Source organism: Pelecanus crispus, chromosome 16 (assembly GCF_030463565.1).
Source record: "Pelecanus crispus isolate bPelCri1 chromosome 16, bPelCri1.pri, whole genome shotgun sequence".
NCBI lineage: Eukaryota > Metazoa > Chordata > Aves > Pelecaniformes > Pelecanidae > Pelecanus > Pelecanus crispus.
Window position 1 is genome coordinate 8,843,229 of NC_134658.1, and position 68,458 is coordinate 8,911,686.

At 55.8% G+C, this 68,458-nt stretch overlaps 4 protein-coding genes across 5 annotated transcripts; all 4 read right to left on the reverse strand.

Annotated features, from left to right (window-relative positions):
- Positions 1-608: 608 nt before the first annotated feature.
- On the reverse strand, positions 609-980 carry LSM10 (LSM10, U7 small nuclear RNA associated). The gene has a single exon (XM_075722081.1). It carries the CDS (start codon positions 978-980, stop codon positions 609-611), a length of 372 nt encoding a protein of 123 aa, XP_075578196.1.
- A 521-nt stretch (positions 981-1,501) lies between these two features.
- Positions 1,502-13,619, reverse strand: OSCP1 (organic solute carrier partner 1). 2 transcript variants are annotated; one of them, XM_075722002.1, is made up of 11 exons: positions 13,508-13,619; positions 11,781-11,810; positions 7,998-8,152; positions 6,583-6,750; positions 5,872-5,952; positions 5,197-5,300; positions 4,705-4,833; positions 4,099-4,168; positions 3,261-3,400; positions 2,516-2,579; positions 1,502-1,618 (listed from the first exon to the last, which is right to left on the reverse strand). In XM_075722002.1, exons 1-11 carry the CDS (start codon positions 13,617-13,619, stop codon positions 1,502-1,504), a joined length of 1,170 nt encoding a protein of 389 aa, XP_075578117.1. The 2 variants fall into 2 exon arrangements, with proteins under 2 accessions (XP_075578117.1, XP_075578118.1); XM_075722003.1 differs by lacking the exon at positions 11,781-11,810.
- A 1,821-nt stretch (positions 13,620-15,440) lies between these two features.
- On the reverse strand, positions 15,441-22,768 carry MRPS15 (mitochondrial ribosomal protein S15). The gene is made up of 8 exons (XM_075722027.1): positions 22,678-22,768; positions 21,428-21,490; positions 20,528-20,603; positions 19,627-19,675; positions 18,746-18,830; positions 17,783-17,841; positions 16,358-16,549; positions 15,441-15,619 (listed from the first exon to the last, which is right to left on the reverse strand). The coding sequence occupies exons 1-8, from the start codon at positions 22,766-22,768 to the stop codon at positions 15,500-15,502; spliced, it is 735 nt and encodes a 244-aa protein (XP_075578142.1). The 3' UTR covers positions 15,441-15,499.
- A 400-nt stretch (positions 22,769-23,168) lies between these two features.
- Positions 23,169-29,340, reverse strand: CSF3R (colony stimulating factor 3 receptor). Its single transcript, XM_075721958.1, has 15 exons — positions 29,271-29,340; positions 28,648-28,947; positions 28,156-28,279; positions 27,847-28,016; positions 26,890-27,044; positions 26,529-26,682; positions 26,334-26,416; positions 26,040-26,253; positions 25,592-25,780; positions 25,242-25,343; positions 24,769-24,915; positions 24,410-24,550; positions 24,192-24,282; positions 23,899-23,980; positions 23,169-23,678 (listed from the first exon to the last, which is right to left on the reverse strand). The coding sequence occupies exons 1-15, from the start codon at positions 29,338-29,340 to the stop codon at positions 23,169-23,171; spliced, it is 2,532 nt and encodes an 843-aa protein (XP_075578073.1).
- Between the last annotated feature and the right edge of the window lie 39,118 nt (positions 29,341-68,458).

Genomic DNA, 68,458 nt, shown 5'->3' on the forward strand with positions numbered 1-68,458 from the left:
AGGAGCGGTTAAGCGGTGGAGCCGGCAGCAGCAGCAGCATGCCCCGCGCTCCGGGGGAAGCGCCTTTGTGCTTTTCCAGGCAGACGGTGCTGCCCCATCCCCTCCGCACCCCACTCTGCTCTGGATGGACGTTCGTCTCGCCCTCTTCCCGTTAAATGCTTCCAGAACTGCAGCTGTCTAGCAGGAAGCTGAGAGAACAGACCATGACCAGCCCCTCCCCAGCTGAGGACCAGCGTCTCCGGCTCCCACGGCAGCGACGCCGGCCGCAGCAGGGCCCTGGACTCTGGGAGCAGGGGAAGGCAAAGCTGCGGGCAGGGGCATGGCTGCAGCCAAGCAATGCCAGGCTGCGGCTTTGGCCAACAGGGCCTTGCTTGGCCATCAGAGGAGGGATGCAAGCAGCTGCCAATGGAACAGGAAACGAGCTGAGAGATCACAGACCCTTTTAAGTGGGGTTATTCACTAAAAAACACAACCCTGCTCCCCGGTGGCACTGGCCAGGGGAGCAGCAGGGCCCTGAGTCCCTGGGCGGGATGTCCAGGGCGAGGTGCAGAGGCGGCTAGCAGTCTGGTTGAAGGGGCAAGTCCATCCTGGCCCGGCTCCAGGCGGGCTCACTTGTGCCTGGCACGAGGGAACTCCTTCCTGCCCTTGTCACGGCCCCCGAAGTAGCGGACCCTGTGGATGGCCTCCAGCTGCCGCTCGATGGTGGCCCGGATGTCCACCTCGTCAGGGATGTGGACATAGCGGACGTTCCTGCCGGTCACAAAGAGCTCGTCCAGGCGGGACACCGCGCCCTGCCTGTCCGTGAAGGTCACCTCGGCCAGCCGCACGTTCATGAAGGCGTCGACGTTGGTGACGCGCCCCGTGGCCGTGCTCTCGTCGCGGAGGTCCACGGTGGTGACGTGGCCGCGCAGGCCCTGCAGCAGGATGACCAGGCTGTTCTCGGCGATGGTGCGCTCCTTGACGGAGTGGCTGACCTCCATCGCGCGGCTGCGGCGGGCAAGAGGGAGATGCCGTGCTGCGCCCCGGCTGGGCGCCCGCCGCCGGGCAAACCCACCCTCCTTGCCTTGCACGCTCGTACGCGTACACAGCGCCCCTTGCACGCCCGCCTGCACGCCGCCCCTCTCCCAAGCCACCCACGTTCTCCACGCACCCCCCTTGCACGCTGCAGTCCTCGCTGCCGGCTCCCCTTGCACGCCCGCTTGCACACCGCCCCCCTCCCACCGGTCTCTCCTGCTCTCCCCGCGCCCCCCCCCCACGCACGCACAAACCGTCCTCCCGCCCTTGCGCGCTCACCCGCGCGCCCCCGCGCTCGCTGCCTCCTCCCCTTGCACACTCACACGCTGCCGCCGCGCCGCCCCTTGCACACGCGCCCGCGCGCCGCCCCGCCCCTTGCACACGCGCCCGCAGGAAGGGGCGGCCGCGCCTGCGCACTGCGCCCCGCCCCCGGCCCCGCCCCCCGCAGCCGCCGGCAGCCGGGCTGGGCGCAGGCCTTTAATGTCGCTCAGAGCCCGTCCATCAGCGCCAACAGGTCCTCGCCCTTCCCGCCGCTCGCCGGCCGCGGCTCCGCCACCTCCAGCTCCCCCAGGATGCGGGAGAGCTCCGCCCGCCGCCCCGGCTCCTGCGGGGAGAGACACGGCGCTCAGCCCGCCCGCCTGCGGACGGGGGCCTGCGCCGGGGGCACTGGGCTGTACTGGGGGGCACTGGGACGTACTGGGCTGTACTAGGGGGCACTGGGATGTACAGGGACATACGGGCGGTGCTGGGACGTACTGGGCTGTACTGGGGGGCACTGAGCTGTACTGGGACGTACTGGGGGTGCTGGGGGGCACTGGGACGTACTGGGCTGTACTAGGGGGCACGGGGATGTACTGGGGGTGCTAGGGGGCACTGGGACATACTGGGCTGTACTAGGGGCCACTGGGATGTACTGGGGGTGCTGGGGGGCACTGGGATGTACAGGGACATACTGGCAGTGCTGGGACGTACTGGGCTGTACTGGGGGGCAGTGAGCTGTACTGGGACATACTGGGGGTGCTGGGGGGCACTGGGATGTACTGGGCTGTACTAGGGGGCACTGGGACATACTGGGCTGTACTGGGGGGCACTGGGACGTACTGGGAGCTGATGCCCCTGTAAAGCAGGGGCTGCAGGCATCGGCCTGTCGCCACAAGCAGGCGGGTGATCCAGGAACCGTTCTCCATCCTATGCAGCTAAAAATTTCCTCTCATGTTTCCAAATCTCAGAATCACAGATTCATTTACGTTGGAAAAGACCTTTAAGATCATCAAGTCCAATCATTAACCTGGCACTGCCAAGTCTCAGGTTTCAAGTTCTCTTATTAAACAGTCACCAAATCCACAGGCTCGGCAGCAAATACTGCCATTACTTATATATGAGCTTAACTGAAAGGGGGTGGGGGGGGAAATATGTATTTAAGTTACTACTGTGGGTGAAACTCTGTTCTTAGCAAGGCAGGAATGATGAGAATCAAAGATCTGAAGCGCGCTGTACGTACCTGCGTGGCTTCTATGTTGATAACCTTGTAAGACAACTCCTCTGGTCTAGTCAATGCAGCATGTCTTGATTAAAAACATGAAAAGAGTGCTTAATTGCATGAAAACATACAAGTAAATTATAAAAATCAGATTTCATGAGGCTCTTGTAAGCATGAAGTTTGGACAACATCCCTGTTCCTACTAGGCAAATTAACGTATTGACCCCAGTTTGGAGACTTTTCCCTTAGATTTTTTTTTATGTAAAATGTAGAACAGCAGGAATATCCCTCTAGTTGAGATTAAAAGGTAAAAACATTCTGCAGAAATCACATAATCAAAAAGTCTCATTACCCTTATGCTCCCTGCCGGAAGGGGGCTATGGTGTTCAAGCCCATCAGGCTATTCTTATCTCCGAAATATGTACATGTATTTGGGGGAGAGGAGAGCTGAAAGGGCTGAAGGGATGTCTCTGTTCTGCGGGACAGAGCTAAGCACGGATCAGCGTCACCTGGAGGGAACGCACGGCCGAGCATCATGGGAGACACCAGTAAGGGAAATGGCTCTCCTTGCTGACAGCCTTAATAAAAAGGTCAAGCCAGGGAAACTGCTCCTCTTTTGTTCCTGCAGGGACCATCTGGACCAGAATACAAAAATGCTAAAACCCTGCTATTCTGTCCCTAAAGCTGTTAAGGGCCAGCTTCCGTCTCCAGGCTGTCCACCTGGCACTAGGTCCCAAACCCCACACCAAGAAGGACTTGAGCATACTCCTCCTCTTCGTCAGTGGTGAACAAATTCAGCCGGAATCCGGTCTCACTGTCACCAGGTTTCTTGATCTCCAGACCTCCCAGCAGCCTGGCCAAAAAGTTCAGTTCTTCTTTAGCAAGAGGGTTAGGGGCTATATTCTCCTGCAGAAAACAGCAGTGGGTTCATTGGTCAGGTTACCAGGGAGACGAGGACTGTAATAATTTTTGTGTTTTCTGGTATTACATAAATGTTCTTCAAAGTGATATAAATACATTTCTGCGTTGTTAATGGTACAGATTGTGCAGATAACTAGTAATTATCAGCTATATATTTGAAATGGTTGCTTGAATTTATAGACCCGGGACAAGATAATTTTCCAGCTAAACTGAACAGCTGAGAAATCTGTAAAACCAGCTTGCTGTTTCCTGAAGAGATTAAAATGGAAGTAAGTACACCATTGCATAAGCCCATGTGTAAGATTCTTTAGGAAAACGTGCCCTTCCCCTAGCTGAAAAGGGGCCATGGAGGATTGGGTGGGGCTCTGGGAAGAACTAAACAGGTTCCCCTGAATTTAGCCTGTAAGCATAGACTAAGATGATGGTTATTGTTTCCCTGAGAAAGGGGACGAACAAAGGGGAAGATAGTGCAACTGTCTAGTAAATGATGCGGAGATGACGGATGTGGGTGTTTCATTCAGTGTCCCCATCTATTAAAAGCCAAGGGAAGCAGAACGTACAATCTGCTGGACGTGGTGAAACTGCTCAAAGGAAACGCTCCCACCACGTGTGACCGGCTGCGGGACTCACTGACACAGGCTAGTTAACCAGTGAACCAGTGACAGGAACAGAACGACACTGACCTTTGCATGGGATGCCAAGTTTTTGGATGCTCCTGACATGTGTGTCTCTACTGGCCGACTAACACTGTACCTAGAGAGGACACATGAGGAAGAGCAACCCGTTACTTGTATGTGATACAGGAACTGGAGGGAGCAGCATAGGATCTAAATATCATTTACAGTCTTCAGAAAAATGTCCTAAAATAACTGAAGTGAGAAGTTACAGTTCATTTCAATGGAGCATTGAGGCATTCAATATACGAGCGACAAAGCTGTGAGAAAGAAGTAAGAAAATGCTTTCTCTTATTCTGCAAATGGAAAAATTACATAAGACAAACACGGAGAAAAGAAAGTAAATTACATTTCACAGAACATGCAGTACCAGATGGGAACACTCTTTACTCAGCTCTACTGTACACATAAACCAGACTTTTGCTCTTTTCAACAGCTCTTTATACACAGCTATCCACACGCGTGCTGTTTCAGGCCATCACTTTGTAAAGAAGTCAAGCTGATAATAGTGGAAGAGGCAAAAATAAATACACAAGGCTGAAGATGTGCTTCTAAAAAAAACACATAACGTTCAACATTTACTTCATGTTTCTATGTAGGACGAAAATGACTTACATATTTGTTCCAAGTTTGAGGACTCTGTCTCCATAAAGATCAAAAGATCCTTCCCTTTGTGGCGTAACATAATTTCCACCAGTGGTGAACTCGGTTCTTTTAACTTCATCTCCATGGCGATTAAACATCCTTAAAAACAAGTCATTATTGAAACATATTTAGCAGTTTTATTACTGATTTTCAGTACTTCCTCTGCTTACTGTACAAGAGAAATGGGAATAAAACCTATTCTGTACATTGGTAAATGGATAAATGACTAATAGCTAATTTACTAGAATAGAGAATGCAGAAACAGCTTAGTATTTCATTGCTGGGTGACTTAGTCCCAAATCCTGCCCTTTAAACAGTACTTACTGGAGGTTCAGCTATCCATGCAACACAAACGACAGTCTAAGCTCGTTTCCTATTAGACCTCTGGGACTGACTGTTCCTCCGTGAGCAGCCATACATGCAAGGCACTGCAAACAGTATAAGCAGTGGTTCAGAATTCACCTGATGAGTCCTGGAACTTCTGTACCCCAAGGAACAGGGCCTGATATTGGCAGCACAAAGCGACCATTAGAGTTTTGCACTTTATCCTTCAGAAAGATAGAGACCTGCAAAAGAATATTCCACTGTCTAGAAAATCAGTTACGTATCTTCTGATCCGAATTCTTTGAAGTCTGACCTTGCAGCCTTCCTGCCTAGACTGGGGTTGGTTTCCTAAAGATTTTGAGGTATATATAGAGACTATGATACAGGCCAAAGCCAGTAATGTCAAACTGTGGTTCAGAGGATGGGCACACTGATGTAACAATGGGGGGAAAAAAGTGTACTGTTTATGCACTTGAGTATGATCGATTTATTTAGAGAGTATCAAGCCCCATGACTTCAAGCTCAGGTTCTCAGTTTCATATCAAGTTTCTACTAAAAGGAAAACCATATTTATCAACAGGCAAATCCATACCAGTAGATATTCTTTTTTCCATAACATTTTCGAATTGAGTATTATTGTAGTAAATTTACTCAATTTGTAAAATTTTGAAGATCGAAATAGCAAGCACATCAAGATGACTGAAAAGCATAAGTAACAAACCCAAAATTACAGTGTAATTATGACAAGATACCTTCATATAGTAGCCACAACCTCCCTTCTGTTCTTACTGTCTAGTTATATTGGGCTCTTACCCTTATGTGCATGTCCTGAAAAAAAATGAGGAGGGTTTGCCTGATGAGCTGAAATTCACCAGCAGAGAGGCAGCTGTACGTCTGGAAAAGAAAAACCATCATGTAAGGCTTTGCAAGTGTGTCGTGTCCAACCCAGGTAAAGGTGGAAACAAGTATATCAGAATACTGCTAGCCAAAAATGGTACGTGTGTGGCAGGGGAAGCAGAAATGATAAAGCGGGGCTGCTGGTCATTATCAGTAATTATTATCTGTGACTAAGAGTCTGGTTTAATTTCTGCTGAAGTCAGTGGAGACTTTGATCAGGCTGAATAAGCAATGTATATATTTAAACTGGGCCAGTAGAAAAATAACACTTGACTCGTAGACATCTCCCTCTCCAGAAGCCCTTTGGAAACATTTCATGACTTCCCAGAGCTTTAACATTTTATGAAACCAGTTCCCTTTCACTGGGACACTCATATTCTTTGTCCAAAGAATTACAGCAGTTACATGAGCCGAAGCTGCTAACCAGGAGGCCCGTTTGTTTCCCTCGGGTTAAAAAGAAGGAAAGGTTATTTGGGTGGTTCTCCAAGGTTAAGAACATATCAACCCCCACACTTGATATGGCACTTACTGATACAGTATTTAGTCTCTAAGATTAGCTTGAAAGAGGAAAAAAAAAATAAAATCTCAAACAACAGTGCATCCCACCACTTTTCCAAGTATTCTTACTTCAATGAGCTGTCGGAAAGTTTCGTCCACCTGGTTCAGAATGCCAGGAGAATCACGTACGAAATCCTTGATCGCGTCCAGGTGATTGAATGTGACCAGCAGAATGTCTTTGGGCCGAGGGCACAGCAGCACTTGGTATTTGAAAGCCATAGTCATAAGGTCATACAGCTGCAAAGTAACATGGGGAAATTTTGGTTCTGTCACAACACAGGGAGTGACACTGCTTAGGTAACTTCACGTTGATGTAGAAAGGGATTGAGACACTGAGGCTAGCACCCTCCTATGATAAGAACCGCCATTTTAGCTTTGTTTCCTAAGAAAATAAGACCTCTGCGATCATACTGCCAGCCCTCCTGCTGGTATCTCCAACTGCCTTTAAAACTACTGCCAATTTCAACACCACTGACACCCGGGTAGAGGTCTGTCCCGGTTTTGGCTGGGATAGAGTTAACTTTCTTCCTAGTAGCAGGCACAGTGCTGTGGTTTGGATTTAGTAGGAGAAGAATGTTGATAACACGCTGATGGTTTAGTTGTTGCTGAGTACTGCTTACACTAGTCAAGGACTTTTCAGCTTCCCATGCTCTGCCAGGGGCACAAGAAACTGGGAGGGGGCACAGCCAGAAGAGTTGATCCCAACTGCCCCAAGGGCCATTCCATACCATACGGCGTCATGGGCAGTATGGAAACTGGGGGGGTTGGCCGGGGAGCAGCGATCGCTGCTCGGGAACTGGCTGGGCATCGGTCGGCGGGTGGCGAGCAATTGCATTATGCATCACTTGCTTTGTATATTATTATATTGTTACTATTATCATTACTATTTTACTTTATTTCAATTATTAAACTGTTCTTATCTCAACCCAGGAGTGTTTCTCACTCTTACTCCTCCAATTCTCTCCCCCATCCTACCGGGGCAGGGGGAGTGAGCGAGCAGCTGCGTGGTGCTTAGTTGCTGGCTGGGGCTAAACCATGACAAGGTCTCACAGGTAATCCAGTTCCTACAATTTTTTTCAAAATTGTCTGCTGGATATACTGTTTGCAGGCAAAAATCTAACACCTGCAACTGCAAAACAGTGAGTGTCAATATAGAAATATATGTATTTATATATGCTCACATACATATATATTTTTAATATATATTAAAAAAAAATCAAATAAAGAATGCTTACTGAACCTCTCAAAATCAAACATTTACATATTAAAGCCGAAATACTTAGTTCTGAAGTATCTGATACTACCATGGATCTCCCCAAAGCTTCCTTAGCTGAGAACCAGTTTTACAAAGAAAGCAAATGGAAAGAGGGCTGTTACAAAATGCTTCAAAATTACAGTGACGTAAAGCCATGTACTAACTATCGCAACCAGAAACTTGTGAACAGTAGCACGGAAGTACAGCACGGGCAGGGGGTCTTTTTTACCTTGTCCATGCTTGCCTGGTTCAGTCTCATGATTGACGCATGAGCTAGCCGGTCGTACACTGTTCGCAGAGCTTTCTTGGAATAGAGTTCCTGTGGTTTAAACAGCTCTTCCATAAATTTTTTATTGAACATGGTTGTGACGATGTCATTCATAACTGCAAAGACAAAGAGTCTCTGTTTTTTGCTTCAGAAACAGCACATTCACCTGATTCATTCCACACTGAGAACCTGGACACTGACAGCTGCGAGGATTGACATGGACGCGTACCTGTGAGAACTAGGTGCATAGCCACCGAAGAAAAAAGGAGGAGGAACATCACTTCTTAATATCAACGTTTTTCTCTATCCCACATTGGTCTAAGTGAGCAGCACGATTCCTGCTGACTGTCCCCAGGGGCAAAAATGCTACTGAAGCTGCAGACAACAAACCCGGTTTTCCAGTAGGAATAAGACTGGTTTTGTTGCCTTGTTTTTACAGCAAGGGTTAGCATTTTCCCCTTTTTAAATATTTGGTTCTTATAGGCTACTCTGGCATGTATTATCTATAAAAGCTACAGTTCTGCTTCCCAAGACGACTGTTGTGCATCGCTCTAGATTTTTGCAAACTATAGCTAGCTGACTCTCTCTTTAGCCTCTGACGCTATCTATTTTTCCTTCTAAACAGAAGCTCCTGAATGATTCAAGGCTCCTTGAAGTATTTGTGTTGAACAGATTAACACCTGACAGGTATTTAAGGAAGCATTTATAACACTGCGATCTCTGTCAGGCCATCCAGTGCTCTTACACAGCAACATCTGTGGATACTAGAGCAGCTCAAAAGCACAGAACTCTAAACTCCCTTACACAGGCTTCATTTTTTATGTGTAAATTCAGCCGTGGAATTGTTATGCGACTTACTCAAGACTATGTAGAGATCAGGAGTGCTGAGTATAAGGGTTATGCTCTGGTTATCAAGCTTTTAATGCAAAGATGATAGAACACATTTTGCAGTGATTCAAGCAGGTGCAATATCTTAGCTTTTGTGCTGGATCCAATACTTTTATCATACACCTGATACATTCTACAGAGTTATCATAAATAAGCATTTATTTCTCTATCAAAAAAAGTTAAATAAAAATTTAAATTCATAGATTACTGTACAAGCATGAATTTTCCTAAGCAGATGACTGTTACTGAAGTTCATAGTCCCAGCTGATTCTTATGGATTAGAAAAAACTCAGCGGAAGTAATTAAAAAAAGAAAAAGTGAACATATACATAGTGATAGTGAACAGCTATTTGAAGTACTACTATAATTATTCACTAGTGGGTCAGACACCTGGCTTTTCACAACTGTGGTACTGAAGCTACACAAACAGCCAAAAGAAAGTTAACGTCCCGGTCACTTCATCTTTTCTTGGATGATTAATTCCCTGGGGAACACTGCTAGGTACGCTGTAGGCGCTCAGAACCTGGCTGCAGATAGCTGTTTTCCTGAGGGCAGGTGCCTTCTGATGAGATCCCCTCTCCCTGCTTAAACCTGATGCTCACAGGTTTTCTCCTACACTGGTGCCACACACATTTTGGCATCCATTGCGCCGTACCTGATGGAGCTCACTAGTTCCTGTTTTAAGTACCAAAACCATAGAGACAGGTCTCAGCTCAGTTTCTGAGCAGCATGCATTACAAATACACTTTGTAATTACAAATGGGAAAAACATCCCTCCTCTTCCTTGCTTCTTTTCAAACAAACTGTCCATAAACAATCCCTACTTGCAGTCTGAGGCAAAAATCCTCACTTTTTTTTCAGTGGAGAAAAAAAAATACATTGTATTAGTATGTATTTCATTTTGCAAGTCATCAATTATGACAAAAATAAGAACTTTTGCCCTATAGTGCTATCAAGAAAAAGATATTTAAGTTACTTGCATATGTTGTCTGCTCAAAGGCTTCTCCTCCATCTTTGGAGAGTCACTAATAACCAAAACTGTCAGGAGACAGACAACGTCCCAGTACGCTGGGTGTAGCTGGTAGATATTCACAATGGAATTGGAAGACCTGCATTAACCACACACCCAGCCTTACATAAATTATCTTCCAAAATTAAAACCTCTTGTATTGGCTATAAAAAGAACTGAGAAAGACATTAAAAAATCATGGTAAAGGGCAAATCTCACACGGCATGTTTGATAATGACACAGCAAAGAGATCTCAGAGCACAGGTAGTCCCTAGGGAGATGTTTACACCATTCTAACAATGGAAAATAACAAAGAAAGGAGCATTTGCTCAGGGAAAATAGCACACCAAGCAACATAGCATAAAAGCAATTTAGCAGAGAGGGGTTTCATCAGCTGGGAGAGGGAAACCAAGTAGAGACAATGCGATGGACAGAAGAGAAGCTGAGGATTTACGGTGGTTTTCACCTACACGTGCCATGTCACCGGTGACAGACACATTCCAACACCTAGTGCACTGTCATGTAACATGGCTCAGATGCATGACATGAGACTGGAGTCTTTACGCCCGGATTATGCTCATGCTTCTCAGAGGACATTCAAGGCAGCAGAGGGAATGTTAGAATCCAAAACAGTCACACATTCTACTTGCCACAGGTTTATAGTTTGTAACAAGGTCAAAGGCAGGCGAAGTTGCCTTGTTATGGCTTCAGCAGCAGCAGCAGACTCGGCTGGCTGCGGTACGTAACTCTTCAGAGATTGCCCCAAGAGCAGTGTTCATAGGCAAACTTTTTTCTCTCACAAGAGAAGCTGGTTGGTCAACATGGGATCTGCATCTGTGCCGCTACCATCTAAATATGGTAAAGCGGGCTTTTATACATTTATAAAAAGAGGAGTATGGAATCTTTTAGACTTCCGAGATATTAAGTGCTGGAAAAAAGTGTTCTTGGAAACAGCACATAATGGTAGCAAAAAAACCCTGGGGCAAACTCCAGGATATCAACATTCACCTTCAGTAAGTATTCAAAACCTACAAAAGATGCTTATTTTGAAAAACATGAATCATAACCGTGATCCCTCTAAAAAAGGGCTGCTCAAAAAGACACTGAAAGTTCTACTCATGTTCACCTAGCAAAAAAACTGAGATAGTTGAAGAGATTTATTTCCTCATCCCGCTCCTTGCCACACCCCTTTGCTGGAGGCTACCATTTCAAGGCAGAGTCCAGAGGAACCGCACACTCGCGCCTCAGCTGCTCCACTGTGAAACCTGATGTCTCAGCTCAAACCCACCTTCCGGGATAATTTCAGTCAAGATGAGCTTGGCTGAAGTGTGGGCACCTGCTCCTTTGTGACCACTAGCAGAGGTGGGTAAGCAGCTAGGATGCAAATGCCTTAAATCTTTCCTGGAGTTCACCTGTCAAAACCCTAAGCAATGAATTGGAAAAAAAAAAAACCTTAGAAAAATGCAGTATACATAATGTTCCTGCATTTAAGCAGAAAAACAACCTTCACAATGCTCACACAATTACGTGCTTGCATTAATACAATGCTAGAAAAATACAAGTATCATTTTGGCTAGAAAGACTGCTATGATAAAAAGTTCTGATCTATTTACAGTCTTGGTTAAATTAGCAACTTATTTTTGAAGCCATACAACTTTGAGATATTGCCTATTTTTTCTAAGATCTATAGTTAAAGTGCATTTTAATGAGCAGGTGAGTATTATTATTCGTCTTTGACACTATGACTAGAAGGCTGCAGGAACAGCATACAGTGTGTTCACGTACAATGAGCCTTGTGTGCATGTAGTGGTGTTCGTCTACTGCATGCAGCTAGAAGATTACAGTACCTCGTTTCCTGTCCACATCTGTCCATTCATCTACACGAAGCATATAAAACAAAAACATCAGTTCAAGAAGTAAGAACAATAGTTTCAAGGAGAATAAAAGAAATAAACTAAAAAAAAAAAATCTAACTAATGGACTTTGGTATTTCTCATCAGCATTCAGCACTTAACCAGAAGGAACTCTTCAGCTACTTGACATCTTTCACTGTCAATGAGCACACAAAAGATGAAACCTTGCCCTCCCCTTGGAAAAAGTCTTGTTGCTTCAATGGAGATAAAACTTTACCCTTGGTTGAATCTTATCACATTTTGCATTTAGCTTGGACAGTTTGCAGCTGGTTTTGCACTTACAAGTGAACAATATGCGAGCAAACAGTTTTAAGCATTAAAAACCACCTCAGTGTGGACGAAACCACACCTCAGTAAAATTAATGCCCGATTTTTTGGCAGATAAAATGCACGTGTGGATAAACTAGTACAGATCTAATTCTCCTGCTGAGATACTCCACGAAGTACGGCTAGTTTAGTTTAAGCTCTAAACTTAGACCTATATAAACAGTAGCAAACTTTTGTCAGATCATTCTCTGAAGACACACATGAATAATTAAAAATTACACTGCTGTAGTGAACCCTTTGCTGTTGTTTTGCACTTCTTCCTATTGGACAGGCAGGAGAAGAAAAAAAAAATGCAACTACCTCTTCACTACTGAGTTAGTATTGAGTTGATTTTTTATTACAAAATACTAAAGCTTCCTGAAGCGCATTCCCCATCCCATGACAGGAAGCTGCAAGAATTTTTAAATTAGAACTGCTTTGCTTTTAAAAGCGGTAAACAAAGAGGTGCTCAGCTGTAAGCTGGATTTTTTGTGCACGCATATGAATGCACAGGGCTCTACTTTTACAGTAAGTTTGACAATATGCTAGACTGGCAGATTTTTATAAAAGCCAGACAAGGGTTTCAGGAGGCACGCTATTTGAAGTTCTTCTTAATTGTGCGTGCTTCTTCTGCGCAGGCTTTACAAAATTATTCCTGGAAACCACTTCCGACTGCAAAGCAATCTGGTCTTTCCGAAACAGCTCAGGACTGGATTGAGAGACTCAAATCCCGAGTTACGCTGATTCCAAGAGCGTATTTCCGAAGCTCTAACCTCTGAAGCAAGCACAGAAACACTGAAAAGCGTTTCAATGCCTGCCTTCTCTGCAGGCGTGTGCCAGATTAGCTGCAATAATGCCTTCGGGCAGTTCGCACCGCAGAAGCTTCGTGAGAGCTGATTAGCTCGACAGGCTTTGCTTCAAATTTAAGACAAGGGAGGGCAGAGGCAGTCGGTTACCGCCGTTAAACCGCGCTGAGGAAAGCCCTTGCCCGAGCCGCCTGTCGGGGCCGGCGCTCTGATGCTCTGGGACTTCCCGAGCACCCCCCAGCCTCGGGGCGGGCGGGAGCAGAGCCCTGCCCGGGGACGCGCTCCGGCACGGCGGCTGTGGCGGTGCCGCTCCGCCTGCCCCTCGGGGCCGCCCCCGCGCCGCCAGCCGCTTCCCGGGCTCCGCTCGGCGCCGGCCCGGAGCGGGCCCCGGGCTCCCCGCGCCTTCTCCGGCCCCGCACCCCGCCCGGCGGGGGGAGGCCCCGCAGGGCACGGGCAGGCCGCGGGGAGCCCGGCCAGCGGAGCGAGCCCCGCGGCGGGGGGAGGGCTCAGGACCGGCTCCGGGAGGGGCGCCGGCCGCCCGCCGCTCACCTTTGCGGGCCTTCTCCCCGGGGATGCTCTGGGCGCGGAGGCGCTGGTCCAGGATGTAGAGCATCTCCCCGCCCAGGTTGAGGAAGAGCAACGGCAGCGTCCGGGCCGACATGGCGACCGCCGGGCCCCGCCGCCGCCGCCGCCGTTGCCGGGCAGCCAAGGAGCCAATCGGGAGGCGCCGTCTTGGCCGGTCGGGGCACGGAGGGGCGCGCGTGCAAGCCCCGCCCCTGCGCGTGCGCACACCCACCGGCGGGCGGGGCCTCTCGCGCGAGCGCCGCGGGTGGAGTTTGACATCGCGGGGTCAGGGGAGGAGTGGGGAGCGCGTGAGGGAAGGGCCGAAACGGGGCGGCCCGGGGAGCTCCGGCGCCCGCCCCCCTCCCGCGGGTCAGGGTCCGGCAGCTCTTGGCGTAACAAAATCACCGCGGCCGAGGACAGAATCACAGAATCGTTGAGGTTGGAAAAGCCCTTTAAGATCATCCAGTCCAACCATTGACCTACACTACCAAGCCCACACTAAACCAATCAAGGCTAGACCAGACTGAACCATGTCCCCAAGTGCCACCTCTGCCCGGTTTTTGAACCCCTCCAGGGATGGGGACTCCCCCACCTCTCTGGGCAGCCTGGTCCAATGCTTGACCACCCTTTCCGTAAAGAAATTTTTCCTAATTTCCAACCTAAACCTCCCCTGGCGCAGCTTGAGCCCATTTCCTCTCGTCCTATTGCTAACTACTTGGGAGAAGAGCCCAACACCCACCTCGCTACCCCCTCCTTTCAGGGAGTTGCAGAGAGCGATCAGGTCTCCCCTCAGCCTCCTCTTCTCCAGGCTGAACACCCCCAGCTCCCTCAGCCGCTCCCCACCAGCCCTGTGCTCCAGACCCTGCCCCAGCTCCGCTGCCCTTCTCTGGACACGCTCCAGCACCCCAATGTCCTTCTTGTGCCGAGGGGCCCAAAACTGGACACAGTATGGCAGAGGGGTGACTGCCAGAGGAGGGCAGGAGTGTGCAGTGAGGCGGGGGTCGGGCTCTTCTCCCAAGTAACCAGAGACAGGACCAGAGGAAATGGCCTCAAGCTGTGCCGGGGGGAGTTTAGATTGGATATTAGGAAAAATTTCTTCACAGAAAGGGTGGTCAGGCATTGGAACAGGCTGCCCAGAGAGGTGGGGGAGTCCCCATCCCTGGAGGGGTTCAAAAAACGGGCAGAGGTGGCACTTGGGGACATGGTTTAGTGGGCATGGGGGTGTTGGGTTGATGGTTGGGCTGATGATCTTACAGGGCCTTTCCAACCTTAGTGATTCCTGGTTTTTACTTTCATTATGAATAATCCAGCCACCAAGCCAGGAAACACAAAATTGCTACTCTACCCTTAATTGGTTTAGTGGTGGACTTGGTAATGTTAGGTTAATGGTTGGACTGGATGATCTTAAAGGCCTTTTCCAACCTAAACGATTCTACGATTCTATGAAATTACAGTCGCAATGATTAACACAATTTCTACAGCGGCAGAGCTCCAAATCGACTCGCGTTTTCCTGCGAGAAGGAATGGTGCTTTGCGCTACTGTCAGGGCTGCTTCATTTCCAAATGAGCAGCATTGCACCTCATTCTCTCCCCTCGTTCCTCATCCCGCAGCCCAGATCCCTGCCAAATGCTGCTGCGCACCTGGGTCAACGCTGTTTGACGGCGCAATCCTACCAGCCCGCCGGGTAACGACAGGAGACGGGCGCTGCTCGGAGGTGCTCTCATCCAAAGACATCACTGCCCTCCCTGCTGCGAGGCGGTGGTGAAGCTCCCTGGCTCCTCTCGCACAGACCAAACTGCTCACACCACAGCCCAGCGCATCAGCTTTAAATTAAACTTCTAAAACACTTTGACGACTCGCTGCACTTTCCTGGGTGCTCACATGGCGCAGATCACGCACGCACGCAAAGAGGCCACGTGTCTTAGGTAGTCATTTATTGTTAAAGAGCCTGGCCGTGTCACAGCCTCAACGTGCCGCTACACGGGCGTTCCCTCGCACTGCGCCTGTTTCTCCCTTGCAGCTCTCGCTCTGGCTTGCCACTCTCTCCTCTGCTTCAGCCTCTCTGGTGCTTTCAGCTTCCGCACCTCCTGGAAAACCTGTGGGAAGAGCATAAGGAGGTGAGAGAAGGGGAGAGACAAAGCTGCTGCTGAGCAGAGTTGCTCCGCTGCCACTAATTGCTGCTGCATGCAGCCGAGCGCCTGCAGCAGAGGCCCGAGGCACGCTGTGCAGCAAGGTCAACTCCTTCCGTGTGCATCCTCCGGGACTCCGGCCAGCCCTGTGTTCAGGGTGCCATTCGGAGGTATTCCGTTATAGCTACCCAGTCTTTTGGTAATAATGTATTGGACTGAAATTTAGTATTTACAGACTGAAGGCACATCCAGCTTTTTGATTCTGCGCAGTTACCCTAAGGTGTATCGCACGCAGCTGTTACACCAATGTATTTAGAGCAAAAGAGAGCAGACAGTGGGCGTACACGCATTCCTGTGCCAAAGTTGCCATCAAATTTAATGTCTCACATATTAGTTCCCCATACCAGGCTCTGAAAAAAAGCTGGTTTGAACCATACATTTCTGAGCACACTAGTAGCACAATCTGAAGTTCTCAAGCGCAGTACAGCCGCAGCGCATGCGTCGCTGCCCACTGCATAACTGTCTTCCATGGAGCTCTTTGCCGAGCTTCTGTATTTCTCTACAGACATTATCATTGTCTCCTCAAATTCAAAGCATGGATTAAAAGGACTGATCTATCAGTCTTTTGCAACTGTCTTAACTGTACCCTTCTAGATATTTTTTCCTACTCCAGCTACACGGCTCCCTCTCCACGTGGCTCCATACCTTGAGACAGAAAGCCTTCTTCACAAGCCAGCGCTTGGTGACCCTTCTGGAGTAGGGCGGGGGTAGGGTGTACTGGATGTTCAGCTGCTTGCAGGTGTTTTCAAAGGTATCATAGCGGACGCGGCGAAGATATGCAAGTAGCTTCTTCCGGCGATCTATAGCCATCAGCATGCGACGACGGTTATTTTTATCCTGCAAAGGACTTAATGTTCACTAGATCGCAGACAGATTATACTTCCGTTCCAATAAATTACTTAGAATAACTAGATTATGGCGGAAAGGAAACAATCGGGGTAAGGACAGTATCTCAGAACAATTTTTCTTGGCAGATACCGCAAGCACGTTAGGTCACTACAAGGAGATCCGAGACGACTTAATTGACTTCACTGAAATTGCTTTCTTCATTCTGTGTCTGCCCCTTCCTCCCCCAACCCTGAAGACTTTTCAATTTGGATGCAGTTTCAGGCAGTGGCAAAAGCTGCAATGGCTTGGAGGCAAAGGCTGTAGGGAAGATCTACGGGCTAAAAACTCTGCTTCCCCTGAAATGTGTTGTTCCAGAAATAACACAGAAGAGTTTACCTTTGTTTTTCCAGAAATTAAATGTGAAAATAAAATGTGACTTGGCTCTATCTGACCATTTGGGTTGTTCTTTAGAAGAGAATATGTGTAGCTTGAGCCGTGCCGTTCAGGGCAATCCCCCATGGGGGAAATTTCCCTACCCTCTACAAGCAATTCGTGTAGAAAGCAGGCTTCGTCCAAGTGATTTCAAAAAGTGTCTTCTGCTGAAACATTGGGTACAACTTCTGGCTTCTTACAAAAACTGAATTCTATTCTGTTTTGCCGTTCAAGCTTTTATGATTAACAAATAATTATGGACCTTTTTCAAATGCAGTTCATTAACCTGTTTCCCATCTTTTGCACTGCAGAAAAAGTCTTTAATATATCTTGTTCATAAACTTGTAGTTGTGATGTTTCAAATTTGGGCTCTGAACCCAGGTAGCTTCAAGTAGGAAAGCGATTGTTATGACATTAACACGGCCCTGTCCACTAAACATTTTCATAGGCAGAACAAAGAGAGAATACAGCTGCTGAAGTGATAACATTAATTGCATTGAAAACTAAGCGGTGAAGCCACATCTGCAGCAAGGATAAATTTAGCTAAAATCCATTCAAAGGGATCTGCTCAGCCACTTCCACCAATCCAGTAAGAAAAAAAGAACACACTCCACATTTCAGTCGGTGAGAATGTAGCTGTGACTGAGCCAGCAGCTTCCCAGACTGGCACCAGAAAACAGTTATAACTATTTTATAAACCTTCTTAGGAAAGCCATAATCCCCAGAATTAAAATCCTTTTGTTCTAAACTGAGAAAACAACCTGAACAGCTGCTGTCTCAGACATGTGGGCTCAGATTACTGATGGTTACCTTGGGATGCCTCTGAAGATGTTCCTCGTAAGTGCGTATCTTGGCAGTCAACTTAGCAACTATAAAGAACAGACACAAGAAGCTGTGTGAGCAGCTTTCCAGGGTGAGACAGTATCATTTGCATTCCCTTCAAATTGCCAGTCGAGGACTGCTGTTCTGCTGGGTACCCACCGCACCACAGCAAGTATTACTGCACAGCCCTCTGAACAAATGCAAAACAAACCACAAAATATAACCTGCGTAACCTGAGTCAGAACTATTACTGTTATGAAGCTGCTTAATTAGAGGTTAAAATTTTAACAACAGATCATACAAATTTCTCTGTAAAGTGCCTCTTGCATTACTGATGACTTTACATTCATTTCACTTCACTTGCTTTAAGCTTTGGAGGAACAGACACAAATTAAGAGGTTCTTTCTAAGGGCAGCAGCCAGCTCTTTGTGATTTCAGGCTTTGGAGAAAGGTGCTGGTGGCATCCTGAGAAACTGAAGGCCTTTATTAATGATAAAGCGGCGCATCTTGGTCAACGGCAGCGTGGCCTTCATCCCTGTATTGTCCCTACACTGTGCTTCAGCCAGAGCCCTCTGATGCAGAGGGAAATTTGGGTTCCGTGGCTAAATCTAGCAGTTTATTTTGGTAACGAATGCAGTGCAATGCTTCACATCATATAAGCACTTCAAGCAGAATAATGCACATGCTGCCTTTGGAGTGTGGATACGGAGTAGGAATTTGGAAATCATCCTAGCAGACATCTGCCAGTAAGAGCGTGAACTGCCTCTGCAATGTTCCCAAACCCTGGACAGGTTCTCCAGGGCATACTGCAGGCTACTTGCCCCTCAGGTGCTCTCCTGAAGGAGATTCTCCTAACTGATACAGGAAGCTTGAAGTGCTGGGGTGGGAATAGCTGAATAAAAGCAGAGATGTATCATCTGCCAACAATATCCTTCTACTTTTTTAACCTACCTTGCACCTCAAAGGAGCCATTGTCATTGGGAGACCTCCTGACCTTCTCCACCAGCTGCTGTGTCTTTATTTTCACCTTCTCCTTCTGTAGATAACAGAAAAGAGCTTGTCACTTTCTCAGGAACACAAAAGGTCTGAGACACCCCAGCTCTCTTCCCAAATGCCCAGATAAAGGCTTTGTAATTAATAGCTTTACTCAATGTCCATCGCAAAATGTGTAAGAAGTGCTGAAAAAAAGGACCTACTGCTTGCAGGACAATGTCAGAGTACAGCAGCAAAGCAGCACAAAAAGATCTCAGCAGAACACAGAATCGCCATTGTTCAAGCCAAGAGTCCAGGCACACCCCTCCTCCCAAGCTTACAGGAGAGGTGTTGAAGAGGCCCCACTGCTCTCATGGGTGGAAGAGAGCACTGAAACTGATCTCACATGGCAGTTGCCTTTACTTTTCGCATCTTTTTAAGTTTAAGTGGTAAGCAGCAAGGAATAGTAAGATCTTTGTGCTACCTTACAATTTGCTTGCTTTGTTTTTTTGGGCATACAAGAAGTAATTTGAAGAACATCTGCTGTCCAGTGTCCTATTTTCTAGAACAAAGGCCAACCATCAGCAGTAACATAACAGAGCTCATCTCCCCAGTGGTTGCCTAATATTTTCTTCTCTCATTTTAGTATGCAATTATTATCTAACGAAGACTGCACGATAAGTTTTAAGAGCATACAAGACTTATCACTCTCATGTATTTAATAGCCCCAGATTTGCAGTCACCGAGCAATACTTAAAAATAAAATAAGTGAAAGGCCTTTAACAATAGAGACAAGTCTTACACACATGTGCTCACTAAATCTTCTAGGGGTTTTTTTATGCAAGTAGAATGAAACTAACCTGGCTCGCCATTTCCAGTGACAACAGTCTTTTCACTACATCATCAACACTGCAAGGAGACTGCAGATTAGTTTATAAACTAGAAACAAAGTATATTTAACAACAGAAATGAGGTTAGGTTTTCGGAATATATTAACTTTTCTCAACTTTAATTTCTTCTACAGATTTACAGCAACTCTCCTCCCCTCCCAAACCTGTCAGCCATAAACCGTTTCTTGCATTCCTAAGAAAAATCGTGGCTGAGATTACAGAAGCACCGAATAGTTTTGCTGCTGTGGGAAGCACAGTTATTTCAAATGATGGTGAAGTCTTATCAATTCCAAAAACAAGACATGCAAACTGGATGCTGAAGATTAACTCCCAAGTAAGTGCGCAAGGATGAAATAATTAATTTTAAGTCCGGCTCCTTCAAAGGTCTGCAACAGCCTCAGTCACGCCACTGGGGGCTCTCCATGCACCGCACATGAGCCGCTCTGGAGTCGAAGCATAAAAACGCTAAACTCCAGGTCCAAATTTCAGAAGCAGCCATTCATTTTGAGTTGTTTAACTACACACTCTCTAGCACCTGAGTTCCAGACAGGTACAGACTATTTCTAAGAAGATCATTTCTAGTATTTCAAGATAATTTCTTTTTTCTGTGGACTACAAAGTCCACAGAAGATGTGGGCAACCAGCACTTAATCTTACATTAAGTAAACAAAATCCTTACATAACCCTAACCAGTGACTGCTTTTGCAAATTTGACTTTCAAAACGACTTTGCAATTTTTGTGCTGAATTGCCTACCAGTGACCACAGAGCATTAATTAATTACTGAGCAGGTGACAGCTTCCACCTATTGTGGCTGTGTGTAAGACACAAATCTCCGCAGAGAACAGTCATTCCCTTTCCCTGTAACATACCTATTTATTATTGGGACATTGGCATAGTCTTTCTTCAGCATTGTGGGAGGAAGATCATCCAAATGGCTGGGGATGTCTACAAAGAGATTAACATTTGAGGAAGAGCGGTACGAAGTCAGAGTTCTGAACATGCCTGCAAACTAGATCGGAGGAAACAAGTTGCAAAGAAAATAGACTGTATGCTCCAAACAAGAAGGAAGAACATAAGAGATCAGCTGAGACGGCAAGAATTGAATGAATAAAATTGGTTCCAGCCTCTTGCCTTCAGCACTCTGGATTTACAACACGGTGTACAGTCCACCGAGATCAGTGATCTCTTGCTAATGACAGTTGCCATTTCCCACATATTCATGAGCTCCTGAATTTTCTGAGTAACTTTTGGGCTTGCAAGGAATTCTTTCTAGAAACGCAGAACCACAAAACGGTTTACAAAGGGGCCTTACGAACTTTCTATTCCAAACTCCCCTTTAAAGTGGGACCGTCACCATCTCCTTGTCTAGCAAAGCGCTGACAACCTCTGAGGATGGATAGTCCACAGCCCTTCTGTGAAGCATGTTCCCACGCTGCACTGCCTTCCCAGCGAATCCTTTTTCCTTTTTTGTCCAGCTGGAACATCTCCGAGCTGCTCTTTGGGATCGCTACCCCTCATTATGTTGTTTGGCACTACCAAGAAGAGTCTGGCTCCCTCACCCTTGTAACTACCCATCAAGAAGCTGCAGGACTGCAGAATCCTGCAACAGGGATTATGTTTCCTCTCTCTTCCCATGATGAGCTCTGTATCTTTAAAATGAAAACCACTAACTTCTCCAAATACCCTCTTTTTCTGCAGCATTAGGGTACAATTCTGATAATGTCAACAGTAAAACATTTTGCCATGTGGTCCCATTAATCCTGACATACCTTTCCTCTTTCTTCTCACAGGTCTGGCGTAACACCTGGCTGTCTGAATAAAGAGACTGCAAGCTTGATGGAAGAAAACAAAGATTTATCAGACTTGCATACACTTTTTTAGCTACATACACATTAAATACTGCTCGGTCTGTACTAGAAAACTGGTCAGAGTACTTAGACTCCGAGGTGATCAGCGGCCAGCCAGGTCCCAAAGGAGTGTGGAACAGTTCAGTGTGGTTCTCACATGGGTGCCAAAACAAATGGGAGAAGCTATGCTGCTTCAGGGTGATCTGAACGGAAATGATGAGAAGAACAGAGCAGCAGGAAGAGATTACAGACACGGAGCAGAGAGTGCAAGGGCTCCCCAGCTGAACTGTGTTCATTTAGAGGGTTTAAACTGATGAACTAATTCAAGTAATTTCACGTGTGAGTTAGACAGGCTGCCCTGGACTACCCCAGCAGCAGAGCACAGAGGCAGCAAGACCCAGAGACAACCTTCAACCAGCACAGCTTGGTACAGATGAGAGTATTCACCAGCAGCCTGAATTGAGCTGTTCTTTGACCTTCTAAGAAGGAACTCTTCCAACTGCTCTTTCAAGGTCCCTGCTACAGGAATCAATACCTGCTTCAAATTATTCACCCGTGCCTCAAACATGTTTTCAAGTACAGACTTTGCCAGCCCACGCACCTGCCTGCAAACGGAACTGGCCCGGAAGGATGCAAGCTGGGCTCCGGGTCTGCGCGCACCAGAGCTGTGGCGGGGCTCTGCGCGCCTGCCATGCCTGCGTGGGGTCACAGCCTGGGCAGAAAACACCCCCGGGCTCAGGCCGCACCTCGGCCCAGCTCGCAGCAGCTTCGCCTGGGAGACAGCCGGCCCCGGAGCCCCCCGAGCTGCTCCAGCAGCTCCCCGCTGTGCGCAGGGCAGGGGCGGCGGGCAGCCCCCAGCCCCGCCGTGCCTGCCCAGCCCTGGGCCCTGCCCGGCTCCCTGCCCGCCGCCCAGGCTGCCCCGGGACGGGGGCTCAGCCCCGCTCACCCCCGCTGCCTTGAGGGACACCCGGGGTCCCGCCCGCCCCGCCACCTCCCCAGCAGCGCCCCGGGTGCCCCCATACTCACCCAGCCCCCCGACCCCTCTCAGGGCTGCCCCAGGCCGCCCCCGGCCCCGAGGCCGCCCCTTCCCCCGCCCGGCCTCCTCTTCCCCTTCCCCCTGCCTCCCCCCCAGCCGCCTCTCTAGCGCGGCCCGAGCTCCCCGCGCCCCTCACCGGCCCCATCGCCGCTACTCCCCAGGACGGCGGCCCCGCCGCGGGCCGGCCCCGCCAGGCAGCGGCCCAGCGCCGCCCGCAGCGCCAGCATGACCCGTCCTCACCGCCCCGCCGCCGCGGGCGCCGCCATCTTGCCCAGGCGCGACGGCCGAGCGCCGAGCGAGGGAGAGCGGGCCGAGCGCCGAGGGCGTCGATGGGCGGGGCGCCGGTCAGCCGCTCCCCGAGCCCCGAGCCCCGAGCCCCGAGCCCCGAGCCCCGCCGGCCGCCCCGGGCTCGTCCCGCCGCAGAGGCGTCCCGGGCCGTTCTCAGCGCGTCCCCGTTTATTGCGGGAATGGGAGGGGGGAGGAGGGGCGGCAGGGGACGCACACAGCACCGGCGGAGGGAGCCGGGCGCCCGTCGGGCGGCCCCAGGCCTAGGCCCGGCCCGGGCCCACCCGCAGCCCCCGGGGCAGGCCCGGGGCTGGGTCCCTTGGCGCTGCCCGGCCCCCGGCGCTAAAACGCCCGGCAGTCGTGGAGCTCCTCGGCCCCGCAGATGCGGAGGCCCTGCAGCAGGGGGAAGGTGGCGGGCAGCTCCTCGGGGCAGCCCCCGTCCCCCGGGCAGCCGTGGGGGGCGGCCCCGTGGAACCAGAGGTTCTCGTAGGGCTTGGGGCTGGGGCTGGCGTCGAGGAGCAGGGGCTGGGTGGAGCTGGAGCGCAGGTAGAGGCGAGGCGGGGCGTGCTGCTGGCCCTTGTACCCGTCGCCCACCACCCGCGCATACTGGACGGTGGTCCCACTCCCGCTGGGGCCCTGGCACGGCTCTGCTGCCGCCCAGCCGTGGTCCGGCGTGCCAGGGCCCTCCTGCCGCACGTAGGGCTGGGGCAGGGCGGGGAAGGTGCCGGTGGGCTCGGCGGTGGGCTCCTTGCCCCAGGCAGGCGGCTGCTTCCCCGCCGCCCTCTCGAGCACCGTGACGGTAGAAATGGTCGCCAGGCCGGGCTCCCTCGCGCCGGGGACCTGCAGAGGCTCCTGGAGGAAGGGCGTGCGGTCAGGGCCTGTTTGCAGGGTGCAGCCCCTCTGCCCCTCTTCGGGCACCGCACGAGGGACGCTCCCCGCGCCCCCCGTTCCCCATCCTGTGCCCCCTGCGCCCTGCAGAGCACAGAGCGCGGCCGGAGCCACGGGGCTGCTCAGGAGAGCGGTGCCCGGATGGGGAGCGGGGGTCCCCGGGATGCAGCCGTCCAGCTCTCACCTGCTGCAGCTCTGCCGGCACCCACTTGCCCAGGCTGCTGTTGGCGGGGTCGGGGACACTGGGCCAGAACTGCTGCTTCACCCTGGCAGCCACAGGACGAGGGGACTCAGCGAGGGGGCCTGAAACCAGCGGCCTTGCGGCTGGCCTTGCCCCCGCTGAGCTCACAGCGGGACGCTGCATCCACCCGTCCCTCCGCTGCGCCCAGGGCCACCGCAGCCACCGGGGACGGGGATCCCAGCACAGCACAGCCCCGTGCAGGGCCAGGCCAGCCCACGGCAGGTCTTGGTACTCACCGCCCATTCTTCTGGAAGCAGATGAGCAAAAGTATGAGCAGGACAAAGATCAGCCCCAGGGTCAGGAAGAGGAACTGGATTTCAATGTCGTCTGGAAAGCGGGCAGGAGAGGGGGTCACGGGGGACCCGTGGTGGGGCACCTCTGGCCACGCTGTGCCGCGAGGCTGGGGCAGCACCCAGGGTCTGGCAGGTCCCCTCCCGTCCCTGCACCCCCTCACCTAGCACCGTGGTCACCAGGGTCAGGCTGGTGCCATTGGTGCCGCCGGCGACCGTGGATGCCATGATGTGCACTTTGTACAGGGTCGACGGCTTCAGCTCCCGGATGACGAAGGAGCTGAGAGAGGGACTCACGGCCGCGCCTGGGGAAATGTGGGGGCTGTTGGCACGGCAGGGGCTGCTCCACAGCTGCCCCTCACCTGCACGGCCCCGTGGGTCTCTGCGGGTGGGGGGTCCTGTGCAGGACCCGCACACACCCCCCATCCCTCTCTGAAGAGGGCACAGAGTTTGCTGACGTCCCCGCTCAATGCATGGAGGTGGGATGGAGGGCAGGGCCGGTGGTGCCGCAGGCGGGACTCACTGGACACTTCCGCAGTGCTGTTGGCCCAGAAGATGGTGTAGCTGGTGATAAAGCCGTTCTGCATCTCAACCGGCACCGGGTCCCAGCACAGCTCAGCCTCGGACTTGCTGATGCTCTTCAGGTGGAGCTTCGGGGCGTAGGATGGTGCTGAAACAGAGCAGGACAAGGGAGCGGGCGCTGTGCAGAACCACTGCCTTGGGGTGGGGGACCGGCGGGGGGGATGCAGTGAGCCCCACTCCTGAGGTGTGGGCATCAGGCCTTGCCCCACGCTGTGCCCCTGGGGGGGTCGATCCAGCTGACGGCGCCTTGGGAGACAAGCCAAGATCCAGCCCCGTGGGCCAAGCTCTTCCGCACAGCCCCTGAATTAGGGGTACGTGGCAGGAAGGCTGCCTTTCCTTTTTGAAAGGCAGAGGCTTGGTGGCGTGGGACGAGCCCCCCGAGGCCCCAAGGGCAGCTGCTGGGAGCACACGTACCCTTCTGCTTGGCGTAGGCTGCGGTGTGGACGGGGACGCCTATGGTATCCTTGTAGAAGGGATACACCGAGATGTTGTACCGCTGGAAAGGCTCAATGCCATCTGCAACGGAGAGCAGAGGGGGGGCCAGGGGTTTGGGGCTCTGGCTGCCCTGCGCCTGCCCCACAGCGCCAGCCCGCCTGCCCTGTGCTGTACCCCGGGAGCGGGTCTGGAGGAAGGAGGGAGGGTGTGGAGTGGGCTCAGGGCAGGGTTTGTCCCGGGGGCAGTTAGGAGGGGTGCCAGCCCCCTGGTACGCAGCCCCCGCACAGCTGACCAGGAGGGCAGGGACCCCCCGGCAGCCTCCGGCTTACCCTGGATGAGGGCTGCGGTGGCAGCCCCGTCACGCTCCATCTGCCAGCAGGCACTGCAGCGGCCGGGCTCCGAGGACACCCGCTGCCATTCCAGAACGTAGGCGACCGCCGGGGCCGATGGTGCCTCCCAGTGCACCCAGAGGCTGTGCTCGCCCTCGGGCACGGCCTGGAGCCCGGCCAGGGGCTGGCCTGCACGGGGAGACCAGCCGGGATGACGGGAGAGGGGAGCGTCCCTGCCGCATTGCCCCGCTGTGCCCCCCAGCCCCTGCCCAGGTGCCTGCCCCGCTCCTCGCCCTTGGCTGTGTGCCCCATGGGCAGCCCTCCCCGGAGCCCCCTGCTCCCACAGTTGGGGAGGTGCTGAGAGCTCGTGGAGCTGCCAGGGGTGGGGGCAGAGCCCCGGGGGGGCACAGGGACGTTTCAGACCACAGGAGGTTTGTGCTGCCCTCACCTTTCCTCTCCAGGAGGGCGACCTCGGTCGCTGCCGACTCGCCAGCAGCGTTGTAGGCTGAGAGATAGACCCTCCTGGTCCCCGCCGGCGCAGAAAAGTTGCACTGGGTGTGGGTGGTGTTGCAGACGGTGGGGGGGTCCCTGCCCCTCCTCCTGGGGCTCAGGGTGACGCGGTACCCCAGCACTCGGCCATTCGCCTCCCGCTGCCGTGGGGCCTGGGTGCAGGCAGGGTGTGTGGGGATGCTCGGTGCCCAGGGCGATGCCCTGGCAGCCCCCACCGCCCACCCGTGCTCACCTTCCAGCGCAGCTGCACCTCCAGCCGCCCGCCCACCCCGGCCGGCCGAGTGCTCCACCACGCATCCAGCTTCCCCATGGGGGCTGCAAGAGGAGAAGGGCGGGCAGGGAGCTGAGAGGGGTGAGCATGGCCATGCCACCACAGCCGTGCCGCCTGGACGGGCAGAGGGGACCCCCCAGGTGCCTCTGCACCCACCTTTCTCATGGGTGGTGTAATTCCTGTCCAGGCTCCACTCGCTCCAGAAGCCCTGCGCCGAGCTCCGCCGGCACCGCATCTGGAAGTGGTACTGCATGCCGAAGAGGAAGCCACAGCGCTGAGTGGTGCCAGCCTGGCCGACGATGCCGGTGACCTGGTGGCAGCCGGAGCGAGGGCTGTGCCGGCTCCTGCCTCGAGCAGCCAGCGCAGGGTCTGGCCCCGGCGTGGGTGCTGCGCAGGGCGTGTGAGGGGTACCCTGCCGCTACCATTGCGGGAAACCTGGCAGAGCTCGGAGCGGAGGGGAGGGTCCCGGCTCCTGCTCGCTTGCCCTCCCTGGTCCCGCTGCCGCAGCATCACTCACTAGAGCCCAAGCGGGGTCCTCAGGCGCTCGGTAGCGCAGCTCGCACTGCAGATCCATGTGCGCGTTGTTCTGCGCCACCTCCCAGGCCAGGGTGACGCAGTCGGTCTGGAAGGGGATGGACTGGATGCTCTGCAGGGCCGGGGGGTCCAGCTTGGCTGGAGGAAGAGCCGGGGAGAGCGAGCTGGAGAGGTGCTGCGGAGGGCAGTGTGCAGGGGCACCCTAACCCTAACCCTCGCACGGGGCCATTGGTAACGCCACAAGCTGCAGTCAGGGTGCTGGCCTGCCCGGACCCCAAGGCAAGGATGGGGAGAAACCACTCCAAAACATTGAGGAGAACAGCTCGTGGCAGGGGACGGGAGCCAGTGCGTGCCCCTGCCCGGGATGCAGGGCGATGCTCGGGAGCACAGCACTGGCACTGCTCTGCAGCCTATGGCGTTAACGCCTGCACGGGAAAAACAGATCCCGCAGACCCGGGGTCTGGTACATGGCCAGGAAAGCCGCAGATTTGGGTCTGCCAGGGGGTGAGAGCCCAGCACGGCCCCCGGCCACCCCTCCCCATGGGAGGGCTCAGCTGGTTCGTGGGCAGCCTTTCCCTGGGTGCAGAGCAGGGAGGACGAGTTGCACCGTCTGGGAAGGTTCCTTTTATAAATAGTTTATAGGAGCTGGATATATTATTAATAGACCTCCTGAATAAATGGGTAATCAATTGCTGGAGAGAGTTGTAGAGTGCAGCAGGTCAACCGGTGGCTCATAACCCACCGGCACACGCTGCTCAGTCTGTAATGCAGCTTTGGCACCTATTCATCCCAGCAAGCCATTTATCATGGGAACCTGCCTGTAAAATATGACCTAAAAGCCCAACGCGCTTTAATGGCACTAATGCCCCTCTCTTACTGCCGATGAGCTTCCCTGGCCTCTGACCTCTGCAGGAGCCGGGCAGCTCCGGCTGTCACTCACCAACATCCATGGGGTCGATGCAGAGATGCTCCGACTCAGCCGTGCCCAGCGCGTTGGTGGCTGACACCCAGATCTCCATTTGCCGGTAGAGCTGGAGCAGCCGGCGCGGCACCGTGCAGCAGCTGCGGCCGCCTTGCGGGGTGCAGCCGGTCACCACCTGGGCTCTGCTCCTGCGGCACCGAGAGGGGTGGGCTCGGGGGGACCCTCCAGCGGAGGACAAGGCTTGCCAGCTGGCTTGGCAGAGGGCGAGGGCCAGGAGAGGTGGCCGGGTGCCGGACACCGGGGACCGTGTCACCCACTGAGGCTTACCCGGAACACTTCAGCGTGACGCTGGTGGGGAGGTGGCTGTCGGCTCCCTGCTCCCACTGGCACGTCAGCCCGTAGTCGCTGAGGTTCAGGACGCAGCTGAGGTTGAAGGGCTTCGCAGGCGGGTCTGGGAGAGAGCGACCGGGGAAGAGCCTGAGCGACGCGCCCGTCCTGGCTGCAGAGGAGCTGCGGAGGATCCTCCATGCCGGGCTGCGCAGAGCCCTGTTGCCACACCAGCGCTCCCCAAACCTGCCCTGCCCCGCAGCCTGCCCGCCGGGCACCGGTGCGCTGGGACATTGCCAGGCACAGCCCCGAAATGGCCTCCACCAGCCATCAGCCATCGGCCCCGGCTGCTGCTCCCACCCCAGCGGCTTTGCCTGCCTCACCGGGGCAGACCCGCGTCTCGGGGGAGACGTGCGAACCCCGGTGCCAGGCTGCACCTCTGTCACGTGCACATGCGCACAGGTGGGTGACCCGTGGCGGCAGCAGACTTACAGCCCGCCCTGATCTCGGCCACGCCGATGCGCTGCTTGGTCCCGTTCCACTCCACCCAGCACCACAGCTTGGCCTGCGTGCGGTTGAACTGGGGCAGGGTGAGGTTGGACACCTCCACGCCCCCCGGGCCCTGGTGTTGGCTCCCAGCCATGGGCTCGTTGTCCAGCATCCAGGTGATCCGGACCTTCCCCTGCTCCAAGCCGCGGCAGAGGTTGCTCCAGATGGTGCAGGATGCTGTGACGGCCGAGCCCAGGGGCACGACGGGTGAGCCCACGGCCACCAAGGCACAGCCCAGGGTCCCTGCAGGCAGGAAAAAATGTGTCACATCCAGGGCACGGCCGTGACGAAGCCATCTCAGCTCCTCGGCGCCCAGGCAGGATGGAGGGACGAGTGCCTCTTCCCTTAGACGGGGCCCCCAGCCGCTGGAGAGGAAGAGCCGGGCGTTGGGCAAGCCTGCTGGCACACGCCGGGCCCCATCCTGCCGGCGCCCGCGGTGCCGCCGGCACTCCCGCCCGCAGCAGCCCCTGCGTGCCGCAGCCCCAGCCGGCGCGGGCGGGACGGGCGCTGGGTGCACAGGGGTGGCACGGGGCGTGCGGCTGCGGGATGGGACAGGCCCCACTCACCGCCCGGGCGGAGGAGCAGGAGCAGGGAGAGCCGCAGCAGGAAGGGTGTCCCAGCACCGCGCCTGGCCATGGTCTCCTCCGTGGCTTTGGCATCACCTGGAATGGAGAGAGCAGCTCGTCCTGGCGGGTCGGGAAGGGGCTGGGGACGAGGTGGGCTGGAGGAGCCGTGTTGCCACTGCCACCGATGCTTCCTGGAGCAAAATGTCCTTTTGTCGTCAGAGGCAGCCTCTCCCCCGCAGCCCTTCTGCAGCGCTGACACCTCCGCCCCCGGGCTTGGCAGCCGGTGCTGCCGCAGGCACCGGCGTGGAAAAGCAGAGCGGTGAGGCGCTCCGGCGGGGGCCCCTCCGACACGGCCTGCCACCGGCTCTTGGCCCCGCGCACCCTGATGCCGGGGTGCAACGCCCCATGCCTGGCTGCAGGCGCGGGCTGATTTTCTCTCAGGTATCTTCAGCCTCTGCCGGGCAGAGATTTGCGGTTTCAGGGAGGGTTAGCGCTGGGGCTTGGGGCGGCAGAGGGCTGATAAGCCGAAAGAGGGAAACGAATGAGCAACGGCAGCGCGGTGGGGCTGGCCAGAGCTGTGGGGCCTCGGGGTCCTGCCTTTGTCCCCTCCCCTGCTCTGTCCCCTCCAGCTGCACCCCTGCCCGCCGTGGGGAACGGCCCCGGAGCGGCAGCTGCCTCTGCCCTGCCCGGCCGCCGGCTCATCCTCTGCCCCACGTCGGTCCCAGCCGCATCCTCGCCGGTGCCGGGCACTTGCCCCCGGAGGGGCTGCCCACGCCGCGCCCGCCCCTGGGTGCCCACAGCTGCTCTCCCCACCGAGCCCATGTCCAGAGGCAGACGAGAGGCTCGAGTGCACGAAATGGGGGGGCAGCCACCCCCGAGCACCCGGCACATGCGGCTGTCCCGGGCAGGAGACAGGGCAGAGCAGCTTGCGCGGCCAAGGTGCTCAGCCGGGCCCACACGCCCTGTGCCCCATGCTACCTCGCCTCCATCCCTACCTCGCCTCCGTGCCTGCTGCGTCTGGCCGCTGCTCACCGCCTGCTCCGAGCGCCGGCCTCCGGCTCCCGGCAGCTCGCCGTGCTCAGCCCGTTTGCTAACATGCTGCTTTCACCGTTAGTTCCTCAAAACCAGTGCCGTTAATTGCTGTGACTCTCTGAAGAAGGTGATTGCAAAACACTTCCCTGAAGGCTGCGACTGCCTCGCTCGCCACAGGAAGGAAAGCCCAGCGGCACGCACGCATCCAGCGGCGGGGAGCAGCACCCGGCCTCCCACCCTGCCCACTCCAGCAGCTGGGACGTGGCGCAGTCAGGACGTGGCACAGCCGGCTCCTTGCTGCCACTGCCCTGGGGCCACGGGGCCGGGCTGGGGGACATGGCAGGGGGATGTGAGCTGGGGGACGTGGGACTTGGTGGAGAGGAGGCAAACCCAGCCGTGGCTGCTGGCGCAGCGTGGTGCTGCCTGGGCGCAGATCGCATCCCCCAGCCCAGCCCCGTGTTCTCGCTGGGCACTCGCTGCAAGGGACTGGGCTCATCCTCACATCCTCCAGCCCTCCTGGGACCTGCCTCCCCGCCTCCCCACCCTGCTCCCTGGGGACAGCACCGCTGCTCCGTGCAGCCGAGCCTGGGCTGTCTCCTAAAGCCCGGCCCCGGGGACAGCTGCCCTGTGAAGCCCCGTTTGACCCAACCGTGTTCCCACCGCACAGTCCAGAGTGAGGGGAGCCATGAGATGCCTCAAGCGCGGCCCAAGACCCGACCTTCCCGCTGGCACCTCCCTGTGCCGACCATTAACCTGGGTTTTTCCAGCAGCCCCTTGCCCAGGGCCCTGCCCAGCCGCCCCGGGGGGCTCAGTGCTGGGACGTCGGGCAGCTCTGCCCACCCGTGCCAGGCTGGCATCGCCGCCCCAGCCGGTGAACCCCGCGTCCCACGGGACGGGGCTGGAGCATGGGGGTAAACAGGGGATTGCCCAACCCGCGATGCCCCGCAGCCTTCGCAACGGAGGCGGCTGTTGTGCAAACAGCTGTTTACTAGGATTAGTAGCACACGTTTCACCTCCAGCGGCGCGTTACTCAGTGCTCATGCAACCCCGTGCTGCAAACAAGTGTGGGGCCGGTGCAGCCCCCCACCCTGACGTCCCCCAGGAGGCTGAGTGGCCCGGGGCCGTGGGGAAGCAGCCCGGGGATGCCGCACTCCCAGCATCACCTCCTGCAGAGCCGGGCTGCGGGCCAGAGGGAGATGGCCGGGGGCTGCGGCCAGCTGCCTCGCAGCCCCGACGGTCCGAGCAAAGGTTTTTTCCCCCAAATCGCCCCTGCCCGGGGCCCTGGCCCCCTGCCTGGAGCGGGTCGGGCTGCTCGCAGGGGCAGTGCGGGGGGCACGGCTTCCTGGGCCAGGGCATGGGCCGATTCCCACAGCCGCTGGCCTGGGGCGGGAGAGCTGCCCTTGCAACATTTTCCTGGGGTGTAGCAACCCCCAGTATTTTGGGACGGAAGGGCGCGGCTTGCAGGCTGTTTACCAGCCGGAGCAGGAATATCCGCAGGTAGCCATGGCGACGTGGGCATCTCCGTGGGAACCGGCAGGCAGGCAGAGCTGCAAACACCCGGCTGGACACACGCGAGCGCTGCCCTCCCCGTGCCCGCCGCTGCCGCCCACGGGGCCCCGTCATGGGGTACGTGCGTGGGACCCCGTGTCCCGGGGCGCGGAGGGGACCGTGCATCCCACCCCAGCGCACGCCTGCCCCCGGGCTCGCCTCACCCGTGCTCCACAGGGAAAGGGTTTGTCCCGAGGAGGCTCCGAGCATGCCGGTCTGCTGGGGCACGGCTCTCCGCGTGGCTCCCCGTACTGCGCCCCGGGCAGCGGCCCCTTCCCGAGATCAGGGATGGAGCAGACGTGCCCCCATGGCAGTGCTCTCGGTTCCCCTTCGGCTCTGAGTCACTGTCACAAGCCCGCAGATCCCGTCCCTGGGATGGGACAGGGGGACGAGAGGCAGGGTGCCATCCCCGCAGGGCACCCGCAGCCAGAGCCGCGGGCCCCGGCCAGCCCGGCGGAGGGGCCTCGGGGGGGCTGGGGCAGGAGGGCGCGTGGGGAGGCGGCTGCAGGGGTGCGAGCGCCGGCTGGGTGACGGAGGGTCCCGCGGGACGAGGCTGGGGCAGCGCAGAGGCAGGCGGTGACATGGGGCCATGGCGCGGGACAGAGCAGGGAGCTCAGTTTGGAGGGGTGGGCGCTCGCGGCCCAGACGAGGCATGTTGGGGTGAGCAGCGGGGCAGTGGGCTCCCAGCCTGCGGCGCAAGACCCCCCCTGCCCGGGGCTGCCTGGCGAGGGGGAAGGCGGAAAGGGGAAGCGGCCACAGGGCTTTTCCTGGGTTGCAGTGCGTGGGATGAGGACCGATGGCGGTGGGCGGCAGCCCGCCATCGTGGCCGGGCCCCTTGGGCAGCTCCGGTCGCAATCCGCAGGCAGCGCTGGAGGCAACAGGCAGTGACGAATCCGGACCCTCCCCAGCACCGCAGCACGGAGCCTCCCGTGCCTGGAGGCACCGCTGGCTCTGCCGCCACCACCCCAGGGCAGAGCGGATCCCGTGGCAGGGGAGGTGTGAAGCGGCTCCATTCCCCACCATGGCTGCCGAAGCTCCCGCCGGGCTCCGAGTGTGACGCAGGGTGGGGGGGGCAGCGGGACCCCCGGGTGCCCCGCTGCTGCCGAGCCATCCGCTGCTGCCGTGGCATCCCGAGGCCCAGGGCAGCAGGGCCGGCAGAGCCCCACCGACCAGCACCGCTCTCCCACCGCTCCCCATGTTAAGTGCCGGGGCGTTGTCAGCTGCCTTCATTTCTCAGGTGTGTTATCAGTGCCTCTGATTTAATCCCTGCTGGGCGGATCATGGCTATTAAGCAGGATAAAGTACATTACCAGCTTGTATCAGCTCCGCTGTCAGCAAGAACCGGCATCCCTAAAGGGATTTTCTCTTTCTTCTTTTCGTTCCCTAAAAAAATAAAATATTGCCAGTCATGTAAGATGCAAGGTCTAAGTGCAAATCTGCTGCAGTCTCTAATGGATGAGGAGAGCTGTTTAATTGCCTCCCCACATGATTAAGTCAAACAAACCACCTTGTTCAGCCGTCAGCAACGGGGAGGGAGCTGAGGGCTCCCGGCCAAGCCGCGCTGCAGGCGGGCAGAGGTGGCGGGGAGGAGCCCCTCCGCTCGGGATGGCAGCACGGGGGGACACGAGGGGACCCGGGCTGCCAGCACGGAGCTGCCCCGCGGAGGGGAGCCCGGCCGGGCCCCTCCTGTGTCCGCAGGCTCCGGTCACCAGATCCCCGGGGATGTCCACGGTGCTCATCCCCGCTGCTGCCACCCAGCTCCTCCCCAGCGAGGCGGCTGCAAATCGGAGAGAATTGATTACAGGGGCCTGAGAGGCTGCCCTTGAACAAGGCTCCTGACACATTACTGTAATTAATGAGGCAGGAGGATTAATTTTCTGTGTTATGGGGATCTGGGGAGTCCCTGGTGGGCATGGGGAGGGGGAGGACAGGGCGAGAGGGGCAGCGAGCTGCCTGCGCTGCCTGCCATCATTCTTTAAGCTGCGAGCTGCCAAAAGGATGCCAAGGGACTGCGGCTGCAGCATGGGAGAGCAGCCCGCTGGGTGGATGGGCAAGAGGGAGAGAGATCTTCCACGGGACCACGTAAAACTTGCATGTTCCTAAATTACTGGCTCTGTTGCCCAGGTGTCTGCAGCAGAGCAACCTCCCCATGTCTGACGGCTGAGCCCCGTGCAGCCCCTCATCCCCCAACACGCCTGGAAATCCCGCTCCTTTTTGCCAAGACGCTCCAGAGCTCAGACGTGCAGAGCTTCGTCTCCTTCTGCCATCGCTGAAAAGAAATTTCCCTTCGATGCTGCCCCTCATCAAACCAGCCGGGCAGGGGGATTTTTGTGCCCCCCTGCAGCTTCACCCCCCCCCCCCCCGTGACCGCGGTGCCAAGCAGCACGTTTGATCCCAGCTGCCCGGGCTGCACGGCTGACTTCTGACACTTCCCGGCAATCAGGCTGCAAGCACAGCGCTATTATTTTTCTGCTCTAATAAACACCCCTGACAATAATAGAAAGAAATCAGCTTTTATCGGGAGAAAAATATATCTGGAGATTATTTACTCAGAGTCAATAGTTGCAAACGGAGGCTGTTAGCCCAGGCAGGCGCTGACAGCCGCTCGCTGTCGGAGTGTCCGCACCATTGCATGGAAACAGGGCAAGACCCTCCCAGCAGATCCCCCGCTTGCTCCCACTACATGAACACGCCGTCTCGGCTGCACTCTGCGGGAGGACCCTCAGCAGCCCCCAGCCCTTTCACCGTGGGACAAGCTGCAAGGGCCGGGCCCCTGAAAGGCCCGGGAGGGCTTTGGGTGCTCGAGCAATGGAGGGGGGAGCAGCTGCGGAGCTGGAGCCCGGCTCGGAGCCGGACCCTCTCATCTGCTAAAGGCTCAGTCTGCAAGAGCAAGAAATTCACGGTCAATTGAGTTGCAGCTAATCACAAAGGGCAATTAAATGACTGCTTCTTGAGGGCTATAAACATCACCGATTTAAATCCAGTGACACACAGAAATAGGAATCCAACCAAGCAGCCTCCAGAAGTGCTTTATTCCCCATTATTTTCATTAGCTGGCTTGTAATTTGATTTGTCCCTCTCCTGCTGCTGGCTTTTTCCACGGCCAAGAGGAGCAACAAATGAAACACCCTCAAACTCACGAACCCCGACGGTGTCCATGCGGGTCAGGAGTGACGCAGCTCCGCCGGCTCCCGAAAAGCGGCCACGTTTGTGCCCTGCGAGAGGGGACCGAGGGGTCAGGGTGCCCGGACCGTCCCCGCCGGCGAGCCCTGGCCCCGCAGCATCCCGTGCAGGCTGCCGGGAGGGCTGTGCAGGGCCCAGCCCCGCGCTGCCGGGGTCACTGCGGCCAAGTGCTCCGGGCACGGGGGCAGAGCCCAGAGCTACAAAGCGGGCAGGGACACCCCATCCCTGCCGCAGGGCAGGCCTTATCCAGGAGCAGCGTGCCAGGGACGTCACCTCCGCTGCTGTTGTCGCGCACCCGGGCTGGCTTGTTTTCTGCAAATTCCAATTAATTTCACTAGGCTTTTCTGACAAGGCAGACTTTCCCCTTTATCCCCTCTGCTGTGAGTCTGCAGCGGAGGGTGTCGGAGGCGATGCCATGCCGGTCTCCCTGCAGACCTCTGCTTTCTCTCCCCTTGGTTTGCTTCCTTCTACCTGTTTTCCCAGGGGAACTCAGCTGAGGGTGCTGGCCCCGAGCAGTCAGCGAGCTGGGGACTCCATCAGCGATCCCTGCTCCGGGCTGCTGGAGGGAGCTGCCTCGCCGGGCTCGGTGTCCTGGTTTCGGCTGGGATAGAGTTAATTTTCTTCCTAGTAGCAGGCACAGTGCTGTGGTTTGGATTTAGTAGGAGGAGAATGCTGATAACACGCTGATGGTTTAGTTGTTGCTCAGTGCTGCTTATGCCAGTCAAGGACTTTGCAGCTTCCCATGTTCTGCCAGGGGCACAAGAAACTGGGAGGGGGCACAGCCAGAAGAGTTGATCCGAAGTGGCCCAAGGGCCATTCCATACCATACGGCGTCATGGGCAGTATGGAAACTGGGGGCGTTGGCTGGGGAGCAGCGATCGCTGCTCGGGAACTGGCTGGGCATCGGTTGGCAGGTGGTGAGCAATTGCAGTGTGCATCACTTGCTTTGTATATTATTATTACTATTATTAATATATTGTTAATATTATTATTTTACTTTATTTTATTTCAATTATTAAACTGTTCTTATCTCACCCCAGGAGTGTTTCTCACTCTCACTCCTCCGATTCTCTCCCCCATCCCATCGGGGCAGGGGCAGTGAGCGAGCGGCTGCGTGGTGCTGAGCTGCTGCTGGGGCTGAACCCCGACACTCGGGCAGGGCAGTTCTCTGGGACACCTCTGCAGTGCCGTGGGCGTCCCACAGGTCATCAGGCTGCCCCGAGTGCAGCAGCCGAGGCAGCTCCGGGGATGCCACAGGCACCTGCAACGGTCCCGCTGCAAACTGGAGCCTGCTCAGCCCTTGGCCAAGCCTGGGGAAAAAAAACTCCAAGGCTCACCCTGTGCTTCCCAGCAGCCGCCAGCGCTCTGCCCGGGGCATGCTGCCGCAGCCAGGACGGTGCTGCTGCTGCGTTTCTTTGCTTGTCAGTGGGGAGCTTGGGGCAAGGGCCCCAGGGCTGGCAGCGCCATCAGCACCATCCACCTCCGGGTGCTCCTGTGCACCCTGCACCTGCTGATGCCCCCCCGCCCCCATTATCTGCAATTTCCTTGAAAGCCGTGAGGCTTCGCTGGGGCACCTTTGCGAATGAAGAGAGAGGAAAACAACCAGGTCTGCATTTACTCCACTAGAAATTAATCCCCCCCCCTTCTTATTTAAAGGTATCAGTGAATGAGGCCAAGTTGTTAAGTGACAAAAGAAAAATGATTCTTGCCTTCCAGGGTTATTAAAATCATGTTCTACAATTTTAGCAGCACAAGGAAGCCCAGATAATGACAGATGATGATAATACATCTCCAGCACAGCCTGGTCTATAATGATACTGCCCATATCTCTTGTATTACCACCAATTACTCAGCGTATAAGTATAATGAAAATGTACATCCATTCTGGAGAACTGCGTTCGCTGCCTCTGAATCCAATTTCTCCCTCTCCCAGCCGGTGAAGGAGGCGGCTGCAGCTGGCTGCTGGCCGGAGCCACCGCCATGCCTGGCTCCGCTCTCAGGCTGGGAACAGTGCCTGCATGGGGGTGAGGTGCCCCTCACCCCGGCCATGCCCCAGACCATGTCCCGTCCCATGGGGACACGCTCTGTGCAGGCAGGACAGGCAGGGGATGCTCTGACATGCAAATTGCAGGAGGAACCTGAGAAGATGCAAAACACTGAACCCTCTCTCCTGGACAAGAAGGCAGTTAACATCTAACCCAGCTGGGGCTGGGGACAGGGCAGCCCCTGCCAAGCTCCCGGCAGCTTTCTCTGCTGCCAAAGACCGCTTTGAAAGTCCCCATCTAAGCACTGAGACAGCATCATCCTGCTCAGCACAGCGTCATCCCGCTCAGCCAGCAGCAGCCGCGGGGCCCCAGCCTGGAGGCAGAGCTGCCATCGACCCCCCGCGTCACCTTCGGGTGGCCGGAGGCGGCAGGGTCACCCCCATGGCCCTGCGCTGGGGAAAGCGCACCCTCCAGCTCGTACACCACCGTACCTGGGCGGGCAGGGTGCTCCCCACGCTGCGCCGGCAGGCCGCACGCCGGGGGTGGCCGCACGCAACAGCAGCGCTTAATCCCGTTAAAGCGGAGTGGGAACGGCTCCGATAAAGGTGGCCAGCTGATCGCGCACCGGATCCACTCCCGCTGCTGCACCTGGACGCTCAGAGAAGGCGCTCTCTGTATAAGATTAATAGAGAGATAGATTTCATCTGGATTCTATTATCTTTCACTTTATTCAGGTCAAAAAGCAGGAGACAACATCTTTTAAGATGAAAACATAATCTTCTGGAAAATTGAAAATATAGGTGATTGTTTGGGTACAAGTACGTGCGTGTGCTCGCTGCCGGTGCCTCCAGCCCGGTGCGCCGCGGCTCCGGAAACCCTCAGCCCACGCGTGGGGACGGCTGCACGTGGGTCCCTGGACTAAAGGAGCGTCTCGTGCCGACGGAGAGGCGCTGGCATCGGAGAAGCTCCTGAAAAGCTTCATGCGTGTGCACCATGTGTGCACGGCTGGCACTGGGCAGCCTCGGCAGCGACCTGTGGGGAGCCCTGCCCGCCCCTCCGGGCACCCCCTCGGTCAGCACCGAACGCACCCCAAGGAGAAAAGCCCCGCCACGATGGGGCCAGGTGCCCCCGTAAATGTTTTTCCTTGGAGCAGAGCTCCAAAGCCAGCTGGCTCTTTAAAACAGGGCGCCAGGTAGCAGAACTCGCCTCATTATTTCTTAAATTAAATGCCTTCATTTTTTCATAACTTTGTGTAATATATATGTGTATGTTTAATACATAATTAACAGCCTCTGCATGCTCTAAGCTACTCTTTTGCAGAATGCCCTTTACCTCCTTTGAACAGATTGCATTTCGTAGCACAATTTTAAATGAGTTATTAAAGAACATAGGTGCATCTATTAATTATTTCATAAATATTAACGAGCCCTTAATGGCTGGAATCCTGGAATAACATGTTCCCAGGGAGTTAATTTTTAAAAAGGTTGCTAACTACACTGACCACCGGGCTGGTGGGAGCCGATACGACCGCACGTCGCGGTGGGGGGCTGATGGCAATTAGGAGCAACGCCAGCGCTTGCCAGGGAGCACGTGCCAAGCTGGGCCAGCGCTCGCTGCCGCGCTCAGATCCCTCGGCAAAATCCCCGCCTGCACGGAAACCGCGCGATGCCCGCCAGCCGCTCTGCAACGCAAACGGGGCAGGACAGGGGCGAGGGCACCCGCAGCAGCTGCCGTGACCATGCAATTACCGGGTAAGCTTCTCTCAAATGAAACAGCCGTCTTGCAGCACTGCCGGGGCGAAGCCTGCTGCCCTCGCCCGTGTTATGCCGAGGAGAGCGGGTGGCGGGGAATACAGAGCAAAATCAATACCTGCACCCGAGTTCATGGGGAGCTCTTGGAGACTCCCCGTTGGGAGCTGCATGTGTCTGGAAATCAATGTGCTGCATCGTGGATGTGTTACCAGCCAAAATAAATCAGAACAGGGCGCTGACCTGGAGAGAGGCTGGCACAGAGGGAGAGATGCACAGCAAAAGCCCTGAAATCAAGCGTTACTTTGTCCTCTTGCAAGTCAGACCTAACCCGAGGATGGAGCATGGGCGATGCTTCGGGTGGGTTGCACCTCCCATGAGCACGAAGCGAGGTCCAGGCTTCCTCACCCCAGCAGGTCAGCACCTTTCAGGCAGCCCAGCGCAAGGGCAGCCCCTTCACGGCACCTTAAATCGCCCTGGGCCTGTTCTCACTCGTTAACCGACCCGGCTGCAGCAGCGAGCAGAGTTATGGAATAATTATCTCGCATTAGCAGCACTCCCAGCAGCTGGTAATGCTGGCAGTATATCTGCTGTCTCCCTGGGGCGTATTTAGTCTGCGCTTTCCTTTCACGGAGATATACGGAGATGCTGCTATTAAGTCCAGGGGAAGTTACGGCCTTGAGCCATGCACGGCTGAACAACGTGCAACGGGGGCAAACCGCTGAGCCAGGCTGGGGCCTCAGAGAGGGACCTCGGGGCTGCATGTACGGGGCCGGGCGCGGAGAGAGGGATCCGGAGCCACGGATTCATGAACCCCGTCAGAAATGCAAAGCCCACCCCGTGCCGCCCGTGAGCAGCAGCAGCAGTGAGGACAGGTGCTGCGCAGGGCGCATCCTGCACCCGCAGCGCTTTGCCCCGGGCCGCAGAGCGAGCGCCGCAGCGTGGGGGTGCTGGGGTTGGGGGTGCCGGGGCTGGGGGGGTCCTGCATGGCTGGGACCCCTCGGGCAGCGAGAGGTCAGCCCAGGCCAGGCTGCCAAAGCGGGTGGAGAAGTGGTGATGCCTTTGGAAACCCAGGAGGACACTGATTCATTGGGGCAATTAAAGCTCTTTCCGACCTTTCCTTAGCGGCATTTTGGCATTTCATTCTTCATGAGTTACAGCACCTTCTTCCCTGGGAGAAATTTATAGCTATGAATTTCGCAAATCCCAGTAGAGCATAATGATCTTCTTACATAAAGCAGGAGACCCGAATCGCAGCTCCCATCCGCAGGAGAGGCGCGTGGTGGCTTCAGCTCCTGGCAGGGGGTTTCCAGCCAGGGAGCCCCGGTGAATTCCCCCGGGCTGGGGCTTTTGGCAGTGAGAAATGCAGAGTCAAACCTATGGGCTTTGGCACGTTTTCATTCCACCCTGCAAATTACCTTTTGCTGCGAGAAGACCTCACGGACAGAGCAGGAGTCCCTTGCGGAGCATCATCCCGGGCAGTCCTGGGGTGCAGGTCTGGCAGCACCCCTGCCCCGCCGCGAGCCCCGAGGCTGGAGCAAGGGATGCTCCCGCACCGTCTTGAGTGCAGCCGCTCCTGCATCTGCTCCCGTACCCTGTAGCTGAGGCAGCTTCATCTCCGACCGGTGCTTTATCGCTGGGATCAGGCAGTAACAGCCTTGGCCTGGCAGCACACCCCAGGAGCGGCTCCGGCATGAATATTGATGGGGCAGCTGGATGCGGGGGGGGGAAAGACACGTGCTAATTTAATCAGGGTGACAGGAGCGGGGCTCCCCGGAGGCACCGCGCTGCCGTTTCCTGACATTAATGTTACTTTGTGTCACAAGGCATTTTTTAATGTAGCTTGCCAGTAAAATAATCAGCCTTCTCTGGGGGTAAAGAGGAATTTGTTTCTCATCTATTATGATACAGATGTCGCTCCTCAGCTGTCATTAGTGCACAAGAGGAAAGCCGGGGCAACACGTCTGGTATTTTTAGAAGTATGACATGGATGAGAAACATATTCTTGCCTTTCAAAGGCAATAAACAACCTCTGTCGTGCAACATCCCTCGGGGGACACGGGGGTGACGGGCGCTGCGGAGCCCGCCCAGCCCCACGGGGTGCGCTGGGCTCTGTCCCTGGCTCTTCCCTGGGCGAGCGGGCGCTGATCCCTGGCCTAACAGCTCCGTGCCGGGGGACCAGCAGCATTTGGGGAGGTCTGGGGTGTGCTGGGGCCAGGGCTGAGGCAGCAGCATCACTGCCCCAGAGGTGTTGCTTGGTGGGTCGGAGCCCTGCATGCCCCCAGCACCGCCAAGCTGAGGGATGCAGGGAGCCCTACCCTGGGCAACAGGCAGCTCTAATTGCAACACCCCTCCTCAACAAGCACGGTAATTAGAGTTAATGTGACAAGATTAAGGTATCTCCACAGCCTGGTGGGAGCTGGTTTGCAGCAGTGGGAGCTGGATCCTTGTCCAAGCCCAGGAGAAGGTGCTGGGGGCACAAGGGGGGGCACGATGAAACGTTGCGTCCCTCACCCTGAGCACCGCCGCAGACATCCTCACCCGTACGTGAGTGGGGGAGAGGGTCCGTGCTCGGGATGAAGGGGGCTGGCAGGCAGCGGGATGAGGACAAGCAGCTCAGGAGGAGCGCATGCTCAAGGCACCCAAAGGACAGCACGTTAATAAGGGACAAGATGTCGCATTTTAGCCCCATGCCCTGCCCTGCGAGCCGAGAGCGGGTCCTGGGCTCGTCCCCTGGGCAAGGCGTGCTGCCTGTGGCGCTGGGGAAGGTGCAGGGACAAACAGCCCCCCGCTCAGCGCTGCTGAGTGACACCCCAGCAGATAAATGTGACCGTGAAACACAGCCTGAGCTGCCGCAGCTGCTCCAGCGAGCAGGGGGTGACACTGGGGAAGCTCTCTGGGGACCCCCAGCCACGCAGAGCTGGCCCCCACCACCCCTCAGCCAGGGCACAGGGACAAGGCTCCGGGTCTGGAGGTCCCTGTGCCCAGGACCCCCGTTTTACACCCCCATTTCAGTCCCTGCGGAGCTGGGTAACCTGCGGGAGGGCACAACAGGAGCCCTGGCAGGGAAGTCTTGGACCAGAGCGGACCCGGCTCCCGGCAGCATCTCGGGATACCCGGAGCCGCCTGCCAGTCCCTGGGGCTGGCACGTGCCGGGGCACTGGGCTGGCAGGGCAGTTCAAAGCACCCCCAGATTTAGCGAGTTTTGAAGCTGTGTGCCTGTTCTACTCCTGACCGGAGATCTGAGGCAGTTTATCAATTTATTTAGTGAGCTTTGCAGCTCACCTTCAAAGCCTCTTGACTCCGCAGTGAGCAGCCCTGCTCAATTCTGCTCATGCATCTTTAATCTCAAGTGAAAAATGAGGGGTTTTCTTTTCTTTTCACTCTTTGGTTTCAGAGACTGAGATAACAAAATCAAGTCTCCTCCTCAAGCAGACACGGAGGGGCAGCTGCAGCTCTTCTCCCCCAAAAGCAGCCGCATGGTCCGGGGCTCCCCGGCAGTGCTGCGCTGTGCCCAGCCGGCGCGAGGGGCACGCAGAGCGATCAGAGCCAGCCTGTACCCTGTGCACGGTCATTTGGGCATCAAGCGCTAAGAGGAGCCAGACAAGCACTTGAAGAGCATTAAATCCACTGACTGGTCAAAACACAACTTCATCTTCTGCTCTAACGGGGTCTGAACGAGGAACCGCGGGACAGCAGGGAGAGCACCAGCGCTTGGCTGGGAGCACAGGGATGCGCTGTTTTGTTTTGGTTTTATTTTATTATCATTTTTTCCAAGAGGAAAAAATTGCTATGGCAACTCCTGCAACAGCCGAGCTCCTGGGAGCCTGGCTGCAAGTGAAACTTGCCAGTCATCATCTGACAATGTTAATCTGCTGGATTTACATAGTAATTAATGTCAAGAGGCAATCTACAATTTGAGCAATCAGAGTTTCTGTGCATCAAGTCAGACTCCGCAGACAGCAATTTATAATTGTGTATAAGAAAGGCATTTAACCCCTTGTGGGTTTTCCCCGGGGAGCAGAGGGCCCCGACGCCCGGCTCTCCCACACCCTGACGCCGACACGGAAATTCCTTGAACCCCCCCCAAGCCCCGGCACCGCGGCTGCTGCCCCAGGCCCGGCACCCCCGGCTGAACTCAGGGCTCTCGCAGCAGCACTGACGGCAGCTCCCACCGCCTGCACGGCCTCCAGCTCCCAAACTCCTGCTAATTCCTCTTTGCCCCTGCCCTTCATCGGCCGTTCCCTGAGCAGAAAACTGCTCCGGTCTGGCCTGTGCTGCCTAAGAGAGGTTGTGCGTTTTTTCCCCGACGTAATCATTAACTCCACAAATTGCAGGATCCCTTTCTAACGAGGCTGCCGTTAGCCCCCCGCCGCCGCCGCGGGAGTCACCCTGCCTGCCCCAGCATCACCCCAGCTTCCGAGCTGAGAAGGAGCCGCTCCAGCCCCGGGCAGCCCCTGCTGCTGTGCCCCCGCCTCGCCCCCCTGGCCCCCTCCAGCCATCCCGTCCCCGCTTCCAGGCTCGCTGGAAAAGCTGCAGTCGGAGCCAGGCAGCTCAGGGGAGGTGGCTTTGGGAAGGGGCAGTGGGAGACCTGGAATTTGGCCCCGGAGGAGAAAGTGCGGGGATCAAGGGGGCACGGGGCAGCTTTCCACCCCATGACCAGCCCGGTGTCGAGGGGCTGCTCCCGTCCTCCGCTCCACCCTGGGACAGGGTTCGGAGTCTGCCTCCCAGGAAACACTGCAAATCCCTGCAGTAAGCTGTTCCTGCAATCTCCTCTGCAAAGAATAAAGCTCAGCTGAATCCCGGCATCCTTTCTTCTTCCATCCTTTCGGCTGGAGCCAAAAACTTCAGAGGAGTGAAAAAAAAAAAACTAATTGATTTCTTCCGTATTAACAAGTCAATCACTAGGGTGGGTTTTTTTAATGACTCATAAGCAAGCTTGACGTGTCTGTTAATTAAATAGCCATCCTAGCTCTAATCCGCTGAAAGTTAATCATTTGGGGAATTAAAAGGTGTCAGTGCTGAATACTTCATTATTGTAAGTGCTTGCCTGCCCTTGCTAGCAGGAGCAGCCGGGGCGCTGCTGGGAGCCGAGCTCGGGGCGAGAAGGGGCCAAGGCAAGGGGCGAGCTCTCGGCAGGTCCGAGCCACCAGCGCCCCGCTTGCCCACCCCGGCCCGCTCCCACAGGGTTTGCTCCCACAAGCGAGCCCGGCTCCCCCCCAGCGCGGCCACTCGCCGTGGGCGCTGCAGCCTGCCCAGGCTGCCAGAGCCACGCTCCTGCCGAGGGCCAAGCAGGTGGAATAGGACAAGTTCAGGGGTAACAAACTGGTGGGGTTGTTTTTTTTTTTTTTGAGAGCGAGCTTGGTGCCTCTGCTCAGGCTCTTTTGAGTATCATCTAACTTAATACTGATGAAGCCGCTACAATTTAATTTATTGGCTCAGTGCACACAGCCCATGACAAGCCATGTGCACGGAGCCGATAGCTGAGCAATGGGACGTGGCGGCCGCCTCAGCCGCGCGCCCTCGCCGGGGAGCGGAGCTGCTGCTCCAGCGCTGCCGTGCGGCAGAGCGCTAATCCCGCGTTATCATCCACGTAACACAATTAGTGCAGCGCTAGCAGGGCACCGATGGTGTCAGGGCGTACCCGTGCTTGCCCAGCACCCACTGTCGCATGACACCTGCCCGTGCCCCGCGGTGCCGCCGGCGGGGACGGCAGCGCTTCGCCAAGCATGCAGGCGCCAGGTCGCACCAGCGACAGGGCTCCGCAGCCCCCCTGCTCCCTCTGAGCCGCTGTTTTGGGACACTGGGAACCTACCTGAGGAGGAAGCCTTCTCCCCTCGGTCCGAGCGCTGCAGGGCACCCTTGGGGAGGGCTGGCTGCTCCCAGGGCCAGGCGCGGGGCTGGCACGGCCGCTCCATCCCTGCCCGCAGCCTGGGCTGGCCGGTGGCACGCGGTGCAGCCCGATCCTTCCCGGCTGCATTGAAGAAGCTACAGGAAAAAAAAATGTGGAAAGCAAATAAAGAAAAGTCCCTCCATCTTCTGGAAGTTGTCTTGGCTCAAGACCTTTAGGTTTAAAAACCCCTTCTGCACAGTGTCAGCGGGCCACAGACCGTGCTGGTCATGCAGAAAGAGGGTCAGAGGAATTTACAAGCCAATTAGAGGCTCCTGTGTATTAAATCTTTATTATACATCCCTCAAAGGCAATTCTCCTGCCCCCAAAACATCATTTTGCTAGGGAGCCCTATCGCTCCCTTGCCTTCCCCACCGCTCGCCCAACAGCAGATACCGATTTCTTGCATTTCCTGCTTTTCTCACCGCTTTATTAAGCTAAATAACAAGAGGGCAAATAGGATAATTCTGGTGGTGAATGAAGGATGCAGTTTTGTGTTGCTGCATGCATTGTATTAATCATTTAGTGACATACTGGCTACTGGCCTGATGCGAGATAACAAGAGGTAATTAGTTACAAAAATTAGGAAGTGGGCAGATTGCCAGTTGTTTACAGACACCGTGGCAATGGGGGCAGCCAGGAGAGTTTCCTTCTCCAAGGGATGAAAGCTTGTTTTAAAACATCTGATTCAATTACAGACCAAAGGCCGAGCTCCGAGTGGCAGCAGGGGACAAACCGAACATCCCAGGGTTCCTGCCCTGGCTGCAGCGGGAGCATTGGAGCACGGACAGGACCTGCCCACTCCAAGGAATGTGGGAACGTGCCCTGACCCCGCACGGTGCAGGAGCTGCTGCTCGGTGCCGGGCCGATCCGGGTTAGCCAGCCCGGAGGGAGTGTCCATGGACACGCCAGCGAGGGTCACCCACAAACAGTGTTCCCACTCCCTGCGAGAGCTCCTCTGGCCGAGTTTCCAGATGGACATTTCTGGCTGGGCTGCCCACGGCTCCTCCTTCAGGTCAGAGGAGCTCCGGGACATCAGCTGCCAGGGACAACTCCGTCCAAACCCGCTCCTGTCTCTATAAAACACTGGGGGCAGGTCCCAGCTGCCGGGGCTGGGGTGCGCAGGAGGGAATGGGCTCTGGGCAAGGCAAGGGTCTCTCGCAGCCCCACAGGCACAGCCCTCCCGTCCTCCCTGCCCTCGTCCGAGGGCCTCGGGGCAGCCCTGCTGCCTCTCAGGAGGGGCGGGTGCTGGCACCTGCACGAAGCGCTGGCACCTGCACGAAGCGCTTCCTCCCGTCCCGCATCTCCACGCCCAGCACACGATGCTCACCCAGCGCTGCAGCCTCCCCATGGCTGGGGAGGAAGGGGAGGGAGCAATGAGCAGCTCAGGGGAAACCTGGTGCTTCTTAGCGGCAGAAGTTAAAGGTTTTTCCTCCCACCCATTTGGGCATTTCACTGGTGACAGCTGTGGCACCATGCACATGTGAAAAATGTTGATGAGTGAGTGGTTGCTGGGAGAGAGCATCCTGCTGCGGGGCGCTCCCTGCCCAGCTCCCCAGTGAAGTCCTCTTTCTTGTCTCACCGACACATACGTGCCAAGTTGTACTGGGCATCAGTTTGCAAACTGGTGGGCAAAGGGCAAGGGAAGCTGCAAAGCACACAGAGCTTGGCCTTGCTCCTCCGAGGCACAGCTGTGGGAGGGCAGGGGCCACGCGGACTGCCTGGGCTGCAGCCGACGGAGCAAAGCCCGTTCGACTGCGGCAGCGCAGGGCGGCTGTGATGCCCCACGGCGATGGTGTGCGCCCGCAGCAGGAATGCTGTGTTTTGGCCGAACCAGTAACCGCACGTGCCCGGCCACGTTCATGCAGGCACACATGGCACACGTGGCATCGCCCTGCCGGCAGCATGGTCAGGAAACCTCTCCCCTTAACGTGCTCTGGAACAACAGCCGCAGGGAGCACTCGATATTTTTCCCTCATAGATACAACTGATGAGGGCAGAAAATATCAGCTGCCACTTGGGAGAGGGGTGCAGAGGCCAACTCCATTAAAGCTGCTGGAATTGGTACATTTGACACACCACCGGCTATAAGTTAAAGCCAGAGTATGAATAATAGAGCTCTGCACTCAGACCCACAAGTGAAATATATCTGATTGTTATATCGCCTTCTGCACAGAAACACAATCCGAAATCAATTCCCCGCGTGTCTGGCGAGCGGGCAGGCGCCCAGCCAGGCTGCAGCCTTTGATCCCCTCCTGCGCTCAAACAGCCAGTCCGGGCAGCACCCCTGCATAAACAGCCGCCAGGTCCCGTCACGGAGGCACGGAGCCTCCGCTTGATCGCTGTGTCCTACGCCAGTTTGCACATCATTAAAAATAATAGCTGTGCTGGGCGTGCAAAGCTGGAGGCAGAGCTGGGGTCTGCGGTAAGATGCTGTCCTGCCGCGGAGGCCCGGGCAGCGTGGGCGGCAAGGGCTGCGGAGCCGGGGGAGCAGAGATGCTGAAGCAGCAGGATCGCTTCCGGGGCTGGTGCTGGAGACGTGGCCCAGGGACATCCCGCTGGGGACCAGGGGCCGGGGGGCTTCGCCCGAGGGGTGATATTTCAGAGCGGGAAGGGTCCGTTTGGGGACAGTCTGCGACTTTGGATTTTTGCGAGCCTCCACGTGTTTGCAGGCGTCCCGCAGAAGCGCTGAGCGAAGGTGCCCTGCCCACGGCTGCTCCCACGCTGACCCCGTCCGTCACCACCCCGCGGGGCTTAGCGAGAGACTGGCAAATGCGAGGCTGCTAATTAACAGGGCCTGGCACGTCCTGGGGCTGGGGCGCAGCAGGGACCGGAGGAGCATCCTCGCACCGGAGAGGAGGACGAGCAAAGCCCCTCGGTGGGGAGGGGTGGGCAGGGAGATGCGGGAGGGCACCAGAATTCCCGCTGGCAGCACGGGATTTTTCAGGCTTAGCCACCGCGCCTGGCGAGCGGAGGAGCCCCGGCTAATCCTCTCATTACCGCGGTGCTTAAGGAGGGATTACAGGGCTGGGTTTGTCAGCGGGTTCCCGACACCGTGGTGCGACGGCGTGGCAGCAGCCGGGGAGCCACGCTTTGCGGTCAGGGGGTTGCCCGTGCCACTGGCGCGGAGTCCGGCTGCCGGCACCGTGTGCCACCCTCCATCTTTTTCACTGCTGTGCTGGTTTTTACAGCAGGAGACAGGACTTATCCATCTTGTAAAATGCCTTTGTCAGAGGAGCCGGGGAACGCATTAGGAGGTGTAAGGGGTGGAATCAGAAAGGACCGGGCGAAGGTGAAAAGCACACGACATTTATTAACTATAGCGAGAAGTTAAAGCCTGACACACATCCCCTCCACTTAGGCTCGGGCTCGGGGAGTCCCGGGAGGGCCGGCAGCAAGGCACAGGGAGCACAAGCATTTCCATCGCCTCCGAGCCAGCTCCTGCTTGTGGCACTCCTGAAGGCAGAGGAATAAGCACAGGTTGATCTGAAATTAGTATTGCTTGGAAAACGGATTTCGAACCACCCCCAAACACCAGATTTTTCAGGTTAGCAGCTGAACTGGCAAAATCCATGACACCTCCCTAATACGTTGTCCCTTGCCTTGGGGACTGGGAGCCTGTGAGGGGCACTGGGCTTGGGCTGCCCCTTCCCCAGCAGCCAGCAGGGCCAGAAACCTCTGTAAACTAGGAGAGCGAGCATATCCCTTCATTAACTCTTTGCGTACCTTGGTTGGTTTGTGTACATCGGCTACTTCCTTTGTTCACATTGGCTACCTTGGTTATTTCCATTTCTGTTTGGTTTTACCTGTTCGTTTGTTTATATAGCTGGCTTTGCTGAAACCCCAGGTTACTGCCCGCTGACTTCCAGTAGCAGGAGGAACCACAGCGCAGCGTTGCGGGATCTGTTGGCAAAGCCTCTCCGGCTGGTGGCTGGTGGCCCCGGGCCCCCTCCCGAGCAGCCCCCGCTCCCTGGGGACCCCGTGGGGCCGCGCTGCTTCGCAGCAGAGCTTCGCCTCCCTCCTGCATGCGGCTTTGACAAGCCCAGTTCTCAGTCGAAGTCACCCCGTTCCTGGTCTGGTTTTGGGAGGAGACACGTCTGTGGATCTGGCTGAGACGTGGCACGGCAGGTACGCGCCAGTGAAGGGGACGGTGCAGCCCGTCCCGCTGGAACGGCTGCAGCCCGATACTGGAAACAGAGGAGGCAAGGTCAGAGTCTCCAGTGATGCCGCGGTGTCGGGGCCATGGCAGCAAGTGACAGAGGGCTGGGACAGCCAGATGGTGACGGCCAAGCCTTGAGCATCGCCTCCGGGTGAAGCGATCGGCACAGCTCTGCCCACACGCTGCCTCTGGCTCTCGCTGCCTTGCGCTGCCCGGGGCCCAGGCCCACCCAAGGTGTGCGGGACCCCTCTGACCGCCTCCGCCCCGCTGCGCAGCTCCCGCAGCCTTGGGCCACCAGACCTCGTCTCCTGCCCAAGGGAGCTCGGCACGAGCCCTCCCCCCACCCTCCAGCCTGGCGACGTTCCTCGTGAGCTCCCTCAGCTGCTCGTGCCCCACGAGGTCCAGCTCCGGACCCGGCGGGTGGTGTTGCCCCTGGGCTGCTCCACTCTCTGCAAAGCCAAAATTGGGAGCGGAGCAGCTGCAGCAGCAAACCCAGCCCCTTGCAGCTCACCCTCCAGCTGCCGAGGGTCTGTACAAAACCCCCCCGCGGTCTCACGGCCGCGGGGCTCAGTGCTGCAGCCAGGGCGCACGATTGCTACGCGCTAGCTATTGCTCATTACCATGCACAAGCTCGATTAGTGGCGGAGCAAATGAGATCAGCCCAACGCAGTCCATCCTTATTTCACCCAGCCACCGAGCCCCCACCTCGCCAGCCCCAGGGCCAGCGCGGCCCCCGGGTGCCCGCGGGCTCTGTGTGTGCCGGTCCCCCCGCAGTGCCCCGCAAGGAGGGAGCACGGGCCAGGGTGACGTTAAACCTCACGAGGCAGCTCACCTCCCGACACCCCCCCGGCCCCTGCACCCCTCCCCAGCCCCTTCCAGGGCAATTCTTCAGGAGTAATTGCAAAATCCTGCGGTGCATCAAACGCAGGATGCGATGTTATTAACTTGCCAGCCAAGAGCTGGCAGAAAAGCAATCGTGGCTGTTTCCCCAAGACTGAGTCAGGGATAATTCAGTTGAATGGGAAGGAATTGCTGCTCTTTGTTGTCGGTTAGGAGATGATCTTCCAGTCCTTCCATACTGATCTCATTTTGGGTTACTCAAACAGACTTCTGAATTAAGAGATAAAGTTGTTTAAAAAGGCTCCAAAGCTCTCAGAAAAACTTTCAAAAATCTTTCCGTTTAAACATAATTCTTCTCCTGGTGTCAGTGCTCAAGCTCTGCAGCGTGTCTGTGATGAACGCCTCGAGCGGGGTCGGATTCGAGCTCACCCCAGCCAGCCCCGACACCCCGGCTCTGGCCGTGGTTCCCGCCGGACCGCGAGCCCTCCCTGCCGGCTCCCCGTGGGGCGCGGAGGGCAGCGGGTGCCGCAGCGGCCGCCCGGGCGGTCTCGGCCCCGGAGCCGGTGGGGCAGGCGAGGCGCAGACACGCTCTGCCCGTCCCGCGCCCCGCAGCGAGGGCAGCCCCGGCCCGGGGGACGTCGCCGAGGGATCAGTGAAGTTCACGTGGTAGAAAGTGCGGCACGCTGGCAGAAAAGCAATGCTGAAATATAGCCGGCTTTACTCCCTCCTTTAAATAGCTCTTTTAAGACTGTTTTAAGGTGAAATTATTTAAGGTCAGGGAGGTCAAGTACACAGTGTAATACTGTTGAAAATTCCCCTCCGTTTGAGGTGTTGTGCCCCAGTAACAGAGCCTCCTCTCCAGCATTTGTCTCGATCTACGAACTAGCTCATCCTAAATGCAGGAGAATCCAGGGTTCTCCTTCTACCCGAGCCCTGAGACATGAAATAAAACATAAAAAACTGCAACACTTGCACTAAACCCACAAGAGATGGCAGTGCTGGCGGCGGGATTTTGGCCCATGCTTCACGGGAGCAAATACATCAGCCGGGTAGAAACAATAATCTTATCAAAACACGCGCTTTGCTTCATAAATACGTCCAGGCTGGAGTGAAATACGCTGCCGCAGGAGGAGGGAGAGCAGTCAGCAGAGTATTTCGATTGATTAAGATGCCAATCACAGCAGGGCTGCCATCATCTCATGAAGCACAAACAGCAACAGGTCCCAGCTCCTGCCAGTGCAAAAGAAAACCCTTCGACAGGAATGGCTGTGGAAGCCAAATCTCCCCGAGTGCTCCCTCCGTTCCCCTCCATTAGCTGCCAGCGCCCCTCAGAACACCTGCAGCCAGGCGGGACCGTGCCCGTGGGACTGGCCGGGGGCTCGGGGGTCCGGGCATCACCGGTGCCCATCGGGCCCTGGGGCCACGGCCATGGGCGGGGGCACCCCTGCCAGGGAGCACGGGCCAGGGCAGAGTCAGGCCCGGGATGCCGATAGCAGCAGGGAAACGTATCTAGCTTGGAGAGAACAAGAAACACTGGAAAACACCTGGAAACAAACAAGTTACTGCAAGAAAATTGATACCGAGCTAGCACAGGACACTGAACTGATTAAATGCAGAAAGCGAAGCTGTTCGGTTCATTCACATAAACCAGCCATCAGCAAGGAATGCGCTGGCTGGCCACATTGGCAGCAAATAGCTTATTGAAACAGCATATTTATTTTGAGTCTATTAATTTTTTTGTATGAAGAGATGCTGCCAAGATAACAGGTTCTTCCTCCCACTAAGATAATAAAATACATATTCAGAAAATTTGGAGTTAATCTCTGTGAATTCACACCTTAAGCTGCCAGCAAATTTTTCACAAAAGCAGCTCGTAATTGGAAAACTTGGGCTGTGCCGCGAGCGTCCGGGCTGCCGGTGCTCCCTGGGGCAGTTTGTGTCCGGAAATGTCAGGGCAAAGCCCCACGCAGCCGCTCCTCTACCGCCCACGCGGCAGGCGTGCGGGGCACTTGCTCGTGAGAATTTTGCGGTGAAAATAATTTATTGCCCTCACCTGGCCCATTTGACGAGCGAGTCCGAAGGGCCCTGAGCGCGGCCCTGGTGCCGCCGGCGGAAGGTCGTTCCCACCGCAATGCCGGGCGGGGGTCCCCAGCGCCGGGGCTGCCGCAGCGCTGTGCCCCGGCACGGGGCAGCCCCGGCTTTGCCCGGGTTTGGCGCTGGGCGGTGAGTGGGGCAGAGCCCCGCGGCCCCCGTCCCGCCCTGCGGCACCTCGACCTGGCCGTCGGGATCGCGGGAGGCTGTGAAACACGGGGGAAGGTGCTGCCGCCGCCAAGACCCCGGGAGAGGAGGAGCTGGGCACCGCGCCACCAGCACCCTCCATCCCGTCTGCCCCATCTGAATCTCCAGTTACGGTGAACAGTTTGTTTAAAAACATTTCCCTTTGCTGACCGAGCTGTTAAGCCCTCAGCCGATCCTCTATGCGGATCTTTTTCCTCTTTCCCCGCCTGTCTCCATGCCGGGAGTCGGCGGCTGCTCTGCGAGGGATGAGCCGCACGCTCATCCCACCAGCTGCACTCGGCAGCGCCTATCGCGCCAGTCATCTCCGAAAACAAGCTCGTTATCTGATCAGACTGCCTCTCAGTCCCACGCGTAGATTCCCTTTATCTCCGCGGGTCCTATGCATGTGCACATGCAGCAGGACCTGCAGCTCGCCTCGCAGGCTCCCCTGTCAGAGGGAATTCCTCTGCTTCCCGGGGGAAAAGGTCTTTCCTCTCCCTTCCTCGTTTGCAAAGGCACGTTCTCGGGTTTGTCGCTCCCCTGTTTACTAATTGGATCCATGCTTTCCTCATCCTCAACCTGCTACAGCTTAATTTATACACATTTTTAATCTCTAATTAACAATAAATAAAACTTTTGTAATGACACACACACTCACAAAATCTCACCAGAAACAAGCATCAATCCTTGAAGAGGCCGAGAGTCCAACAAACCACGTGCCCAGCCGTTCCCCCCAACCCATCGGCCCCCAGACACCCAGCACCTTTCTCCCACCCTGCAGCGAACGAAGCTGCTGGTGTCCACCGCTGCCCCTCCCAGCCCCGCGCTCGCGAGGCCATCGCGGTCCCCGTCCCCGTCCCTCGCGGTCCCCGTCCCTCGCGGTCCCCGTCCCTCGCGGTCCCCGTCCCCGTCCCTTGGAGCAGCCGCGGGGCGATGCTGTGGCGTGGGAGCCACGGCATCGGCCGGCCACGGCGAACCCGCACGGCTCCTGCTCTAGCGCCGGCGAGGGCTTGCCGGTGGGAAGCTGCCTCGCTGGAATTGCACCCTGCCAGCGAATGTGCTTATTGCTATAAAAAAAGACAAGCACAATTTCTCTTTCTAATTGAGTCCACCTCCATTTGGCCTGCATGCCTGCCTGGATATCACACACATATTTTCCTGATTAATTTTCAATTAGCGGCCTCAAAGTCTTTCTGCCTGAGCAGTGGTAGAAAATTTTTTATGCTTATATCAGCATGAAAAATAGGACTGAATTAGCATCTGCTTAAGCCCTGGTACGTAATTAGACTGGAAACCACCGCCCAGGGGCTCGGGGTGGGTAGGAAAATCCTTCACGTTGAAATAACCCAGCAGCGGGAGGAGACGCTGCCCTGCTCCCCTGGCTCCTCTGCTCGGAGGACGAGGCTCTTTATCCCCAATCCTGCCTCGTCTTGTGGCCCCAGCAGGACTCAGCTGCTCCGGGACCTCCACAGCCTCCTGCAAAGCCGACAACAACAAAGCCGCGGCCTTGGTTGAATTAATTTTGCTTCAAACCCAACAAAAACTTGCAAGAAAAAGAATTAATTATTCACTAAGCTCTAAAGATAATAAAGATAAAAATTAAGCTTGGATTTCAAGACAGAAAATAGTTCCTCTCCTGTTCAAGTATAAATTAGGAGTGCATATAAATGCTACATGACTCAAAATTCATTTTAATTTCTAAGCAGCCATACAATATTCATAGTCACATAAGTGATTTCATGTCTCCCCCCGAGATGACTGCGTTGGCACAGTAGGTAAATAGCTCCAGCGTAAGACACCTGGAACAGAGAAGAGCTTTGCAGCCTCTTCTTGAAGGGAAGGCTTTTTCAGGAAGGATAAATCATGCCTTCAAAGCTCTTTTTGGTTCAGAGGTTTATTCCCAAAGTCAGCCCATTCGAGACACGGTTAAGAAGGAAAAGCCGCACAGGTTCAGCGCACGGAGCCTGGGCCACCCCGGGGCTGCCGGAGGGTCCCTGCCCTTCCCCGAGCCCCCCGGGCCAGGGGGTCCAACCCCGCGCTCCTGCGTGAGCCGGAGGAGCCGGGCGGTGCTGGCCAGGCCAGGGAGCCCCGGGATGGGCCGGGCGAGCCCCACGACGGGCGGCGAGAGGCAGGGGCGCGTGGGGTCCCCGGGACCCGGGACCCCCTCCAAACACGTGCAGGGGTGGGGAGCCGGGACCCTCCCAGCACATGGACCAGCAAACGCAGTACTGGTAGCGGTAATAATGTTAATAAAGTCGATGGGATGGTCTGGGGGAGAGCTTGCTGGTTGCAGCAGTTAATGAAAAAATACAGAGGAAAATCCATGCAGGCGACTGGCCCCTGCCCGCAGCGATGGGTCCTGCCTCCGGCCGCACTGCCGGCAGCAGAGCCATGCAGCCGCACGTCTGCTCCGCTCTGGTCTCTAACAGCCCTCTCACCGCTGCTGGCACCCAGGCATTACGTCTTTGGAAAAGCAGGAAGAATTATTAGCATGCTAGCCTTTTATATTACTTGACAGCTGTTGCCTCCCTCGGTATTTACAGTGCTCGACCTCAAGCTGTCGCCCCCCGACCAGCACTTTGTCCTGCCTGCGGGGACCCCGGCATCTGCCCCCTGGTACCGGGGGCTTTGGTCACGAAGGTCCCCGCACCCAGGGGACGGGGGCTCTGACGGGAGCAGCCTCTGGGAGCGGTAACTGTCTGCCAGGGACTGTGTAATCTTCTGTCACGCAGGAAAAATTCTATCTAGTTACCGCCGCAGTCACCCTCTGAAATGGGACGGACGATTGATTTTTGTCTCCCTTCCAGCCCCGGTGTTTTCCATCACGGGATGGGAGAGGAGCTCGGGCAGCGCTGGGGCCACGCGGGGCCGGGGGCACTGGGCAGGCTGGGGGCACTGGGAGCGCTTCCCCCCTCGCCCGTGCTCCTGGGTCGCGGGTGCACCCCGGGCCCTCTCCCGCCGGCGCTGGCCGTGCCCTCGGAGGGCGGCACCGGGGGCTCAGTGGCATCCTCAGACCCAGCCGGTCTGGCTGCTGGTGGGAGCGGTGCGAGGCAGGCGCCTTGGGACGCTCCTTCGTGGCGCGGTGCCACCGAGTGCTGAAGCAATTTGTCTCTGGAACAGCATGAAAACAAGAGGAAAAAAATTATCTGCATTTTTGCCACGTATTTTTGTAAGTGTTGCGCAGGGAGAAAATAAATGCGTGTAGAACAAATTAGTTTGTCGTGAAGAAGCTTGCTGCTAAAACGTTAAGATGCAGATAACGCAGGGAAAGCTTTTGAAACCAAATGCCCAGCTGCACTGACAAGGCGATTTTCGTAAATGCTGTTCAGAACAATTTAAACAATTAATTTTAGCATTTAATGGGCACTTGCACTATCTGCTGGAGCAGAAATGAGTACGTGTCTTTCATTACCTGCCACGCATCCCCTATTCCTCATCTTCTCACCACCATTCCCCGGGGGCAAACCAAGGCATACGTTAATTGAAATTGCAGCACAGCTGCAAAAAAAGGAGGAAAAAAATTAAAAAAGGTGGATTTCAGGTTTTTCCACAGCGGCAATGTGATACTCGACTATTTACAAGCAGAAAACTGTCAGGGGATCCAAAGGCTATTCGAGAATGAAAACAAACAAACTGCAGCCGCATGTTACGCAAACAGAGGTGGAAAGTGAATCTGGGTTATTTTTGCCTGTTCATCAGTGTAAACTGGTCCCCCGTCCGTGGAGGACGCGGCTCACAAAGCTCCAGCCCCCACGAGCAGGAAAACCTTCACTGTGCCTCTGCCCCGGCTGCTGCCCCGTCGCAGGGGGTCGGGGTCATGCCCCCTCCCGCTGCGCCCTGCACCCCGGTGCCCTGGTACCCCAGCGCCGGGCCCCGGGCCCCGGCCACCGCTCGCCGAGCAACTGCTTGCTCACCGCCATGCTTCTCAACGTCGCGGCCTCAAGCGTGCCGTGAGTCGCGGCAGCCGTCAACAGCAGAGCTCAAAGTAGCTTTTAAGCCTCACGCTCTCCCTGCTCGCGAGGGGCAGCGCTCACACGCTACCAGCCATCGTCTCCTGCTGCCAGCCTTTGCAAGCCGCGGTTACAGCACTTGCAGGCACCTGCGAAATCTGCCACCACCTCCTCGAGGAGGAACACGCTGACAGGGAGCCGAGAGCTGCCCGGCTCTGCCGCGGCGGCTGCAGCGCTGGCGTGTCCTGTGCGGACGGCGGAGCATCCTCCCGCGCCCGGTGTGCCACATCACGCCCGCAGCGATGCCCAGAGGCTGCGGGATGCTCCAGCCAAGATTCAGGGCTGGAAGGCGTTAGCTTGGGGCTGCACCACCACTCCTGCTCGCATCCGTCCGCTGCTCCCAGCTATGGTGCACAATTAATTCTGTTGCTCGTTCCCGCAGCATGTTAACTCCCACGCAGCTGGATGTTCCCTCCGGCCGTGCTGGTCCCCACTGTCCCTTCCTGGTCCCCACCATCCCTGCCCGGTCCCCACCGTCCCCGCCGGCCGCCGGACTCGCTCTCCGTAGATGGCAGCAGCAGCCCGCAGTGTGCACGGCGCGCGGTGCCTGAGCGCTGCTCAGTGAAACTCGGAGCAAACGCTGCCGATTGCCCTGTGGATGCAAAGCGTGGGCTGCAAAATGGCTCCTGGCACTGGGCAGGGGGGGCTGAGAGGGTCTTGGGGACAAAGAGCGCGACTGAGGGAGGAAGAAAGCCAAATGTTAGTTTTGTGTTCAACTGCAATTGCCTTAATTTGCTTCTTTCGGTAACGAGGGGCAGGCTCAGGAGTCCTTTTGCTCCTGCCATTTGCTCACTATCAAGATAGCATGCCTCCTTGATCTGAAAATGATTATTTTTCTTGACAAATCCTCCTGCTGCTGCTTTTTCTATTAATCTCCCTCTGTCACTTCAGAGAAAAGAGAATTTCAGAGGCTGCTCAGAGGCCCACTTGCTCATCTGTCCTTGAACCTGGCTGGCAACCCATTGTTAGCAGAATTGAGCAAATAGCAGAGAAAGGAATTTCTACAAATGTTCTCTCAAATTTGAAAGCAAATTTTCATCCGGCAGCACTCGCAGCTCCTTTGTGCCCCCATCCCAGGAATGCTGCAGCGCTTGCCCTGAGCAAGCAGAAATATGGGAAGCATAACTTACGCTTCTGTCATCTCAGAAAGAAAGCATTATTTCTGACTAAAAATATTCAGTTTGAACAACGATTAACTGGTAATTAATTTCAGAGTTGGAGGAAGGGGGGGTGGAGGTGGCTGAGTCCGGAGCCGAGCCCACGCTGCTCGGAGCAGTGCGGGGTCCTGGGCACCGGGTCGGCTGGCAGCACAGACCCTGGGCATCCTTGTCACCACGCCGCCAGCTTCCACACTCCGCAAGAGCCTTAAAAAATGGAGCTGTTTGGCAATTCAGACAAGACAGGCATCCAGAATTTGGGATACAGGTTTAAAACTCGTATTACTTTCTGCCGAACACTTAAGAGAGCCTAATCCAATTGGCCATATGGTCCTGGGCTCCCTCCAATCTAATTCGCGTCCCTCGGGCATACTGAAGGGAAAAGGGAGGGGGGAAATTGAAAAAATGTAAATCACATTTTAATAGACTCATAAAAATACACAAAGTGATGACCGAGAAAACTTATCAGATTTTATGGGCATGTGGGTTGCTCGACAGAATATGGAAATGCCACTCAAACGGCAAAGCTGCCCTCATAGAAAACTTCACAACATAATCCAATTTATGCCGCTTGCTAGACAGAGCAGCCAGAGTAATTCAAGCCGTCTGCATCACTGTCACCTCTGCTTCCCACTCGTGCCACTCAGGGCGAGCGCGAGCTGGCGTGCCTCGCTCGGCACGGCTCAGCGCGTCCGTAAGGCCGGGCGGCTCCCACCGGCGAGCGAGCCCCAGGCGGAGGGGCTGGCTGCGCCCCGCGTCCCGGCACCCCCGGGGCCAGCCCAGCCGCCGTGCAAGGCAGGAGGGGTGCCGCAGACGGTGCCGGGGCAGCGGCTTTCCCAGCCACAGCGGTGGCATCTCGGTTGCCGCCATCGAGGTCCACCCGTGAGAGCCAGCGGGAGGGAAGGAAGGTGTTAAAATAAATATGGAGAAAGTTTATCTCAGGTCTGCAGGGCCCCTGACCAGCGCAGCGCGATGGAGGGGAAAGAGTATTTACCGTTCCCATTGACACGGACTGATGCGCCCGAAGCTGCGGCCCCTCCTGCGAGGATGGGGGCTGGGGCCAGCTCCTGGCAGGTGACATCCAGCCCCGCTCCTCGGCGAGACACAGCCCCAGTTTGGATGCTCTTGGGGCATACTGGTGCTGCAGAGCCCATGGAGACGGGAGTACGGCCTGGGTATCAGTGGCCAGCGCACAGAGGGGCAAATCCCTTCTCCTGGGACAGCCTGCGTGGCTAACAATTGCCCCAAAGAGTAAAGAGTGCGGGATTCAGCCAGAAATGAGCGTGCGGGAGTATTTGGCAAACGCTTTGAGACACTGTTCCCCAGATTTCTGCTGGCCGTGCAGCTGCAGAGTGTTCTCACCGATGGTAATTTAGCCAGTGACTGTTGTTGGGAACAAAGGAAATGTTTGAAGCTTTGACAGAGATGATTGTAGAGGAGCAAATAGGTGTTGTGCAGGTGAGTTGGTAAAGTTCACCCCTCTAATTGCTCTGTAATTGTTCTGCTTTGCGGTGGAGTTCTCTCTCTGGCCTGTTTTTGCTTGAACGTGCTTGCAAAGAGCTATTTTGTTGGAAGAATTTAATTTTTGCCATTATGTTGTCCAGCACAGTCCAGCTCTGGGTACTTACCACCAATTATCCGTCTGCTATAAAGCTAATGTTGACACAGAGGTCCTCAATGCATCGACTCTGGGAATCTGCCAGGAAGGCTGGTTTCAAGCAGAATAATTAGTGGGCATGGATATACGTGTAAGATGCCCTTGAACTGATGGACTGTCTTTATTCACTGGGATGTGATCAATTCTGAGGTTTTTCTTTTAGACAAGCCCTTTAATTTAATTCCATTCTGTACAGTAAGGATTTCTTGTCTGAAATTCACTTTGCATCAAGAGAGCCCTGTCTGAGCTCCCCCATTAGCTATTCTTTCCCCTCATCTGAGAGTCTTAAAGCACTTTACATGGATTAACTAATTAGCTCTCTTCATAACCCAGGCTTTAAGTTAATTTCCCCATGTGCATTATAAGGACAACGTCAACGAACTGCTCACGCTTCTTTCAGCATTTTTCACCTATCGCTGCTGCAGGTAACACTGAAGCGGTTGAGATTAGAGAGAAAGGAGCCCGAAATCTCGGTGACATGAAAACCAAGCAGACAAAAACCCCGCTGGCGTACCCGTGCTCGCTGCCGTGCCTTTCCTACCCCCTGCGTTTCCCCTGCTTGGGGCTGCAGCAGCGCTCTGGAGAGCCGGCACAACTGCGAGCGGGGATGGGGAGCGCTGGGAAGGGAGAGAAGCTCCTTTAGCAGTTCAGGGGCAAACATGCTGTGCAAAGCATCTGGCAAAAGAGCAGTAGGAAAAAAACAAGAGCAGTATGAGAAACGAGGGGAGAGGAGGGCAGGGAGGAAGATCCATCGAAAGGGCTGCCCTGCTGCGAAGGAATCGATTTGGAAATAAAGGTGATGCAGGCTGCCATGGAGGGGCTTGCCGGGGTGAGAGTTATTTAAACTGCAGCCAGAGCTGGGGCAAGCTGCACCCGGAGTCTCAGCTTGGGAGGAGTTTTTGAGGCTTTTAAATCCTCTCTGTGCCCCCGTGGAGCCGCTGCAGCCTCGGGGCTCAGCCCGGGTACAGGGTAACGCAACTCGTGCGTCCCCTCGACGGCGGCTCCTCCCAGCGCTCGGCAGCAACAGCGTGCAGAGGTTTCCAGCTGGGCTGTAAATTCAAAACTTAGCTTGGGGCTGAATTGTGGAGCTGGAGCCTGAGTGGGAAGAAACCTCCTTTTCCTACTATCTTATGGAGCTGGTGAGAGAATGACAATTCTGCAAATTCAATTGCATGATAAAAATAAACCCCCTTACAGAAGGGATGTCATCCTCTCTTGAATTGTGCCGTTTTAAGAGAGAGTACTACAGGCTTTTATATTTCTATTCAGGCGCACTGATTTCATCATTGTTACTATGTCTGCAGGACCTTTCCAGAAGGATGTGAATGGAGTTACTCAGACGGCACTGCGGCCTGATTGGGGCTTTTTGCTCTGCATGGGGGCATTTAGGCAGGTCCAGCGCTCGGGACCCTGCCCCGGTCGGCACAAGCCTCGCCCTCTCCCCCCACCCTGCCCCGCTCCCTCCACAGCCGAGCGTTGTTGAAGCCCTGAGCCCCCCCATGACCCAGCAGGGAAGGCACGGTCCTGTCAGCGGGGCTGAACTGGAAATCAGGAAACCTGGTTCTTTCTGAATTACCTCATTTAGAAATAACAGCCTCCCTTCCATAACAGCACCGAGATCTATGGCTCGGGATTGCTGCAGGAAAGGAGAATTATTTATCATTCACACGTGCTGGGAGCTATAGAGAGCAAGTACAGCACCCAGCCTCCAGTGCACCGTCTCTGTCCAGGTCACGGCTTTCCCTGCCAAAACGTGGTCTGGGCCGAGCTGGTTGGACATGTTTACCAGCAGGTCGGAGACCTGGGTGCCCGACCTGCAGTGCATTCGGTGCCCGACTCCCTGGGGCTTCTCTGACATCTCCCAGCCGTGCATCCCCATCTCCCGCTGGGGTGCTGCACTCTCCGCTCCAGTCCTGCCCTGCTCCCTCCGGGCTGTTTGCACGGTGCTTCCCCATGCCGCCCTGCGCCGCCGTTCTCCTCGGCACGTTCCTGCCTGCCTTGCTGGTGGCAGCTGAGGTGTTTTGTTTGCCCACGGGGCTGGCAGCGAGCAGCTCCCCTCGGCGCCGTGCAGCCCGCCACCACGCAGGTGTTTGCCTGTGAGCGGCTTTTCAGGATGGGAATGCCCCGTATACAAGGCGCTCAGCTTCATCGCCTCCCGCTGCTGATGGCTGATGGAGGGCGACGTGGGTCTCTGGGGGACCCAGGCAGCGATGGCTCCTCCTCCTTCTGCTGAACAGGAGAGCTGGAGGCAGAGGAGATAGAGGGGAAAATGACCCCTTGGAGCGGGAAAGAGGGTTGCCAGGCTGGAACAAAACCCATCTGTCCTTCAGCGACGTGGGCATGGGCATGCGGGCTGGTGTGTGGAACACAAGTGGCGCTTGGGTTTAGGCTCACCAAAGGGACCTTGGAAGCTGTCCTGGTTTCAGCTGGGATAGAGTTAACTTTCTTCCTAGTAGCAGGCACAGTGCTGTGGTTTGGATTTAGGATGAGAAGAATGCTGATCACACGCTGATGGTTTAGTTGTTGCTCAGTGCTGCTTATGCCAGTCAAGGACTTTTCAGCTTCCCATGCTCTGCCAGGGGCACAAGAAGCTGGGAGGGGGCACAGCCAGGAGAGCTGACCCCAACTGCCCCAAGGGCCATTCCATACCATACGGCGTCATGGGCAGTATGGAAACTGGGGGGGTTGGCCGGGGAGCAGCGATCGCTGCTGGGAACTGGCTGGGCATCGGTCGGCGGGTGGTGAGCAATTGCATTGGGCATCACTTGCTTTGGATATTATTATTATTATTATCATTATTATATTATTATTATCATTACTATTTTACTTTACTTCAATTATTAAACTGTTCTTATCTCACCCCAGGAGTGTTTCTCACTCTCACTCCTCCGATTCTCTCCCCCATCCCATCGGGGCAGGGGCAGTGAGCAAGCGGCTGCGTGGTGCTGAGCTGCTGCTGGGGCTGAACCCCGACAGAAGCTCAGCAGATCTGTCCTTTTCCCAAGAAGATGAGCGAGGCCGTGTCCTTCCTGCTCCCACCCACCCTGGTCATTTCTCTACGCACATCAGCAGCAGAAACCCATTTCCAAGAGGAATGCTCTAAGGACACTGGCTGGTTTCTGACAGAGCCCGATCCAAAGCAGCCGACACCAAAGGCACGTTCCATCAGCTTCACTGAACCTCACGTCGGTGGGGAAGCAAGATCGTGACTCGTCCATGTCCAGGAACACACAGAGCTGCGGGCTGAAGCTGTCACAGCTTTTGACAGTCACTGAGTCGGGGGCACTGTACTGACATCAGTGGCGTGTGGTTTCAAGAAGAGGTTTGAAGATCCAAGTTGAAAGTACAGAGAAATCTGTCAAAGAGTAAAGCCATGCCATGGGGGGTCGTGTGCCAGGCCAGGAGCTGCCAACCTCCTCGTGAGGTTCTTCATGACCTGGGAGGTCCCCTAAAGTCAGCGTCTCCATTCGTGTGACCACAAGGCTCTTGCAAAAGCCCAGCTGGGAGCGTGCAGGCTGCTTGCAGGGACAGAGGCTCCCCAGGTGTGTGCAGGGATTTTTCTCCGGAGCTGCGGCAATCAGGCAGAGATCCTGGGCAAGGACAGTTCTGCTGCAGGGCTGCTTCCAGATGCAGAGAGCACCAGTCCTGGCTGCTTCCTCTCCCCACATCCCTCCGGCTTCATGCACCTGGGAATTACTGTAATACAAAGGCTACACACTAATAGCTGCCCACACGCAGAGATGAATATACCCATTTAATATCTGACTGTGTGGCTTCCGTGCTTTCTTTTGAAAATGTATGTAGGAATAAGGGCAAGGCCACATGCTGCGATGGGTAATTTCCTTCTGCAGGCAGAAATGGGGGTGACCACGTCCATGAGTGTGCACAGCGAGCGCGAATATCCCAGCCTGCGTTTTTCGGAGGGGAAGCTGCTGGAGGCAGCCGTGCTCCAGCGGTCTCGTCACAGGGCTGCACTTTTACGTCCAAATTACTCCTGCTGCCGATCACCTGGAGCAACTCCATTTGGCGCAAGCAGAGGAAAAAGTGTCTGTCTTTGTGCTTGTCTCACCTCTCTCCTGCTATTCCCAAGGGCTGTGATTTTTTGATTGTTTAGAGATAATTTCACTGGCTCCTGAGTTTACAAGCCACTCCAGCTCCCTTGCACGGAAAAGTTCGGTACACGGTGTCCATGGAAGGGTTGTTTACTACTGCTTATATACTCTGGAGGCAATAGGAATAACCACTGCCATACATTAAATGCCGCAGTATAAAATAGGAGGAGGAAATTAATCTTTTATTTCTTTCCTTTTATAAACTCCTACTCATGTTCAATTGCTGTTCTTGTAAGTTATGAAAAGGTTTATTTTTTGGTAAGCGTGTTCCACTTTAGCATCCAAAAAAAGAGCAGCGCGTAAAGAGAGGATACAATACCTCCTGGCAGATCCTGGAAAGGAGTGGGCACGAAGGAGGGGAAGAGATTTATCTGAAGGAGGAAGGGAGTGAAATTAAGAGATGGGATTTACACTAAACAGCAGGGAAATGTGCTAACAGGGAGAGCCATTAGGCACAGAAGAGTTTCTAAAGACAAGGGCTGTTATGCTGGGGTTGTAATAGGAAAAATTGATAAATTGTAGACCCTGGGAAGCTGGCATGGATTCTGGACCCCGAATGGCAGGTTTCATTTGCCACCCAAGGGCTGGCTGTGCCAGGGCCACATCCCTGTGGGATGGGTTGGGGACAACCCGCGGCTGCGGGGGGGACACGCACGGGTCCCCCAGCCCTGCTTCCGTGGGCCGTCCTCCTGGGTGTTGCGTGACATCTTGTTAATGCCGCCTTCCCTCTCGGCCGCGCACCTCCGCGGTTTTAGGGAGCCCGTGGAAGACGTGAGCAGCGACACAAATCCCGAGTTTCTGAGGGTCTCTCGCAGGGAAGTTAGGTCTCCCCACTGATGAAGCCTTTGGTGATGGTTGCTCTTGTGGGGACGAGGCTTAATGCAGGACTGGTGGCCAAGAGCCCAGCTGGGATGCGAGCAGGTGGTTTGGTCACGGCTTTATCATTTATGTTTCTAAAAAGTGACCTTTCCCCCCTGGTCAGAAGGGACTAACTGACAGCACGGGGCTGATGGCAGCTGTAAATCTCGGTCCAAGAATGAGTTAGAGATGGAAATTTGTTGCTGCACCTCCAGCAGGTGGTAAAACCCATTGTAAATCTCTGAAAAGCTTGTCAGGATGCTAATGGATTGAGCTCCCGATGCTTAAATTTCACAGCTTCCAGATCTCCTCAAATGTCACTTGGAGGACTCTCTGCAGAAGGACACGGGGATAGAAATGAGCCCCCTCAGCCTTCGGTGAGCTCTGGCAGCAGGGACAGCCCCAGGCTCTAGCACCGGAGGAAAGAAACGTGGGCTTGTAGCCGAACCCCCAGCCTGGGGCTCGCACAAGGTGCTCAGCTCCTGCCCCACCACCAGCCCGCCCCACGCACGCCGGCTGATGCCTCGGGGCACAGCTCTCCATCTTCATGGCCTCGGGGTGCTACTGCCTGGATGGACGCACGCCCCGCTGGAACTGCTCTGCTGTCACCTCCCCTCCTGTGCTGCCTTTGGACACACCAAGGCTTTCCCCCAGCTCCAGCCCCACATCTGGGGGCAGGGGTGGTCAGACCTTGCTGTGCCTCTCCTGGCATTCACCCCCCCAGATTCACCAGCACAGACTGAGGAGCGAAGAGCAAAAATTCACGCTGGCGAGGCTGCCTGCAGCACAGGGAGGGTGTCGGGTCTGAGCCTGGAGCCCGGGCAGCGGGAGACAAATGGGACGGGAATGAGTGGCATTAATGTGCCCGCAACCAGCATTAATTTTACCTCTGCCTTCATCAGGTGAACAGCGCTGCGGCAGCACCCTCCCTTAGAGAAGAAATGATGATCCCTATTTATCTTGTCTGGCATCTTGGCTCTGGAAGCATTTTTAATTCAGTTTCTCTATTTTTCCCCTCTTTTTGTCTTCCTAGTTGTAAGTCCCATTAAAATCTGTCTTGTTGGCTGCTTTGTAAGAACCCAGCAACGGCAGGCAGGGAAGAGGTATTTCAGGTGTTTCTCTTCTGAAGGTCTGTCCTGACTCAAAGCAAGTTAACCCGTTGCTATTTCTAAGCTACTTCCATTGTATTTTCTTTCATTTCTTTGTGTAAACAAAAGGCAAGATTCCTGTTCTTGCTACAGTTCTGAGGTTGGAGAGATTTGCAAAATTAAGGGACTGTTACTTTATTTAGTCTTCATGTCCCTTCTGTAAAATAAGATGTGGATTTGCATGAAAAGATAAAAGGGGCGTTGGGAACGCACGTGACTCGGGGATCCGTCTTGCTCCCACCACGCTGCACCCAGATTTCCCTGCGAGTCCTCCCTGCCACTGATGGGGAGGCAAGCAATGCTCCGCAGGCCCCCGGGACAGCCGGGGCTCGGGGACAGCCGTGCCGACGGTGGCAGGTCTCTACCTGGCGTGGCCGCGCTCGCTCTTCACACGAGTGCATGGGTAGGTTCACCCCAAGCTAATCCATCGCCCAGCTCAGCCATCCTTGTTTGACGCAACAGTTCATAACTCATCTGTCACAAAGAATTACTCATTACATGCATTAACATCCCCAAACTGTGTGTGTTCTGAAATCCAGACAGAGCACAGCCCATAAACAGAAAGGAAACGGGTAAAAGTGCAGGGGGTGTCGCAGCTCTTCCAGCCGCTGCCCAGTGGAGTACAAACCCAAACTGACCTGGGAATCTCCTAATTGTTATCTCTGTAGGAGTAAATTATTTTTCCAAAAGGAAATACTAAAAATTGTTGTTCTAGGAAAAAAACCACCAAACCACTTTAGCAGCAATGCTACCTCCAGTGAAGCTGGAGGGGATCCACCCACTGACACCTGAACTGTTTGAAGCCACCGGAGAGGAGACCCTGGCCACTGAGGAGAGACCAGCTGTCTGAGCAGGCTTCACGCAGCCTCAGAAACCTCTCCGCGCTGCTCCCCGGTGCCCCCGCAGCCGTCCTGCCCCGGCCAGAGCCTGCAGGCAAGACGCGCTGGGCTGGGGAGCGTCAGCCCACGGCACCGTCCTGTGCATGCCCAGCAAACACAGAACCCACCTAAAACGCAACTCTCACCCCCTCGGCGCAGACTAGCTGTTTTTACAATATCGATTATAGCTTTCCTGGAAGGGGGAACTAAGCAATAAGGTTAGCCCACGCCCTGGCCGTCCCCCTAAGCAGGACTGATGCTCCCAACAGTGCCTCTAAAGCTGCTGCCAGCACCAGCGGCTGCGGGGCTGGAGCTCCCACCTCTGGGACGGGGCTTTGCTCTGCGTTAAGGACATCTGCCAGAGAGCGCTGGCTTTGGAGTCCCTGCTAGCGGGAGACGGCAATGAACCCTGCAGCTCAGCAGAGTTCACAGGCACCCGCCGGCAAGGGCGGCGGGGAGCACACGGGGCGCAGGAATATTGACTTGGAGGATTTCTAACCCAGTCTTGTCTTTCAGGTTGAGCCTGTCTGAATTAATTTTCTCCAGAGCTCCTGCCACAACTCTTCAGAGCAAGCAATCCCCGGTGCGTCCCTGCCTGGAGTCGATACCAGCTGGCGCGGGGCGCAGGCTGCCCGGCCCCTGCCAGGGTCGCAGCGGGGGGCACGGCAGCGGGACACGGAGGAGCGAATAAAACGCAGCCATTTAAAAGGAGGAAACTTTTTTCCTAAACCTGGTTCTAATAAGCAGCCTGACTTTCTGCTCGCCTCCCCAGTGCCTTGTAATGCTGACAGACACTGACCTAATGATGCATTTTACAGTGTTAATGCTATTATCAAACTGCTGTCGGCTGGGAGCTTTTAATTCATTAACTTGCTTTTGCTCTGGCGGGACTGTCTGGATTTTCAGTAAGCAAACAATAAGAAACAAAATATTTAACAAAGTCTTCTGGAATTCCAATATCACGCCATTGATTTTGAGTCACTTGGACTTCAATAGCTTAAACATTATTGGTTTCTGTCATTAAGGATTGGGGCAGTGGAGCTGTGAAAAGCTGCAAGGCAAATGAATAAATACTAGGGCTGGGTTTTTTTTTCCTTTTTTTATCTGGAACTGCCTTCCTTTCCAGTAAGCTGTTACACCACAGGAGAGTCCAATCAATTAAAATAAAGTAAATTAGGAGTGGAAAAATATTAGGAAGAAAGACACAAACTGAAGAGATTTGCTAGCCCCACCGAGGATCGCAGCAGGCAACTCCAGCGCAGCGCTGGCGCTTCTGCTTCCCCAGATTTTGGTGCTGATGGCTCAGCCCCGCCAGGCACTGCTCATCCCCAGACAGTCTGGGTCAGGATGGACCCGGGCTGACCGCCGGGCACCACGCTGCTGCTGCCGCCAAACCGCAGCACGAAACCCGGCAGGGAGAGCACCCGCTCCCTGCCGTGGCACCCGTGGCACGGGGCCGCTGTGCCACATTGCCCTTTAAGGGTGTCCCGAACCTGCGCAGTCTTCCCCGAGCGTGGAAGGGGCCACAGCGCCCATCGCCTTTACCAGAGGAAGAAACCCGAGGGGCCGCGGGAGGTCAGGGCACCCGCGGGGTTTGTGAGCGACCATCTGCGCCGCTGCTGGTTATCACCTGGGCTGGGAAATCATTTTCAGATGGAGGGAAAACAAGCTGTTGGGCATGAATAGATGCTAGTGTGCAGATCATCTTCTGCACAAAAGGAATATCATAGCATGCAAGTGTCATTTGTATTGTGATCATTAGCTTGAGCTGTGGGAGGTGCCTTATACCAGTCAAATTCTTCCAGGGGCTCCCACAGAGAAGAGAAGAACTTCTTAAGTGCACAGTGGCATTTAAGAGATTGCTGCCTGCTCTGAGCAGATGTTCCTAGGATTAGATAGCTCAGTTTGCAAGACAGCTTCAAATTAAAATTAAAAAAGCTACAATATTTATGGGCCGCTCTGCATGTGCTGGAAATCTGAGAGGAACACAGGATGTCTGGTAGGTTAAGTTAAAATCAGAAACATACCTGCAAACACACAGAGCTTGACTTCAAAGGGAGAGCAGCCAGAGGTCAGGGCTGGTGCCAGGACGGTTGAATTAGCATCTCTTGAATATTCACCATCATTTCATTTAGATCTGGATGTCAATAAGCAGCTCTGAGTGCATGCACATCAGTCCTCGGCTGGCCCTGCTGGGGAGGCAGAGTGTGGGGTTCTCGGCCACCTTTGCAAAGGACAGGGAGGTTCACAGGGTCTCTCTGCCTGCTATTCAGTTTTTCAGAAATTCGTTTCTGTCCTTCTCCTTGGCAGTACAGATTACAGAGAGAGAAGGCTGGCTGTGCTCCTGCAGCCAGCCTGCCTCCACCACGCTGCCAGCGCAGCCCCAGCCTGACCATTTCCCAGCCCCACTCCCGCAGAGCTCTGCCCAGACACCGCTGCTGCCAGCCCCGTGCCATCACCTGGGCTTGTCGCACTGCGCCTGGCACCGCGGCGGCTGAACACCCCCGCACGACACGCGCACCCCCAGCCTGGCCCCATCCCCACGGAGCCTCGGCCCTCGCCCCCAGCAGAGAAGGGCCAGCGCACCAGTGCCCTCGTTCCCTGGAGACCCCCGTGGGCGCTGGTCCCTGCCCAGCACGCAGCCAGAGACGGATCAGCGAGGAAGGCGCAGCAGCACAGACAGCCCTCACCTAGCCACCCCCCATC

What these genes read in the sequence shown, in the direction of transcription:
- MRPS15 (XM_075722027.1), bottom strand. Translation starts at nt 22,768, where the DNA reads ATGCTGGCGCTGCGGGCGGCGCTGGGCCGCTGCCTGGCGGGGCCGGCC. An exon ending in AATGTCCCAATAATAAATAG is followed by an intron (nt 19,676 to 20,527) that starts GTATGTTACAGG and finishes GTCTCCTTGCAG; the next exon opens with TGTTGATGATGTAGTGAAAA. An exon ending in AGAAGGCTTTCTGTCTCAAG is followed by an intron (nt 15,620 to 16,357) that starts GTATGGAGCCAC and finishes CTCTTCCCACAG; the next exon opens with GTTTTCCAGGAGGTGCGGAA.
- OSCP1 (XM_075722002.1), bottom strand. Translation starts at nt 13,619, where the DNA reads ATGTCGGCCCGGACGCTGCCGTTGCTCTTCCTCAACCTGGGCGGGGAG. An exon ending in ACCAGGCAAGCATGGACAAG is followed by an intron (nt 6,751 to 7,997) that starts GTAAAAAAGACC and finishes GTTACTTTGCAG; the next exon opens with CTGTATGACCTTATGACTAT. An exon ending in GAAGTTCCAGGACTCATCAG is followed by an intron (nt 4,834 to 5,196) that starts GTGAATTCTGAA and finishes CTTGTTTTTAAG; the next exon opens with GATGTTTAATCGCCATGGAG.
- CSF3R (XM_075721958.1), bottom strand. Translation starts at nt 29,340, where the DNA reads ATGGCCAGGCGCGGTGCTGGGACACCCTTCCTGCTGCGGCTCTCCCTG. An exon ending in GGCCGAGATCAGGGCGGGCT is followed by an intron (nt 28,280 to 28,647) that starts GTAAGTCTGCTG and finishes GCTCTCTCCCAG; the next exon opens with ACCCGCCTGCGAAGCCCTTC. An exon ending in CATCGACCCCATGGATGTTG is followed by an intron (nt 27,045 to 27,846) that starts GTGAGTGACAGC and finishes CTCTTCCTCCAG; the next exon opens with CCAAGCTGGACCCCCCGGCC.
- LSM10 (XM_075722081.1), bottom strand. Translation starts at nt 980, where the DNA reads ATGGAGGTCAGCCACTCCGTCAAGGAGCGCACCATCGCCGAGAACAGC.